Source organism: Marmota flaviventris, chromosome 4 (assembly GCF_047511675.1).
Source record: "Marmota flaviventris isolate mMarFla1 chromosome 4, mMarFla1.hap1, whole genome shotgun sequence".
Taxonomy (NCBI): Eukaryota; Metazoa; Chordata; class Mammalia; order Rodentia; family Sciuridae; genus Marmota; species Marmota flaviventris.
In genome coordinates this window covers 73,463,081-73,535,169 of record NC_092501.1, presented here as the reverse complement: position 1 = coordinate 73,535,169, position 72,089 = coordinate 73,463,081, and the positions used below count along the sequence as shown (strand labels likewise).

General features: G+C 35.6%; 1 protein-coding gene across 1 annotated transcript; it reads right to left on the bottom strand.

Annotated features, from left to right (window-relative positions):
* Positions 1-32,118: 32,118 nt before the first annotated feature.
* LOC139705501 (ski-like protein) lies at positions 32,119-46,560 on the bottom strand. The gene is given in 11 exon segments (XM_071611724.1): positions 32,119-32,446; positions 32,516-33,059; positions 33,061-33,940; positions 37,497-37,555; positions 39,906-40,043; positions 41,337-41,443; positions 44,448-44,621; positions 44,788-44,902; positions 45,379-45,526; positions 45,617-45,663; positions 46,436-46,560. Coding segments are annotated over 11 exon segments (2,496 nt in total). The 3' UTR covers positions 32,119-32,287.
* Between the last annotated feature and the right edge of the window lie 25,529 nt (positions 46,561-72,089).

Here is a 72,089-nt window from a genome sequence, read left to right as displayed (position 1 = left end):
ACCCTGGCATTAAAACAAACCAGAACTGACTGAAAACACAAAGACAGATCCACAAATTTGCAGTCATCTGATTCCTGGACAGAAATGTCAAGAACAAATGCATGGAAAAAGAAAGTTTCATGAAAAAGGACCTGGCAACAAAGGAAATGATAAAGAGATTGAAGAGGGAACCTACAGAAGAGGAGAAAATCTTATCTACAACTCCCCTGAGAGGGAATAAATAAGAATTTATAAAGAATACAAAACATTTAATATCATGAACACAATTAAGTCAATGAATAAGAACTAAGCAAACATTTCTCAAGAGAAGAAACATAAATGATTAAATATGTAAGAAAAAAATGTTCAAAATATCTAGTAATCAAGGAAATGCAAGTCAAAAGTACACAGAGATTTTCCTCTGAATTCAGTTAGAATGTTAAACATCAAGAATACAGACAATAAAGGTCGAAGAAAATTTGGAGAAAAGGTACACTCACATATTGTTGGTGGGACGACAAGTTAGTGCAAACACTCTGGGAGGGAGAATGGAGATTTCTCAAAAAACTGGGAATGACCACCATGTGGAGATATACTCCTCTGTGTTTGTCCAAAGTGGTAAAATCAGCAGACCAATGGGGATACAAATACATCAATGTCTATAGTAAAACAAGTAGCCAAGACGTACTGAATGGAATATAAATGTGGTATATATACACAGAAAACTTTTACTCTGTCTTTTTGAATGAGATTTTTCTATGAGCCAATAAATGGATGAAATTGGAGAATATCGTACAAAATGCAATAAGTGAAATGAGAAAATCAAGCACAGAAAAGTTTTCTTTCATAGGCAAAGCTAAAGCAACAGAAGAGGAACAATGGTGGAATGGATATCATGAAGTTAAGGGAAGATTAGTGAAGTAGAAAATGACTGATGGGGAAGGATAAAGGTTAGATTCCTAGAGGGAATGTGCAATGAATGTGACATAATTACTTGACGTCCATGTGTAAGTATATCATGGTGAGCTCCACTTTTATGTATCTCAATAAACACTGATTAAAAATTTTATTTTTATTAAAGGAGTGTAAAGGTATCTAGTAGAGGAGAGGAAGGTGAGGGGGGAGAAAAAGGAAAGGGAGGAACCCGGGTCTGAAATGGTACCAACAAAATGCATGTATGATTATATCACAATGAGCTCAACTCATGTTCAACCATAAGGCACTTTATAGAAAAACACATGGTATTGTTAAACTGGATATCCATATGTTGAAGAATGATATAGATCTCTATATCTCCCCATGCACAAGACAACACAAAGCAGATACAAAATATGGATTCAGAGTAGATGTGCTGCTAATGCTTCTAGATAATCCGGGGAAACATATCATCATATAACTAGACTAAGGCTTTCCGAACAGGAATATTATAGCAGAGGAAACAATAGCAAAAAGACACAAACAGAAGTGCACTCAAATAAAATCTTCAGAAGAGCAAAGGAAACTATTAACAGAGTAAGGAGAAAGTTTATTGCATGGAGGAAAATCCTTGCTGGTTAATCTTTGACAAAGGACTGGTATAATAAGTATAAAATAAGACTGAAATTCAGCACTGGAAATAAAAACAACCCATTTAATCAATGGCACATGAACAGAGAGGTCACAAAGGAAAATGTATAATTGCTCAGCATTTATATGAAGTGCTATTCACTGTCTTTAGCCATCAGGGACATGCAAATCAATTTCAATTCAGAGTCTATCTTACCCCATTCAGAAAGGCAATATTTAAGAATACAAGAAATAAACTACAATGATAATATGGGGAATAGGAATTCTTCAACATTATTGTTGAGGATGAATATTATTTTTTGTTGATTTTTTAAATAAATGACAGCAGAATGCATCACAATTCTTATTACACATATACAGTACAATTTTTCATATCTCTAGTTGTATATAAAGTAGGTTGACACCAATTCATGCCTCTATACTTGTACTTTGGATAATGATATCTATCACATTCCACCAACCTTGCTAATGCCCTGCCCTCTCCTTTTCCCTCCCACTCCTCTGCCCTATCTAGAATTCATCTATGAGGACGAATATTATTACAGACACTATGGAAATCAGGAGGGTGTGGTTACTCCTAAAACTAGAAAGACAAATTATATTTCTTTCACTTCTTAGTTGAAATGAATTTCAAGTGTTTCAATAGACTCTTGTCTACAGTTCCTGCTAATCTTCACTTCTCTAATTTTGTTGTTTGCAGTATATCCTTTGTGTCCACTCTCTTATTCAATCTACACAGTTATGTTGCTCTTCTTTAAAGATTACTTCCTATTTTTTTGCCTTCTAACCTTAAGATTCACCTAGCTTTCAGCTATTCATTTGGTTTTCTTTCTACTTCTTTCCTTCCTCAACAGCGTACATGAAAATTTTTCCTTCTACCAACATCTACAAATCTCAATCCTGCACATAATTCTTTCTTGGTGCAATACTCATTTGCTATTGTGAACTACTAGGGGCCTTATATTTCTTTTTAGGATCAGTATCACCATTATAAGGATATGGAGGATGACATGTTAAAAAGGGGGAGTGGGAAAAATTTGTTACAAGGAGCCTTACCTTCGTGTCAGGTGACGAAGGAATACCATGCAAGCTCTTGACTTTGATTCTTCTGGCAGGAGCAGTCCAAAATATACATTCTGCTCCTTTATCAGAATCATTGTTGTCACGTGAGGCTTGATTTTCTTCCTTGTCCTGGTCACATGTTGCTTTCATGATAAAAAACAAAGTAAGATATATGTGAAACTCTCTGTAATTTTAAGTCAATAAACAGTACAAGAATGGAAAGTCACCAAAGAGATTACCATCATTCTTGGATTGCCAAAAATATTTACGAACTTCTCCTTTTTCTTCACAGACAGTCTAGGAAGAAAAAAACATGATAAGTGTAATGAGCAAGCATTACATAAAGGTTCTTCTCAGCAACATACAGATCATTTTATAAAATACACCACATCTGAGGCCACAAAGCATCGCTCGGTCCATCCAAATAATTGGAAACTTACCGTGCATCCCATCAGATCATCATAGAATGAAATTAGAAAGCAACAACATAATAAAAAAATAAACGCTTCTCTAACAAATATAAACTAAATGCATGCTACTGATTGACCAAAGGATAGCAGAAGACATCATGGACGAAATATAATACTTAAAAGTAAGTGAGAATAGAGACACAACATATCCAAAACTCAGAGGCATTATGAAGGTGGTTCAATGAGGAGAGCTCAGAACACTGATTTAATTCATTACAAGAATAGAAACTCCCCAAATAAATAACCTAAGTAATGGAAAAAGAAGAACAAATCAACACAAAATGCAGCACAAGATGGGAAAGAATTAAAATCAGAGGCAAGATCAATGAAATGGAAACAACAAAACAGTTTCTAAAACAACAATGATACAAAAAGTTGGTCTTTTAAAAAAAATAAGATAAAATGGATAAACCTTAAGCCATGCTTATTAGAGAAAGAAGAAAAAATACAATTGTCTAAAGTTTATGATGTATAAGTAAATATCAAACAGACAACTTTAGATTGGAATAGAGAGGCTAATCAGAAAATATTTGCAAAACTTATACTCCAATCACATAGAAAATCATAAAGACACTGAGAAATTTCTACATTAAGATTACCTACCCAAACTGAGCCTTGACAACATAGAAAATTAAAAAGATCAATTTCAAACTATGAAATAGAAGATACTATTCAAAGCCCAGCCACAATGAAAAGCAAAAGCACACAATGGGATCTCAATGGATTTCAACCAGACCTTCAATGAAGAATTACCATCAATCCTCTTCAAAGTATTCTATGAAGAAAAAAATGGAGGTGACACATCCAAACTCCTCTATGAAGTTAGAATCACGCTGATTCCAAAATCAAACAAAGACACATCAAGGAAACAAAACTTCAGGCCAATAATCCTAATGTACATAAAAGGAAATTTGTTTTGTTTTGTTTTAGACAGCATACTACAGGGACAAGGCACATCAATGTTTATAGCAGCACAATACACCAAAGCTAAACTGTGGATCCAACCTAGATGCCCTTCAGTGGATGAATGGATAAAAAAAGTGTGGCATACACAATGGAATATCACTCAGCAATAAAAGAATAAAATCATGGCATTTACAGGTAATGGATGGCATTAGACAAGGTAATGTTAATTAAGTTAGCAAATCCCCCAAAAAACAAATGCTGAATGTTTTCTCTGATATAAGGAGGCTGACTCATAGTGGGGTAGGTAGAGGGACCTTGGGTGGAATAGATGCATTCTAGATAGGGAAGAGAGGTGGGAGAGAAAGGGAGAGGGCAGGGGATTAGCCAGGATGGTGGAATGTGATGGACATTATTATTTAAAGTACATGAATGAAGGCACAAATTGGGTGTCAACTTACTTTATATACAGAGATATGAAAAATTATGGTACACATGAATAATAAGAATTATAATACAAAAAACCAAAGTACATGTATAAAGACAGGAATTGGCATGAACATACTTTATATACAAAGATATGAAAAATTGTGCTCTATATGTGTAATAAGAATAGTAATGCATACTGCTGTTGTGTATTTAAAAAAAATCAATTAAATAGAAAATATATATAAGGAAATGTTCTTAAAAAATACTGGTAAATTGCATAGTAAACACATGAAAAAGAAGTCCACTACAAGCAAGTGGGTTGCACTCTAGGGATAGAATATTGGCTGAACATAGGGAAAACAACCCTTATCATTTACCACATCATGACACGAAAAGACATGAATATCATGACTATCTCAATAGAAGCAGAAAAAGCATTTAACAAAATAAAAGTTAAAACACAAGAAACCAGGAAGAGTAAAAACATACCACAATATTGTGAAATATATTTATACTAAAACCAAGGCCGACCTCATTCTATATAGAGACAAACTGAAAGCATTCCTTCTAAAAACTGGAAAATGTCAGGGATGCCTGCTCTTACCACTTCTGTTCAAAATACTCCTTTGTCACTCTAGCCAGAGCTATTATCCACAAAAGAGAAAGAAGAGGCCTACATCCAGGAAAAGAAGACATAACACTACGCTCTATTTCGCAATGACATGATTCTCAGTTTACAAGACCCAAGAAACTGCACCTGAAAACTTCTGAAACTCATGAACAAATGCAGCAAACTAGCAGGAAACAATCAAAACCCATAAACCACTTTCATGGGACAAAACTAAAACAATTCATGACCATTTAAGCCAGCACTGCTGAAGGTAATCAAAGAAATCCTACATATAAAAAAGATTTAAAAAATAGAGCATGCGAAAGAATAAATGTCACTAGAGTAGGTAAGCAACTGTGAATTATGAGTGAATCCAATGTTAAAAGAAAGCAAAGTATCATGAAAAAAATAAATACCTGTCTACCATTTACACTGAATGTAAATGGGCTTCACGATTCAATTAAAAGACATTAAGTGGAATACTGAAGGAAAATATCAAGACACAACTGTATGTTTCTGTCAGAAAAAACCATCACATTCAAAGAGACTCTCAGAATGAAAGGATAGAAAATGGTATTTCTATTTCATACAAATGGAAGCCAAATGCAAGGAACACTGGCTCTTCTCATATTTGCCAAAGCAGACTTCAAATCACAAAGAACCAGACATGACAAGGAGATTACTACCTACTGGTAAAAGGAATAATCCAACAAGAAGTTTTAATGGCTGTAAAGATATCAGTGTCCCTAAGTTCATGCAAAAATATTTTTAAAGTGAAAAAACAGATGAACACCAATTTAATAAGTGTGGGTCACTTCAATTGATCACTCTAACATATAGAGTGATCATCTAGAAAAAAAAATCAACAAAAATTACAGACTTCAGGCGTACATTTGATGAAAAGGACTTTAAAATGTCTACAGAATATATACACAGATAATAGTAGAATATTCAACATTCTCATAGAATGTTCTCATAAACAGGTTCCAGAGTAGGCTATAAAGGCTATTCCTAGCATATACACAAAGCAATTCCTCACATATCATCTGATGATATTAAAATAATATTTCAAACTGAGACAAAAAAAAAAACCCACAGAAACAGTACACCTTCTTAGAGAATAAGCAACACACTTTAACCCAATGTATGGCTCATCCACAAATCAGGTCAGGGAAATATTAAAAGACCCATAAAATCAATTAAAAAGAGAAACACAACCCAGATCTATAGGGTACAATTAAAGCAGTGCTAAGATGGAAATTTATAAATGTGGCTACATACCATAAAAAATAAGAGGGATCTCAACTAAATGAACTACAGTGGAATCTCCAGGACTTAGGGAATCAAGAACAATCCAACTCCAATTCCAGTAGAAACAAAGGAATGATAAATATTAGTATGAAAATTAATAACATGGAAAATGTTTGAAAAAATACAAAGGCTCAATGGAACCAAGAGTTGGTTTTTGAAAGATAAACAAGATTGATAAAGCCTGCACCAAACCAAACCAGGTTAAGAGAGAGAAGATATAAATGAATAAATTTAAGACGAAAGAAGTGGATCTTACAACATACCTTTCTGAAATCCTGAGGAACATTAAGGACTATATTGAAAAGTTAAATGCCAATAAATCCAGAGAATGTTAGGATGATTTACATTACGAAATTTAGAATATGTGGAAGTAGCAGATAAATGTCTCTCTCTATATATGATCTACAAAATTTATTCAAGAGAATAACTGGAAATTTAAACAGACAAATAATATGACATTATATTGAAACAGTTATGAAAAGCCTTTCAAAAAATGCAAGTACCAGAGAGATTCATGGCTGAATTTTGCCAGACCATCAGATGAGAACTAACACGGCTACTCCCCCCCAAAGATTACATGTGATATAAATGAAGGACATTGGCAAATGCATTTTAGGAGGGCAATATCATGAAGGCAATATCACTCTTTTAGGAAAACTGCATAAGAACAAAACAAGAAAAGAAAAATTTTAATAATATTCTTGAGGAAGATATTTGCAAAACCCTATTGGAATTCATGAAAATAATTCGAATAACACATTGTAAGCATCATACAACAACATAAAATTGGATTAATTAGAAGAATGCAAAATGGTTCAACACATACAAATCAATAATTGCAGAAAACCACAGAGACACAAGACAAAAGTCTCATGATGACCTCAATAGATATAGAAGAAGCTTCTGACAAAATTCAACAGTCCTTCATGAGATGTCTTAGCAACAGAGTACAGCAAGAACTTCCTATAATATTACAAACTCTATATATTCCAAATCCAAAGTAAAGGGCAAAATGAACGGAGAAAAATCTACAGCATTGCCTCTAAAATCAGAAATAAGAATGAGGTGTGCATGTTCACCAGATTTCACATTTCACCAGAGCCCCTGAAATTGTAGTCACAGCAATTAGACAAGGGAAGAAAATTAAAAGAAGTCAAATTATCCCTATGTACAGATTATGTGATCTTCTTTTAGAAGATCCTAAAGTCTCTGCCAGAAGAAGTTAAGATGGGATATAGAACTTTAGCAAACTCTCTGAAAACAACTTCAAAATACAAACATGCATAATATATGTATGCAATACAAACAACCCCACTGAGACTGAAATAGGGACAACATCTCCATTTAGTAGAAGCAAAATCATACATAGGCATAATCCAATCTAAAGTGTCAAATGGCAAAATCATAAAATGAAACTGAAGAAGTTTCAGTAAGAAAAAAAAGAGACATCATAAAATAGAGAAACATCTAATATAAAAAAAGCAGATTTAATGTTGGGAACATATCTGTATTCAGAAAGTGATTCACAGATTGTATGCAATTTCTATCAAACCTCTGATGGTGTGTTCATGGAACTGGAAAAAATTATCCTGAAATTCATATCATTGAAAAAAAGACCAAAAATTGAAAATGAAAACTTGAAACATAAGAGCAATGCAGAATGCACTACAGTACACAATTTCAAAGCATAACACAGAGCAATAGATAGGAAAACATATGACCCTGGCATTAAAACAATCAGAACTGACTGAAGACACAGCGACAAATCCACAAATCTGCAGTCATCTGATTCCTGGACAGAAATGTGTAAGCATATATTTGAATGTGTTCTTATATTTCACAATCATAAAATGATCGTGGTGATGTTATCTCACACCGTTTCCAATCCCTCCAGAATATTCGGAGATGAATGGTAGACAAGTGTTCTCTCTGGAGAGAACATAGTCCTCTCCTAGACCTTTATGGTGCTGGCCCCTTCCCTTCCTTGATGGGTCCACTTAAATGTCACACATGGAAAGACCTTCACTGATTCCAGAATTCTACTCACCCACTTTTCCATGTCGGAACTATTTCAGTACTCCATAAATTTTAAATATGTGAGATTTATATGTCTTTCAATTATTAGTTAAAATGAATTTCAAGTGTTTCAGAAGACCCTTGTCTACAGTTACTGCTATCCTTAACTTCACTAATTCTGTTGTTTGCAGTACATCCTTTGTGTTCACTCTCTCATTCAATCTACATAGTTACATTGCTCTTCATTAAAGACTACTTCCTATTTTTCTGCCTTTTAACCATCAAATTCACCTTTCAGCTATTAATTTGGTTTCTTTCCACTTCTTTCCCTCCACAACAGCATACATGACAATCTTTTCTTCTACCAACATCTACAAATCTCAATCCTGCACATAATTCTTTCTTGGTGCTATACTCATTTGCTATTGTGAACTACTAGGGGCCTTATATTTCTTTTTAGGATCAGTATCACCATTATAAGGATATGGAGGATGACATGTTAAAAAGGGGGAGTGGGAAAAATTTGTTACAAGGAGCTTTACCTTCGTGTCAGGTGACGAAGGAGGAGTACCATGCAAGCTCTTGACTTTGATTCTTCTGGCAGGAGCAGTCCAAAATATACATTCTCCTCCTTTATCAGAATCATTGTTGTCATGTGAGGCTTGATTTTCTTCCTTGTCCTGGTCACATTTTGCTTTCATGAAAAAAAAAGTAAAATACACATGAAACTCTCTGTAATTTCAAGTCAATAAACAGTACAAGAATGGAAAGTCACCAAAGAGATTACCATCATTCTTGGATGGCCAAAAATATTTACGAACTTCTCCATTTTCTTCACAGAAAGTCTAGGAAGAAAAAAAAACATGATAAGTGTAATGAGCAAGCATTACATAAAGGTTCTTCTCAGCAACACACAGATCATTTTATAAAATACACCACATCTGAGGCCACAAAGCATCTCTCAGTCCATCCAAATAATTGGAAACTTACCGTGCATCCCATCAGATCATCATAGAATGAAATTAGAAAGCAACAACATAATAAAAAATAAAAGCTTCTCCAAGAAATATAAACTAAATGCATGCTACTGATTGACCAAAGGATAGCAGAAGACATCATGGACGAAATATAATACTTAAAAGTAAGTGAGAATAGAGACACAACATATCCAAAAACTCAGAGGCATTATGAAGGTGGTTCAATGAGGAGAGCTCAGAACACTGATTTAATTCATTACAAGAATAGAAACTCCCCAAATAAATAACCTAAGTAATAGAAAAAGAAGAACAAATCAACACTAAACGCAGCACAAGATGGGAAAGAATTAAAATCAGAGGCAAGATCAATGAAATGGAAACAACAAAACAGTTTCTAAAACAACAATGATACAAAAAGTTGGTCTTTTAAAAAAATAAGATAAAATGGATAAACCTTAAGCCATGCTTATTAGAGAAAGAAGAAAAAATACAATTGTCTAAAGTTTATGATGTATAAGTAAATATCAAACAGACAACTTTAGATTGGAATAGAGAGGCTAATCAGAAAATATTTGCAAAACTTATACTCCAATCACATAGAAAATCATAAAGACACTGAGAAATTTCTACATTAAGATTACCTACCCAAACTGAGCCTTGACAACATAGAAAATTAAAAAGATCAATTTCAAACTATGAAATAGAAGATACTATTCAAAGCCCAGCCACAATGAAAAGCAAAAGCACACAATGGGATCTCAATGGATTTCAACCAGACCTTCAATGAAGAATTACCATCAATCCTCTTCAAAGTATTCTATGAAGAAAAAAATGGAGGTGACGCATCCAAACTCCTCTATGAAGTTAGAATCACGCTGATTCCAAAATCAAACAAAGACACATCAAGGAAACAAAACTTCAGGCCAATAATCCTAATGTACATAAAGGGAAATTTGGTTTGTTTTGTTTTAAACAGCATACTACAGGGACAAGGCACATCAATGTTTATAGCAGCACAATACACCAAAGCTAAACTGTGGATCCAACCTAGATGCCCTTCAGTGGATGAATGGATAAAAAAAGTGTGGCATACACAATGGAATATTACTCAGCAATAAAAGAATAAAATCATGGCATTTACAGGTAATGGATGGCATTAGACAAGGTAATGTTAACTAAGTTAGCAAATCCCCCCAAAAAACAAATGCTGAATGTTTTCTCTGATATAAGGAGGCTGACTCATAGCGGGGTAGGTAGAGGGACCTTGGGTGGAATAGATGCATTCTAGATAGGGAATAGAGGTGGGAGAGAAAGGGAGAGGGCAGGGGATTAGCCAGGATGGTGGAATGTGATGGACATTATTATTTAAAGTACATGAATGAAGGCACAAATTGGGTGTCAACTTACTTTATATACAGAGATATGAAAAATTATGGTACACATGAATAATAAGACTTATAATACAAAAAACCAAAGTACATGTATAAAGACAGGAATTGGCATGAACATACTTTACATACAAAGATATGAGAAATTGTGCTCTATATGTGTAATAAGAATAGTAATGCATACTGCTGTTATGTATTTAAAAATATCAATTAAGCAGAAAAAATATATAAGGAAATGTTCTTAAAAAATACTGGTAAATTGCATAGTAAACACATGAAAAAGAAGTCCACTACAAGCAAGTGGGTTGCACTCTAGGGATGGAATGTTGGCTGAACATAGGGAAAACAACCCTTATCATTTACCATATCATGACACAAAAAGACATGAATATCATGACTATCTCAATAGATGCAGAAAAATCATTTAACAAAATAAAAGTTAAAACACAAGAAACCAGGAAGAGTAAAAACATACCACAATATTGTGAAATATATTTATACTAAAACCAAGGCCAACCTCATTCTATATAAAGACAAACTGAAAGCATTCCTTCTAAAAACTGGAAAATGTCAGGGATGCCTGCTCTTACCACTTCTGTTCAAAATACTTCTTTGTCACTCTAGCCAGAGCTATTATCCACAAAAGAGAAAGAAGAGGCCTACATCCAGGAAAAGAAGACCTAACACTACGCTCTATTTCGCAATGACATGATTCTCAGTTTACAAGACCCAAGAAACTGCACCTGAAAACTTCTGAAACTCATGAACAAATGCAGCAAACTAGCAGGAAACAATCAAAACCCATAAACCACTTTCATGGGACAAAACTAAAACAATTCATGACCATTTAAGCCAGCACTGCTGAAGGTAATCAAAGAAATCCTACATATAAAAAAGATTAAAAAAATAGAGCATGTGAAAGAATAAATGTCACTAGAGTAGGTAAGCAACTGTGAATTATGAGTGAATCCAATGTTAAAAGAAAGCAAAGTACCATGAAAAAAATACATACCTGTCTACCATTTACACTGAATGCAAATAGGCTTCACGATTCAATTAAAAGACATTAAGTGGAATACTGAAGGAAAATATCAAGACACAACTGTATGTTTGTGTTAGAAAAAAAACATCACATTCAAAGAGACTCTCAGAATGAAAGGATAGAAAATGGTATTTCCATTTCATACAAATGGAAGCCAAATGCAAGGAGCACTGGCTCTTCTCATATTTGCCAAAGCAGACTTCAAACCACAAAGAACCAGATATGACAAGGAGATTACTACCTACTGGTAAAAGGAATAATCCAACAAGAAGTTTTAACGGCTGTAAAGATATCAGTGTCCCTAATTTCATGCAAAAATATTTTTAAAGTGAAAAAACAGATGACACCAATTTAATAAGTGTGGGTCACTTCAATTAATCACTCTAACAAATACAGTGATCATCCAGAAAAAAAAAAAATCAACAAAAATTACAGACTTCAGGCGTACATTTGATGAAAAGGACTTTAAAATGTCTACAGAATATTTACTCAGATAATAGTAGAATATTCAACATTCTCATAGAATGTTCTCATAAACAGATTCCAGAGTAGGCTATAAAGGCTATTCCTAGCATATACACAAAGCAATTCCTCACATATCATCTGATGATATTAAAATAATATTTCAAACTGAGACCAAAAAAACACAGAAACAGTACACCTTCTTAGAGAATGAGCAATACACTTTTACCCAATGTATGGCTCATCCACAAATCAGGTCAGGGAAATATTAAAAGACCCATAAAATCAATTAAAAAGAGAAACACAATCCAGATCTATAGGGTACAATGAAAGCAGTGCTAAGATGGAAAGTTATAAATGTGGCGGCATACCATAAAAAATAAGAGGGAATCTCAACTAAATGAACTACATTGGAATCTCCAGGACTTAGGGAAACAAGAACAATCCATCTCCAATTCCAGTAGAAACAAAGGAATGATAAATATTAGTATAAAATTAATAAAATGGAAAATGTTTGAAAAAATACAAAGGATCAATGGAACCAAGAGTTGGTTTTTGAAAAGATAAACAAGATTGATAAAGCCTGCACCAAACCAAACCAAGTAAAGAGAGAGAAGATATAAATGAATAAATTTAAGACAAATGAAGTGGATCTTACAACACACCTTTCTGAAATCCTGAGGAATATTAAGGACTACATTGAAAAGTTAAATGCCAATAAACCCAGAGAATGTTAGGATGATTTACATTATGAAATTTAGAATATGTGGAAGTAGTAGATAAATGTCTCTCTCTATATATGATCTACAAAAATTGATTCAAGAGAATAACTGGAAATTTAAACAGACCAATAATATGACATTATATTGAAGCAGTTATGAAAAGCCTTTCAAAAAATGCGAGTACCAGGGAGATTCATGGCTGAATTTTGCCAGACCATCAGATGAGAACTAACACAGCTACTCCCCCAAAGATTACATGTGATAGAAATGAAGGACACTGACAAATGCATTCTAGGAGGGCAATATCATGGATGCAATATCACTCTTTTAGGAAAACTGCATAAGAACAAAACAAGAAAAGAAAAATTTTAATAATATTCTTGAGGAAGATATTTGCAAAACCCTCATGGAATTAATTAAAATAATTCGAATAACACATTGTAAGCATCATACAACAACATAAAATTGGATTAATTAGAAGAATGCAAAATGGTTCAACACATGCAAATCAATAATTGCAGAAAACCACAGAGACACAAGACAAAAGTCTCATGATGACCTCAATAGGTATAGAAGAAGCCTCTGACAAAATTCAACAGTCCTTCATGAGATGTCTTAGCAAACAGAGTACAGCAAGAACTTCCTATCGTATTACAAACTCTATATATTCCAAATCCAAAGTAAAGGGCAAACTGAATGGAGAAAAATCTAGAGCATTGCCTCTAAAATCAGAAATAAGAATGAGGTGTGCATGTTCACCAGATTTCGCATTTCACCAGAGCCCCTGAAATTGTAGACACAGCAATTAGACAAGGGAAGAAAATTAAAAGAAGTCAAATTATCCCTATGTACAGATTATGTGATCTTCTTTTAGAAGATCCTAAAGTCTCTGCCAGAAGAAGTTAAGATGGGATATAGAACTTTAGCAAACTCTCTGAAAACAACTTCAAAATACAAACATGCATAATATATGTATGCAATACAAACAACCCCACTGAGACTGAAATAGGGATAACATCTCCATTTAGTAGAAGCAAAATCATACATAGGCATAATCCAATCTAAAGTGTCAAATGGCAAAATCATAAAATGAAATTGATGAAGTTTCAGTAAGAAAAAAAAGAGACATCATAAAATATAGAAACATCTAATATAAAAAAAGCAGATTTAATGTTGGGAACATATCTGTATTCAGAAAGTGATCCACAGATTTTATGCAATTTCTATCAAACCTCTGATGGTGTGTTCATGGAACTGGAAAAAATTATCCTGAAATTCATATCATTGAAAAAAAGACCAAAAATTGAAAATGAAAACTTGAAACATAAGAGCAATGCAGAATGCACTACAGTACACAATTTCAAAGCATAACACAGAGCAATAGATAGGAAAACACATGACCCTGGCATTAAAACAATCAGAACTGACTGAAGACACAGCGACAAATCCACAAATCTGCAGTCATCTGATTCCTGGACAGAAATGTGTAAGCATATATTTGAATGTGTTCTTACATTTCACAATCATAAAATGATCGTGGTGATGTTATCTCACACCGTTTCCAATCCCTCCAGAATATTCGGAGATGAATGGTAGACAAGTGTTCTCTCTGGAGAGAACATAGTCCTCTCCTAGACCTTTATGGTGCTGGCCCCTTCCCTTCCTTGATGGGTCCACTTAAATGTCACACATGGAAAGACCTTCACTGATTCCAGAATTCCACTCACCCACTTTTCCATGTCGGAACCATTTGAGTACTCCATAAATTTTAAATATGTGAGATTTATATGTCTTTCAATTATTAGTTAAAATGAATTTCAAGTGTTTCAGAAGACCCTTGTCTATAGTTACTGCTCTCCTTAACTTCACTAATTCTGTTGTTTGCAGTACATCCTTTGTGTTCACTCTCTTATTCAATCTACATAGTAATATTGCTCTTCATTAAAGACTACTTCCTATTTTTATGCCTTTTAACCTTCAAATTCACTTTTCAGCTATTAATTTGGTTTCTTTCTACTTCTTGCCCTCCACAACAGCATACATGACAATCTTTTCTTCTACCAACATCTACAAATCTCAATCCTGCACATAATTCTTTCTTGGTGCTATACTCATTTGCTATTGTGAACTACTAGGGGCCTTATATTTCTTTTTAGGATCAGTATCACCATTATAAGGATATGGAGGATGCTATGTTAAAAAGGGAAAGTGGGGAAAATTTGTTATAAGGAGCCTTACCCTCGTGTCAGGTGATGAAGGAGGAGTACCATGCAAGCTCTTGACTTTGATTCTTCTGGCAGGAGCAGTCCAAAATATACATTCTGCTCCTTTATCAGAATCATTGTTGTCACGTGAGGCTTCATTTTTTTGTTTGTCCTGGTCACATTTTGCTTTCATGAAAAAAAAAAAGTAAAATACACATGAAACTCTCTGTAATTTCAAGTCAATAAACAGTACAAGAATGGAAAGTCACCAAAGAGATTACCATCATTCTTGGATTGCCAGAAATATTTACTAACTTCTCCTTTTCCTTCCCAGTCAGTCTAGAAAGGGAAAAACATGATAAATCTAAGGAGCAAGCATTACAAACATGTTCTTCTCAGAAACACAAAGATCATTTTACAAAATTGACCACATCTGAGGCCACAAAGCATCTCTAAGTCATTCAAAATTTAGAAAATTACCTTGCATTCCATCAGATCATCATGTAATGAAATTAGAAAGCAACAACATAATAAAATATAAAAGCTTCTCTATTAACTGTAAGCTAAATATATGCTACTGAATGACTGATGGATAGCAGAGGATGTCATGGATAAAATATAAGGATATATAAAATAAATGAGAATAGTCACACAACATATCCAAAACACTGAGACACTATGAAGGTGATTCTATGAGGAGAACTCAGAGCACTGATTTCATTCATTAAAAGAATAAAAACTCTCCAAATAAATAACCTAAGATTACATCCCATAGCCCTAGAAAAAGAAGAGCAAATTAACACTAAATGTAGCACAAGATGAAAAATAATTAAAATCAGGGTCAAGTCAACGAAATGGAAACAAAAAAAAGTTTCTAATATAACAATGATACAAAAAGTTGTTCCTTTTAAAAAATTAGATAAAATTGATAAACCTTAAGCCATGCTAATCAGAGAAATAAGGAAAAAATTATTTTCTAAAATTTATGATGTATACGGAAATATCACCACAGACAACATTGGATTGTAATACAGAGGCTAATCAGAAAATATTTTGAAAACTTATACTCCAATAACATCAATCCTCTCCAAATTATTCTATGGAAAAAAAAGTAGAGGGACACTTCCAAACTCCTTCTATGAAGCTAGAATCATACTGATTTCAAAATCAGACAAAGACACATCAAGGAAACAAAAATTCAGTCCAATAAGTCTGATATACATAAAAGGAAATGTTCTTAATAAAATACTGGGAAATTGCATACCAAAACACATGAATAAGATAGTGCACCACAAGCAAGTGGTTTTCACTCCAGGGATAAAATGTTGGCCAATCGTAGGGAAAACAACCAATGTAATTCATCACATCATGACACAAAAAGACAAGAATCCCATAACTATCTCAATAGAAGCAGAAAAAGCATTTGACAATGTTAAAATTAAAAACACCAGAAACCAGGAGAATAAAAACATACCTCAGAGAGATTCATGGCTGAATTCTGCCAGACCATCAAATGACAACTAATAATGATGCACCCCCAAAGATTACATGGGATAGAAAAGAAGGAGACTGGCAAACACATAATATTTGCGAAATTATAGTAAAACTGAATAAGAATGAAACAAGGAAAGAAAATTATTTAATTATATACTTGAGGAAGATATTTGCAAAAACCCTCATGGAATACTTGAAGACAATTTCAACAACACATTTAATCATAATAGAACAACATAAAATTCAATTAATTAGAAGAATGCAAAATGGTTCAACATATGCAAGTCAATGCAGTACACCACATACACAATCAAGGACAAAAATCTCATGATCATTACAATAGAAGTAAAAAAAGCCTCTGACAAAATTCTACCATTCCTCATGAGAAAAGTCCTAAGAAACAAAGGACAGCAAGAACTTGTTATAGAATTACAACAGTCATGTATGGCAAAGGCAAAGGCAAAGCCAATGGCATACTGAATGGTGAAAATCTATGGCATTTCTGCTAAAATCAGAAACAAGAATAAGCTCTGCATGCTCACTACTCCTATACAAAATAGCACCTGAAATTTTAGTCAGAGCAATTAGACAAGGGAAGCAAATAAAAAGTAAGAAGTCAAATTATCCCTTTTTACATATTATGTGATCCTCTTTTAGAAGATCTTAACGGCTCTCCCAGAAGAAGTTAAGATAAACAAACTTAGCAAAGTAGCTGAAAACAAAATCAACATACAAACATAAATGATATATGTATACAATAAAATGAATGAAATCACGATAACAACTCCACTCACAATAGAAATAAATTTATACATAGGAATTAACCAAGGTAAGAGATTATATAACAATTCAAAGAAAACTGCATAATGATAAAAAGGAAATTGTACAAGATAAAAGAAAATATAGAGACCTCTAATATTCATGAAAAGACAGACAATATTGAGAAAACATCCACATACATAAAGTGGTACAGAGTTTATGCAATCCCTAGCAAACCTCCAATGACAGCTCAGAAGGCTGAGACATGAAGATCAAAAGTTCAAAACCAGTCTCAGTAATGGTGAGCGCTAAGCAACTCAGTGAGACCCTGCCTCTAAATAAAATAGAAAATAGGGCTGGGGATGTGGCTCAGTAGTTGAGTGCCCTTGAGTTCAATCCCTGGTACCAAAATAAAATAAATAAGTACAGAAACTTCTATAATTTGAATCTTAGAATGTGACATGAGGTCTTGGAGTGAATATGTTAAAACATAACTATGTAAAAACAATCTTGTAATTAATGTTGTACAATATGGTGAGAGTCTTTGTTTCTAGAACTGATTATTATTTGTAATATATCCTTCAGATGGACGAAGAGATTTAAATACTCTTTAATGGAAGTACTCAGAAAACATGGGGGCAATACCATTGTCATACAAATTTTGAAAAACAGATTTAAAATTTCTAAATTTTCACAGTTCTTAACAATATCTAGTGTAAATTTAGAACCAAGGATTGAAAAGGAGAAAAATCTCTACCAAAAATTATGTGATACTAAAATATAAAGTGGCTCAGAGAACGACTACTACAGGCAATGTGCTGTGCAGCTTTCAAACAAAAGTCACCATGATAATTACCAAAACTAATTAATTAAAAATTAATTTAGATCCAAATATTATGTAAGTCACATCAGTAGGACTTAGGTCACAGTAAATAAACTTAAACAAAAATCCCTGACCAAATCTCATTATTGCTCTGTAGCTGGAAGGCTCTACATAATCCAGTTCTTGTATCACTACATATTTTCCAGCTGCTACCACCCTTAAGTGCTTGCAGACCATCACTATGTACAAAACTATAAAAAGAAAATAAAGAAAAATTTCAAGTGCACATAACATTGTTTATTTTGCAAAATTCCAACATAAAATAACCAGAAGATCACTGCTAATTGTAATGGTACACACTTCACAAAACAAAATTCATACCAAGTACATTAATTTCACAATGGTGCACTTTACCTTGGTATCAGATTTATTGGTGCCCACATTGTATGTAAGCCCATCTTCAACAGAACCAGATTCCCTGGAAAATCATTAGAGCAAAAATGAAAAACAACATTGAGTGAGCCCAGGTTTTCAAAGAAATAAAAGCTGGTCAATATCTGGATATCACTATATTACATGATTTTTCTAGATTAATATAATTAACATATGACCTCTGTTTTTAAAAACATTATTTTTACCCCCCTTGACTCCACTTTTATAATCAATGGAATAGTAAAAGAAGACATACTTAGTTCTGTTTCAAAGGTGATGGCCAGGTTGACAGAGCCTGAGAATAAACCTTTTTAAAAAATGGTCCTGAAGGGTGAACTGAAAATCCAACTAATCGGAGAAATCACTGCTCTTACCTGAACTGAAACAAAAACTAGTAACCCAGATGAGATTTCTACCTCAGATACACTGTCTCTACTCCCTTGTATCTCCAGGAATCAAAGACTAAGCCACATTAACTTGAAAATGGCACATATAGTTCCTCAGCATGGAAACGACTTCCTGAAAAGAATCTATTGCTCCCCTTTATCCAGAAATATCATAGGGAGTTACTTACAATAGTAAAAAACAAATGTGTAATGTGTTATTGACAATACTTTTCCCTGCAAGTTGGAGGCATTATACATTATAAAATGCAACTCATGATCTTATATAGGTCCTACTTTATTCAGTACCACATTAAATACCAAGTAATTCAAAATTCTGTAGGCATTCAGACACTCAAGAGGAAAGATTATTGGCAAAGTAGAGTTCTGGAAGCTGTACCTCTGTTTCCCTAAGTACTATCTAAATAAATTCCTTCCTATGTGCTCCCACTCCAAAGGCCATCTCCTGCAGGACTCAAAGACAATATCCTACTTTTAAATCTTCATCCTATGAAGATGAAGATTTCTGAAACAAGGTTGGGCTCAAAGGACAAAGTTAGAAGATCTCTCTTCCTGCTCCTGGAAAACGAACTAAATGAGTGTCAGTCACTGACCTCACTGTGAACATGTTATACAGCTACTCAACTGAAGCTTCATGATGGCTCTGCCAACCAATCACAATCATGCCCGACCCTACATAGGAATGGAATCAGTGAGTTGGATGAATGTGAGCAGACATCTGTTCAGGGAAATAGAAAATTGAAGTTCAGGAACTTCAAGCCCCATGATGCTTGAGGAACTCTAACCCTTCCTCACATTGCTCTCTGCTCTTCCCAGTGGCTCAAAGAATTTTAAGATCTTTCCACAGAAATTTGGATTTTGCCCATTCCTCCAATAAAGCAGAAAAGCATGCAACAGCAACCTCCCTTGGGCACCAATTTTTAAATATGACTTTCTAGATAGCTCCCAACATCCTCTGTCATTCATGTTTGTTTGGTCTTTAACAAATTGGCCACAAAACTTAATATTCTGATCTCTTTCTCAAAACCTATGCCTCCAAAACTCAGTATGTTCCTCTTCAAACTTGTCTTTCCTCTATTGCTTCCATTCTGATCCTCTGGATGGCGATCATGCACTACCTTTACTTTCACCTTCTTCAGTTGGGTTCAGTTGAGTTCACTAGACAAGCTCTCCTATTCTGTTGTTAAAACACTCAGCTATGTGCAAATTAAAACTACTCTGCGATTTCATCTCACTCCAACCAGAATGGCAATTATCAAGAATACAAGTAACAATAAATGTTGGCAAGGATGTGGGGAGAAAAGGTGTACTCATACACCGTTGGTGAAACTGCAAATTAGTACAACCCCTCTGGAAAGCAGTATGGAGATTCCTCTAAAAACTAGGAATGGAACCACCATTTGACCCAGTTATACCACTTCTTGGTATATATCCAAAGGATCTAAAATCAGCATACTATAGTGAGGCAGACACATCAATGTTTATACCAGAACAATTCACAATATCCAAGTTATGGGGCCAAGCTTGGTGCCTTTCTACAGATAAATGGATAAAGAAAATGAGGTATATATACCTAATGGAGAAATAGCAGAAATGAATGACTATGAAAATTTTTAGTAAATCGATGGATCTGGAGACTATCATGCTAAGTGAAATAAGAACCAAAGCTTGAATATTTTGTTTGACATGTGGAAGCTAATCCAAAATAAATGGGTGGGGAGCATTAAAAAAATAGAATTTCAGTGGAATAGACAAACAGGAGTCAAGAGAAGGGAGGGGAAATCAGCAAAGGACAGACCCTGGAATTAATCTAACATAATTTTCCTATGTACATATATGATTACATCATAGTGAAACCATTGTGCAAACATGTAATCATTTAATTTTAAAAAAATATCTATGGGAAAATGGCAGAAAGATCAGGAGAGGAAAGGGAGGGGCTGGAGTGGATGAAAGTAGGGGAAGAAGAGATACTGGGGACTGCATTACAACCAGATAGATTCCATGCTTTTGTAATTATGTGATATAATTTCTACTCTCATGTTTAACTAAAAAGAAACAATGAAAAAATAAATAAACAACAACAACAAAAACCACCTACAGAAGTAGTAAAATTGTAAAATATTGGGCTAATAGTTAGGAACCTGAGTTCAGATTTTACTGTGGCACTTACTATATCCAGAAAATCACTTTAATACCCTTTAAGTTGTAGGTTGTTGATCATGACAACCATTTTCCCAGGATGATAAACACATTTGGAAGTACTACTTTGACTAGTTGATAAGATTCTTTGAAACCCTGAAATTCTCTGTGCTTTTGATATGGTATATAGAAACAGGAATACTTAGCTGGCAGAATTTTCTTAATAGAGCAAAAGAAACTCAAAGAAAAGTAAAAAGAGAATGTAAAAAGTGACAACAATAAAAACACAGGACAATACTCATAACATGATTATACTCACATAAAAGTTAAAAGACTCTGAAGAAAAAAGTGTTTAGATAGAACTACATAGTGGTTGTAGCCTGAAGGTAAATCCAAATTGAGAAATCAGGAAATAGAGAGATCAATTGAAATATCTTCTAAAAAGATTTCAAATGTAATTAATGTTATATAACATGGCCTATACATCAATATACAAACGCTTCCAATAAAATATTTTTTCTCCCAGATTTGCCTCATGGTCCTATAATCATTGCTATTGTGAGATTTTTCCTAAAAGATTTGATGTTAAAAGGTATTGGTTATCAAACCACTTTACAAAATATTAAGACAAACTCTTTCAGTATTATCCCGGCTTCCCAGGTAAAGTCTGAATCAAAATGAACACATAACTCAGAGTAAATTTCTGAATTCATCTGGCATGGATCTACATCTTGATCATAATGCCCCATGAGTCTCTCTCAATCCATGAACAGGGGCGAAAGTATAGATTAGTCAGCCAAGTGGGCAGATGGTCAAATATCCATCTGCCATCATAGGCCAAGTACTTGTTAGTTTGGGAATCATGAAATAATCAGTTGAAATCTCTGAATGACTGTTTAAATAGTAAACAGTAGGTTATAGAAACACAGTTTCAAGCTGCTGTGATTACTAGTAAGAAAAAAAAAAGTGCCTGGGTGTGGCGGAGCCTGTAATCCAAGTGACCTGGGAAGGTGAGGCAGGAGGATCCCAAGTTCAAGACTAGTTTCAGCATCTTAGCAATGTCATGACCCTCTCTCAAAATAAGAAATAAAAAAGAACTGGGTATAGGGCTCAGTGGTTAAGCATACCTGGGTTCAATCCCTGGTACCAAAAGGAAAAAAGAGAGGAGAGAGAGAGAGAGAGAGAGAGAGAATGAATGAGAACAAATCCCAGGCACATGATAGGATCTCTAGCTCAGAACAGAACACTCAAAACACCCTCCTTTTTTCTGTATGCTCTAAATACTTAACAAATACATTTTTCAATAATTTTTAGATGTAGATGGACACAATGCCTTTATTTTATTTACTTATTTTTATATGGTGCAGAGTATTGAACCCAGGGACTCGCACGTGTTAGGCAAGCACTCTACTGCTGAGCCACAATCCTAGCCCTAACAACAAATACAATTTTTAAATCCATAAAATCCTACCTGGTTAAAGTTTCATTTTTAGAACTCTCATCTGTTATTAAAGAAAAGAGTAAAATTAATCAACAGTATAAAAACATGAAATAGTAAAAGTATATGAGACATAGTATTCCTTTGGGACCATTCATGGAGACTCTTCTTGAATGAATATTATTTAATTTATTGATATGCAATTAAGGCACTAAAAAAAATTTCATGTCCCCTTTACAGGTGTAAATACAGGTTTAATGAAACAAAGTTAAGATTCCAGTATCAAATTTGTGTTTCCAATGACAATATTATAGGAGCTGTGCATGGTGGCGCACACCTGTAATCCCAGTGTTCAGAGGCTGACGCAGGAGGACTGTGTGTTAAAAGCCTGCCTCAGCAATGTAGGAAAGCCCCCCAAAATTCAGTGATGCCCTCTCTAAACAAAATACTAAACATGGGTGGGCTTGTGTCTCAGTGTTTAAGTGCCCCTGAGTTCAAACCCTGGTACTATATATATATATATATATATATATATATATATATATATATATATATATATGAAAGTGTGCATATAAAAAAGTAAACATGCTGATTAGTGGAGAACAACATGATCCCTAGACAGAGGAGCAATTCACAACCCTAGGAATTGTGAGTAAAACATCAAAGCTGCTGTTAGAATGTACAGGATATGCCATTTGTGGAACACATTAGAATCATTTACATGATTATGAGATGTGTATACTGTTCTCCAATTGCCCTCTAATTGAATAAGTGCAAATTATGGCATTTGTTGGTTTTTCCATCTCACATTTTGCTTCTATGTTAATGAAAACATGAAAATGTCTATAATCTCAAGTCAGTAAACAGCACAACAATGAGTAGACTTCAATTATCTTACCAGCTTTCTTGGATTGCTGAACATCTCCACATACACTTTCTTTTCCTTCAGGGACATTCTGGGAAGAAAGAAAGGCTTTATGTGTAATGAGCATTACATTTGATAAAATAATTATAATATTCAGCATTACTACAGGATACACTGGAAAGAACACAGGTTTCTGAATTATTCTGATGTACATTCCAATCCCAATTCTGCCATTTAATGACCTGCATTTTCACATAGGTTGAGAATTATAAGAGATGATAGAGACATCTCCAAACATTACTCCCCTCACCTCTAGTCAGTTATTACACAGATACTGTGATATCCAATAGATTATTTTCTTGACCATAGTAATCCTGGGTAAAAATTTGGTCCATCGGTAGCTCAGCATACTTGTCAAAATCTGACATTTAAGAAATTCAAAGTAATTACTCATGTTCCCATGATTTTTATTTGCACAAAGTACCTCTTGAGCTCAGTTTTGAGGACAATTTACAACTGAGATGGGATAGAGTCTTTTTATCCTGTATGTGAAACACCTGAAGACAAGTGATTGCATACATTTGGCTGCATCTGACAAAAGCAATAATTAATCTTGTAGGACAATGATGGATGAATGACAGGTGCACACAGCAAACAGAAAACAGAAAGATTACAGAAGCCACCATGGAGGCACAGGTGGCTGAGGGAAATATTGAGCCTAGGGGAAAAACATTTCTAGAAAGGTAAGGGAGGAGAAAGAAACAAACAGAAAGAGGGAAACGTGGCCAGTCAAGTGAACATGTGTTTAAGCCAAAGAAGAAAGGAAAGAAATGAGAGCAGAGCATGGAAAGAAATACAACACAGAATTTGGACCAAACAAATAATACTGATAATACTGATTTTGATTACACTACAATTTCTTCCTCTAAAAAATTCTATAATAAATCAGTTAGTTTCATTACCATATATGAAATTGAATTATATAACCATAGTTATGAACCCTTGATACTAACCCCTTGGGATATAAAATCCTGCCTATAGGCCAAAAATTTTGGTTGGAGTGACCTCAGAGTATAAACCAACATCGGAATGATTATAATCCAGACACATCTGTCTAAATTCAAACTCATTAATTGACTCAAACTATTTAATCAGTAGAACAAGTTACCCTAGGGATAACAGCGCAATCCTACTCAAGAGTCCATATGGACAGGAGGGTTTAAGACCTTGATGGGTTGGATCAGGACATCCAAAGAATGTAACTGCGATTAATGGTTCATTTGTTCAATAATTAAAGTCCTGCATGATCTCAGTTCAGACTAGAGAAATCTAGGTCAGTTTCTACTATTAAAATATTTCTCCCAGTTAAAAAGGACAACAAAATTAAGGCTAATTCTACACTTTTTCCTTAGAATAATGGAAGAAATAATCTAAACCTAGTAAACCATTACTTACCCTGCCCTAGAACAGGGTCTGTTAAGATGGCAGAGCCCAGCAATTGCATAACACTTCAAACTTTATTACCTGAGGTTCAACTCCTTTTCTTAACACATGTTCTTAGTAAAATTATTATTCCTGGTTGTCCTAATTTTAGAGGAATAGCTTTCTTAACTTTAGTTGAATGAAAAATACTAGGTTACATACAACTCCAAAAAGGCCCAAACATTCTTCATTCGCTGATGCAATAAAATTATTTATGAAAGAACCACACAAACCTCTAACATCTTCCATCATTTTATTTATTATTGTACCTCCCCTAGCCCTTACCCTGGAATTTACAATGTGAATTCCCCTACCCACATCATGACCTTTCATCAACATAAATATGGAAGTACTCTTTATCCTTGCAACCTCAAGCTTAGCCATATGTACAATCTTATGATTGAGATGAGCATCCAATTCATAGCCCTAATCACAGCAGTACAAGTTGCAGCACAATCTCATATGAAGTAACTCTGGCCATCATTCTCCTATCATTTCTACTTATAATCAGGCCATTTACTTTATCAACCCTTATTGCAACTCAACAATTTTTAGGATCACTATCACCAACATAGCAATAATATGATTCATCTCAACAGTAGCAGAAACAAACCAACAGAAAGAGGAACTTGTATCAGGATTTAACTTACAATATGCTGTGGGCCTCTTTGCCTTATTTTTCCTGGCCAAATACACTCATATCATTATAATAAACACTTTAACCACAACTCTTTTTCATAGGAGTACTCTTCAACCCACCAATCCCTGAAATCTTTATATTCAGTTTTGCATTAAAAACCCTTGTACTAACTTCAACTTTTCTATGAATTCAAGCATCATACCGATGATTCTGATATGGCCAACTCATACACTTATTATGAAAATAACTTATAACCCCTAACACTAGCTCTATATGCATATGACACATCTCCCTGCCCATTGTCATGGCATGTGTACCCCTCAAACCTAAAGAAATATGACTGACAAAAGAGTTACTTTCATAGAGTAAGTAATAGAGGTTTAAACCCTTTTATTTCTACAACCATAGGATTTGAACCTAACCTTAAGAATCTAAATTTCTTGATGCTACCTTACATACACACCATGTCCTATTAGTAAGGTCAGGTAAATAAGCTGTAAGGCTATTCCCCAAAAATGTTGGTTTATACCCTTCCTGTACTAATTAATCCCCTAATTGCCTCTACCATCAATTTCACCTCATTTTCAGAAATTTTAATTACACTATTTAGTTTCCACTGACTACTTACCTCAGTAGGACTAGAAATAAGCATACTAGCTATTATCCCTATTTTAATTAACAAAGCAAACCCCCAATCCACAGAAAATGCATCCAAATATTTCTTAATTCAGGCTCTAGCACCACCAGTTTTATACACTCAGGAAAATGAACTATAATCAACTCACCCAACCAAACTTCACCCCTAATATTTGCTGTAGTGCTGTCAGTAAAAATGGGACTAGCCCCATTTCACCTATGAGACGCAAAAGTTACCCAAGGAGTTCCACTTATATCAGCAGTAATCTGACTACAATGTCAAAAATTGCCCCAAACTCCATTATGTTTCAAATTGCCCCCTCAATCAATTTGTCCTTATGACAACGATAGCAATGATAATAATAGCAATTCTGTCTAATGTATGAGGAGGCTGAGGAGGACTCAAACAAACCATTCTACAAAAAATCCTATTGTACTCATCAATCACCCACATAGGCTGAATAATAGCAATCATTGCACTGAATCCCACATTGACTATATTTTATCTGATTATTTACATTATACATACAATCAGCATGTTCATATTATTCCATTATAACAAGAAAGCCACCACCCTTTTGTTGAAATAACTTTCAGTCGCAGCTTGCAGCTAAGAGCAGCTTGGAAGTGCCTAAAATATCCACCTTCCTTCAGGCCTGAGAGGAGCGCCTGCAGGATGGGGTGAAACCACATCCTCAGTACTTGGGTTTGCATTGCCAAATTACCAGGCTAGGAAACTGAGAGTCAGGGGCTTCAGGGCATGAAACCCCTGACTCAGTAAGGGCCAAAGACCCTTCCAGATTGCTTTCCACCATGACAGCAATATTTAGAGTTTCCTCAACAGTGCAGTTACATTAGGCAGAAGATGATTGGCTTTGGATATTGTCTTGCTTATGTATGATTGATGGGCACACCCCACTTGAACCCTATAACAGTTGTGTGCATTCCAAAAATAAAATGAGCTACTGGACGACGACCTGAGGTAAGTCTTCAGCCAGTTCCCTCACCAGCTCCCAGAGTCTGTATGTTTATTCTGCGTTTCTACCCTCCCCACCCCACAACAAGGTAGTTGAGTGACCATCGACCACAAAGGGACTTAGGAACACATACACCCTTTTCACTCTCCAACATATGAAACAAATTTTCTCTACTAATTTCAATAATACTTATTGTACTTATATCTCTCTAAGTGAACTTTCCCCACTAACAAAATTCACCCCCAAAATGAATTATTATTAACTTATATCAAATAGCAATGTCATTATATGTATCTATATCAATACCAATAACAGCCTTACTAAACTTATATTTCTATATACGAATTATCTACTCAACATCGCTAACACTATTTCCATCATCCAACAACACTAAAGTGACAATTCAAAAAACAAAAATAAACCCTCTCATGCCAACTCTCATAATTGCATCAACCCTCTCCCTCCCCCTTATATCTTAGCTATCAATCTTAAGCTAGGGATTTAGGTTAAATTTAGACCAAGAGCCTTCAAAGCTCTAAGCAAGTACCAATACTTAATTCCTACAATCAGGACAATTTATCTCACATCAACTGAATAGAAATCAATTACTTTAATTAAGCTAAAAGCTATCTTAATTCTCTAGACGGATGATATTCAAACCTATAAATATTTAATTAACAGCTTAATGCCTAACTGAACTAGCCTCAATCTACTTCATCTACCCTAAGGAAAAAAAAAGTCTTAACATCTGTAACATTCTTAGTAGGATAAAATAAATTTTCCTAATTTGTCTCTGAAAAAGAGAACTGGTAATCAGAACACTAATGAGCAGGTACAACTGAAAAAGATGCAATTGATAGTACATGGACTGAGCATCAAAAATTTTAAGAAATTTTGATCTAAACTCCTAATCTTAGCTCAAAGCTGGAAGAAGTAAGGGGTATTCTGCTACCTACTTTCATATTTGTGACACTTACTCACTTTGTTTGCTTCTTATTTGTGACATTAGTTTCTGATAATTCACCAGAACTTTTATCTCTTGAACTTCAAAGGAAAATATATACCTAAGTCATATTTTCAGAAATCCAATAGTCTTCATGATTAACTACCTCAGACTTATTACTTAAAACACTTCCTTATTTCAGATATCTTCTTGTCTGCCCATTCATTCAGGTTCACAATATATGTAAAAGACTTTACATCAAACCCTATTCTCAGTTTTCCAAGACACACCCATGTTTCCTATCTTGCAGTATCTCAAGAGTGACAACAGAGCTTTAAAATGAATACTTAAATAACTAAGTACACAAATTTCTGAACCTGAAATTATAGACTATGACATAAAAATTCAGAGTGTATATTTTAAAACACTGCAATGAAAAAGTTTTTAGAAGTTCAAATCATACTATAGGGTTTTTCAGACTTTCTGCTTCAAGAACTATTTATTATTTGCCGAAGACATCTACTCTTTAATTAGATTAAGAGATTTAAATACTCTTAATGGAGAAGACTCAAAACCAAAGTACAATACCTTTACAATAGAAATATTGAGAAACAGGTTTAAAATTTCTACTTTTTAACAAATTCTCACAGTTTAAATGTAAATATGGAACCCAGGATAGAAATCGAGGAAAAGCTCTCATAAAAATATATGACATGAAAACAAAGTGGCCAAGAAAAAAACTATATGCAGTGTTCTGCAGAGTGTTCAAATTGAAGGAATTAGGAAAATTTCATGATTCATAAATATTTATTCGATTCATTAAAGATTTATTTTGTCCTGAGTATTAAAAATTATGGAAGCTTATTTAAAAGTCACAGTGAATTTATCCAATAATCATTGACCCAATCTCTACTAATGTAATTACAATGTTTCTACTAATGTATTCTGTGGTTATGGATTTTCAAAAGCCCCTACTTGCCTAAAGGATCAGATGGAACACTGATGCTTCCAAAGATAAAAATAAAATCCCAACACATTGTTATCAGATAATTTCTCCTAGAACATTTCCAAATAAAATGACAAGAAAAGCATTGCTAAATTGAAAGACTAAACACTTCACAAATAAAATTCACATCAAGAAAATGAATTTGACAATAGGGCATTTACCTTGGTGTCAGATTTGTTGTTGCTCTCTTCTGAAGTAGGCTTGGTATCACCAGCACCAGGTTCCTCTGCAAATCTTTAGAGGAAAATGTATTACAAAAATGGGTGAGTCTGGTTTTTTAAAGTAATAAAATCTGGTGAGTGTTTGGATATCACTATATTGAATCAGGTTTTTTCTTTTTCATTTTTTTTTAAGAGAGAGAGAGAGAGAGAATTTTTTAATATTTATTTTTTAGTTTTCGGTGGACACAACATCTTTATTTGTATGTGGTGCTGAGGATGGAACTCAGCGCAGCGCGCATGCCAGGCCAGCACGCTACTGCTTGAGCCACATCCCCAGCCCCAGAATCAGGTTTTTGACTGAGAGGATTAAAATATGACCTCCATTTTAAGAAAACTTTTGTTTACCTCTTTCTGCCTTCGCTTTTCCCATTCTATGAATCATTCAGAGAAGTCATACTTAGATCAATTTCAAACAGTGAGAGCCAATATATTAGCCAAGTATGAGAATCATTTATCTTCAGAAACTACCTCCTGCCCTGAAGGCTGAACTGAAGAATCCAATCAGAGGCCAACATAACCTTTGTGGCCTGGACTGAAACAAACCTGATAATCTAGCATGAGGTAGGAAGATATACTGCTCCTTCTCCCTTTTCTCTCCCTGGATCAGAGTTGGCTAACTTGAATGTGGTAGCCTTTGTGCTTTGGCATGGAAACCACTTACAATATGTACCTATTGCCTCCCTTTACTCAAAAACGGCACAGGGATTTCCCTGGAACATGTTAATGGTTTGAAAGATGAAGATACACAAGAGAAAAAAAATGCATATGTTGTTATTGGGAATTCCTTTCTTAGACACATTAAAACATTATAAATTATATAATTCAATTAATTTCCCAGTACAAGTCCTGCCTTATTCAGGGCCATGAAAGCACTTCAAAATATTCACAGACACTCAGACACTCGGTGGGAATGATTGCCTCTGAGGTAGAGTACTGCACGTGGGACTCTGTTTCCCTAAGTACTATCTAAATAAGTTGTACTTCTGTGTCCTCAAGTATCTCAACATCTTCCTTCCTGTGGGCTTCCACTCCCATGTCCTCCTTCTGCAGGACCTTTCAAGCTTCATCCTATAAAGATGTACTTTCCTGAACAAGGTTGGCTTCAATGACCATAAGTGGGAGTGCTCTTTCCTCACTCCTAGAAAACAAGCTAAATGGAGTCTCAGTCACTGGTCTCAGCATAAGCATGTTACCAACCATCCAACTAAAGCTCTGTGATAGCTCTGCCAGATTGTACCCCTGTCCTATGCTACCTAAACATAGGAGGAAAATGAGAAGGTGGCAAAAGTGGCAGAAGTGAGCCTATGCTTGCTCTGGGCCATAGATCATGTGGTTGAGCAACTCCTAGTCCCTTGGTGCTTGAAGTCTGGTAAACCACCCTCAGGTTCCTATGTACTCTACAGAATCTTCCCAGTACCTCAAAAGTTTTTAACATCTTTCAACAGAAACCTGAAAGTCTGTCAGTTCCTACAAGCAACACTTGTTTTGGACTCTTTTAAACCCCTTTTTTTAATATCATTTTCTACATAGTTCCCAAAATCCATGTCCTAAATTCCTGTTTTGTCTTCATCAAACCAGGTGTAAACCCAGATATTTTGTTTTCTTCTGGGAAAACCATGATTCCTACCCAACTCAGTTTTTCCTCTTCAATATGCCCTCCCTCTGTAGTTCTATTATGATCCTCTACCTCCAGGTTCACTTACTAATTCTCTTCCTATCATCCATGTTTGGGCTCACTAGACTCACTCTTCCATTTTATTGTTAAAACACTCACCAATGGTACTGTAATTCAGGACAGTATTTGGCTTTCCATTAAGGAATATGAGTTCAAATGTCATTGCTGTTACTGTCTACAACCAGATAAGGTGGTTTAATATATGTAAGTTTTAGGTTGTCCATCCTAACAACCATTTTTTTTTAACCTTCAAGGTGTTTAATATTTTATAATTTAAAGAAAAACAAATCCATTATATAAATTTTAGTAAAGACCCATAACTACATATAAAAACTGTACAGGATTATGGATTGTATAGAAACCAATGTACATTAATGGAATCAGTTTTCTCAAGAACATTAATATTTTCACACCACTATTAACACCATTAAAAAGCTCAGAAATTATTTTTCTGAAGTCACTACAAAAAAATTCTAAATATAATCACATTTAAATTGAAAGACAAATTACAACGCTTCTTGTGTTTAGCAGCAAAGCATAACTAACAAAGCATGTTATCTTTGCCCATTGTGTACAAGGGTGGGCTATAACTTCATCAATGAAATTCCTCTTAGAAGACACCAAAAAGAAAACTGGTGGAAATTCAGTTCCACAATCTGAACAAAGTAAAAGCAAATTTTGCATATAATAATGAATGTACTATATCAATTCAGAAAGGAGTTTGTGTTGGTGAGAAAAATGGAGACTCAACTCCTCAAGTAGTTCTATATTACATATTTGAATTATAATACCACCATTTTATATAAAGTTGAGTTTGAAATATGGATAAACAAAATTGATCACTATTTTCCATCACATAATGCAGCTTTTAAAAAGTATACAATTATTAATTTTGCATTAGAAATATAGGTAATTATCTACTAGTTGAAACCATATACTACTATTAACAAGCTGAGTGAAAAAAAGTAAAAAATAAAATAAAATAAAAAAAAAGAAAGAAAAAAAGTACAAAGAAACATACATTTCATTCATTTGGAAAATGTAAAAATTTATGTACTAATATATAATCTCTTCACTTTCTCTGATCTACAAATGGACAGAAAGCCTATTTATCTTCATGCAGATAAGATGTTCAGGATTCAATCACCAAAGCAAGCAACAAACAAAAAACCCTGTCAGTAATACACAAATGAATCTCTTTCATGGTTTCTATTCTTTAGCAGTCTTTGATGATTTCAAAATTTGCAGCTTTAGCTCTTTTATCATCATCTCTAACTTCTGTCTTGCCTCCTGTTCCTGTCTGAGTTCATCTTGGAGTTCTTGTCTATCAGCCTCAGCATGGTCCAATCTCTGTCTCAGCTCTGCCAACTGTGCTGCATATTCAGTCTCTTTGTCTTTCTCTAAATTTGAGTCACAGGTACATTTTTGCTTCATTACCTGCTCCAATTTTTTCTCCAAGTCTTTCTGTTCAACATAAAATTCTTCCATTCGTTGAGCATGTTCATTCTGCAAAGATTCAAGCTCTTTCTGCAAATTCTGTTGTTCTTCAGTGAGTTCCTTCATAGCTTTTGAACTACTCAACATTTCCACCTCCATCTGAAGTTGTTGCTTCTTTTGCAAAATTGAGTTCAGCTTCTCCTGTTGTTTTACATAAGTTCTCATTACTTCTTCCATGATTTTCCCCTTATCATCCTCACAAATAACATCTTTGACAAGAAATGAAGATGAAGCTTCATCATGCTTGCTTGAGTCTCTTGCACAAGTAGCAGACTCTGATTTCTTTTTACTTGTAGAATTATGTGAGACCAATGGATCTAATTGACTGTATAATTCTCTATTTGTTTTTAAATCCATTTTCTCCTGTTCCTCAAGTGAGACATCTGGGTAAGACACTGTTTTTTGGTGTTTATTATTAATGTGAGGCTTCTCTGGCTGTCTTGAAAAGGACTTACTTGCCTCTGTCTTTGTGACCTCTTTAGACATTTGGAGCAACCACTTTATCACACATGTATAAGTAGTAGCTGGGATGTAAAAAAGAGTGTGTCTGAGAAACATGGTCACCTTCCTGTTTTATAACAGGATACCATGATTGTAATTCCATTCCTGGTGTTGTATCTGTCTTGGAATGAGTTCTTTTTCCATTTCTCACACTAAACTTCTCCTTCATTTCTTCTAAAATTATCTTCAGTTTCTTTTCTTCAGGTGTCCCCAAGTATTTTTGGTTCACATGAAGATAACAATGCCATTTGGCTGATTCAAAGCCCCAGTGGCAAGTTCTTTTGTCAGGTGATCTGTGAGAATGCATCACAAATGTCTGGGGTGCAAACATTCCACAGCACTCCAGACACTGAATACACGGAGCATCGGGCTGAACATAAAACTGAGGTGCAAAGAGACCCTGACATTTGCCCAAGCATTCGTGTTCCACTTCAAAGGCACTGCCAGTTTCCTTTAACTGGGCCAATGAGTTTTTAGCAGGAAGTACACTACCATTTTGAGGAAAAGCTCGTGGTCGCAATAAAGCATTACACAGTCTTTGTGCATCAGTTAATGTGATCAGCCCACAGGATGGAGCATTGAAAGGAAGTATTCCCAGGACCTTTAAGATATGAAGCTGGTCTGAAGTACACCTTGAACAATATATATATAACTCATCACAAACTGTATTTATTTGCTGAAGTGAAAATTCTCGGAGAACAGAATTTAAGACTTGGGGCAAACAGAGTCTCTTTTCTCCTCCAACTTGAAAACAAGAAATAGATTCCCCTTCCAAAACAGTCTGGGTGAGCTCTGTGGAGCTATCGGAAGGGATGAGCAGTGGGCCAGGAAGAACCCAATAGATTTTGCAACTTTGTTTTGGTTCTGCTTATCCTAGTATAATTTCACTGCAAATACTACAAAATGTCTCTTTTTGCTTCTAGTAATAAATATAATCTTAAGAGGTACACTTCTGAGGAGGCTTTCCTTGGATTCTTCATATATATGTAAAATAACATTACCAATTTCTCAATTCAAGAGGTCCAGCTTCAATGCAATGGTTTGGTTAATCTTTTTTTTTTTTTTTTTTTTTTTAAGCAAAGCATGTATAAAGTTTATGCCATTGATGTTTCATAAAACCTAGACTGCAACCGGTCAAAATAATGCAAACAAATTTAATTTTTACTACCAAGATACCAAAAAAGGAGAGGGGGAGTATCCCCTCTAAAAATGGTTGGTTGGTCTGTGCTGACAAATTGAAGCCTTGTATAAATCTTCACGCCAGTAAGGGCCTCTAGCTTCACTTGAACTTCTACAATCAAAAATGATACTTAACAAAAAAACTGGCCAATTGTCTTCAAGAATTACACTTCATTCTTCTTTAAATTAATCTGTGCCCGCCGCCGCCGTCGCCGCCGCCGCTCGCCCGCTCCCTTCGGCTGTGCCGGCGCCGCTCCGAACCCCACACACAGCGCTACACACAGCCCTCTGACGTCACCGTGCCCTCGGCCCGCCCGCGTCACTGCGGAGACACACGGCTTCCCGCAGACGCCGCCGCCGTCTCCGGCCGCCCGGGGGAGAGCGAGGGCGGCGGAGAGGGGGAGGGGGAGGGAACGGAGCCAGCGGCGGCCCCGCGCGAGCGAGCCCGCCGGCGTCGCCGCCCCCTCGCGGCTCCGAGTCCCTTCAGGGACGCGCGCGCCGTCTGGCCTATTGTGGCTCCTCAGGGATCCCCCCCCCCCTCCCCGCTCTGTCCCCCCGCGCGCGCGCCCCACCCGTCAGGCGCGCGCCCGGCGCTCCTGGCCCAGCGCCCCTAACAACCATTTGGGCAGAATGTTTAAAATATTTTGAAGTATTGGAGGTTTCTTTGTCTCATGACTACGAGTCTTTAAAATTCTGTTATTTTCTGTGATTTTGATTTTATCTAGAGAATAATTTAGTACTTAGCTGACAGTAATTTTTTAAAAGACCAAACATCAACAAAAGCAGAAGAGAAAGTTAAAAGTTTTTTCAAGAAAACATCATAGCCATAGAAAAAACATAAATGATGAAAAAAGAAAAATCTTTCTAGAACTAGGCAGGGGTGCTAGCTTGATGTGACAATCAACTGTGAAATCAAGAACTAGATAAATCTATTAAACTATTCTCTAAATAATTATTGAGGAAGATTAATGTAATTAATAACTATATATTGTTAATATTAATAGTAATCATTATTAACAATTAATAATTGTTTATATATCACAGACAGGTCATATGTATTCTTCACTTCCAGGAAAACAATTCCTCATCAGTAATTTCCTGACTTAAAAAAAAATCTTTATTTTATTCATATGTGGTGCTGAGGACCGAACCCAGGACTTCACACATGGTAGGTGAGTGCTCTACCTCTGAGCCACAACTCCAGCCCAATTGCCTGACTCTGCTTGTGTAAAACCCATGGTCCTATGACCACTGGTATGTGAGATTTGCCCTAAAACGTTTGAAGTTAAAAAGTTACCATTTGCTGGGTGTAGTGGTGCAAGCCTGTAATCCTAGCAGCTCTGGAGGCTGACACAGAAGATCATGAGTTCAAACCCAGCCTCAGCAAAAGTGAGGTGCTAAACAACTCAGTGAGACCCTGTCTCTAAATAAAATTGAAATTAGGGCTGGGGATGTGACTCAGTGATCAAGTGCCCCCGAGTTCAATCCCCAATACTAAACAAAAGGTACAACACTTACTGGTGCAAGTTTTAAAAATATTAGCACAAATTCAAGTACAAACAGGTTTTTTAGAAAATGCCTGATTTAAGCATTAACAGACAAATAAATTTGAACTTATGAATTCATCTGCTATGGACCTGAATCTTGATCCTTTGTGTCATACAGGTCCCTATCAATCTATGGAAAAGGGCAATAGAATGAATTTATCATCCAGACAGGCTGATGATCAAATTTGAGGCCAGCTATAAGATTATAAGATCAGGGGCCCATTAGTCAACTTTTTTGAATGACTGGTGCTTAATTAGTAATTAATAGGTTATAATAGCACAGATAACTTTCAAAGGTGGTGTGATGAAGTGCTAAGCACATATTATGGTGTCTGGCTCAGACTAGAACATCCAACAATTTTCATTTCTTTCTGTCTGCATTCCCTCATTAGCTTATGAGGTCATTATTTTTCTTTTTTAACTGGTAAAATCCTACCTGGTTGAGGGCTGGGGATATAGCTCATTTGGTAGAGTACTTGCCTTGCATGCACAAAGGCCCTGGGTTCAATCCCCAGCACCACCAAAAAACAAAAACAAAAACATACCTGGTTGAAGAGTCATCACCCACTATAAAAGCAAATGGTAAAATAAATATGTTATCAACAATACAAAACATAAATAGTAGAAATTCATGAATCATGCTTTCTTATAAAGCAATTCTTTCAGACCATTCCTGAAAACTATTCTACACTGGCTATCAATTATACTACTGATAGGCAATTAATGCACTGTGAATCAAGGGTACATAAAAGGAGCAAAGGTACAGGCTGTAGGCATAGCAAACTTATTCTGTGAAATAATACCAGAAAATGCACCATATCGTGGGAAATATATAGACACCCAGGTACAGAAAGTGTTTAGAACCCCAAGTGGACCTGACCAGAAAAGAAACTCTCCACATCATATTATTATATAAAATTGTCAAAAATACAAAACCAGAAAGAATACTGAAAGCTACAAGAGAGAATGGTTGAACCCATTATACAGGCAAAGCTATCAGAAGTACAGTACATTTTTAAACTGAAACTTTAAAAACCAGATAAGTATACAATGATTATTTCAAGCCCTGCAGGGGGGAACAAAACTGGAATATACAAGGGAAATTATCCTGTTAAGCAGAGTAAACCAGAAAGGCAAGTATCCTGTGTTTCCCTCACATGTATAGCCTGGAAAATAAATAAATAAAAGGATGCTCTGAAAATAGAAGTGACTATAGGGATGAGGAAAAAGACCGGGGAGAAACAGAGAAGGGAACGTAGGGAGGATAGAGAGGATTCAAATATGATATCCGTGTGTGGAAATGTCACAGTGAAATCCACTCGTTAGTGCCAAAAACAGGAGTCAATAATTATACTAAAAAAGTATCCAGTTTTATAACAAGCCCAATTTACTGTAATGTCACTTTAGAAGAATTACACAACATACTAATTTTAAAATATGAGTTATACAAAGACAAGTACGATTTCTGAGACCAAATAATGAAATCTTTTTCAGAAAACATTGTTTGAAATTATAAATTCTTTACCATTTCTTAAAGAATTCTAAATTATAGGCTATTAAAAAGGAAATTAAGTAAACTATGAATGTCATATACACATTGATCTGATGCCACTCCTTTATGATGGCACTTTCTTACTCTTACTTTTCTATGTAGGGTAGGAACACTAAGGGTAATTCACTATCAGAAGTTTTACCTGCTTTCCTGGCTTGCATGTCATTAAATACTGCTCTTGTATGTGCCAGAATTATTTTCCTATTACAATGTACAAAAAAAGAATAAAATTAGTATCTTAAGACTGATGTGAGAAACACTAACCAAATATAAATTGTGAAGAGTATTATAGATAGCATCAGAACTAATATCAGTACTTAACCCCACATATTTCAAATGTGCAAGTTCTCTATGCATGGTGTTAACCTTGCAGTTATTTTTAGGTTGTTTGGGGAAGGGGGTGTTTATTATGTTTTGTTTTAGAGATGAGGTTTTACCACATTGCCCAGGCTAGTCTTCAAATCCTGGGCTCATGCGACCCTCCTGCCTCAGCATCCCAAAGACTGCATCCATAAGTTGTAATCAAAGAGAAACAAAGTAAGGTGAAATGAATGTTCACATTTATAATTCACTTTCATTTCACCTGCTCAAACATTAACTATATTAGCTTGACATAAGGAAAGCATTCTGAACTCAGAAGATGTCCTCTCTCTGTCAACAATAGCTTTGTGTTTTGACACAAGTCATTGCTCTTAGGCTCAAAGTCTCCTTCTAAAAAATAAGGATTGTACTGCTTTAGGTCACCAGGTTGCTATGAAGATTTAGTGAGATAATATAAACGATGCTGAGAGAAATAGTAAAGTAATGGAATGATTTGTACATTAATGTTGAACTCTGAAACTCAAGTAAAAATCCAATCTCAGTTTTTTCACAGGTTCTAATGATCAAATATTGCAATTATTAACAAATGCTAATGAGTCCTAATTTGGGTCATTGAATATACTATTCTTGTGCTTTATTGTTTAGGATAAATCAGCTATTTAATAATTTATAACTCAATTTATTTATAAATATAATTGAATAACATAATTTTCTCCTTATACTGAAACTAATCAATCAGTTAGCTTGGATTATTACTATTCCTTTTCTACCTAATCAAATGGAACCAGTAGATCTTTATTCAGATTGAAGCTTAATTTCCACACTGATCTCTAGCTAACTTGAAACACAAAACACTCTTTTACACATGAATACTGACAAATCATGATGAGGCTTAGCTCTAGGTTCAATGAATTTACTTTAGTTTTTGAGAATGCTGCTTAATGTCTTATTTGTGAGAAAGAACTTGTAATGTTCTGAAATATGAAGCAGACATGAAAGCAGCATGGAAAATTTTTATTGCCATGGGAAAAAAAAATCACTTAAGGTACCAATTAGAATTAGCATCCTTCCTGGGAATCACTGACATGGGGCCTCCCACAACCAAAGAAAATGTGCTTTATAAGATATAATGGGGCTTTGGGCTACAGATCAGTTAGAAGAGATAAAAGGGAACTCTGAACTTTTCCTATAACATTATTTGAGACTGTTGGATTATTTTGAATGATCCAAAAAGACAAACAAAACCCTCAAAGGACCACTCATCATAAAGGTCTGGGCTAGCATGTGGACTGCACATAAGGTTTTGAGTGGGAGGGCAGGATTGGCATGTTCACCCTGGGGTGACCAAAGCTAGGAGATCCAGCTACCAAAGCAGAGTGCCAACTGGGAAACAATAGATGAGGTGATAACCATACGGATACTTAGAAGGAAAATATGTTGTAACTTTTAAGTCTAAGCTTATAACACCATGAAGACTCAGGGATCTGGATCAGTCAGAACAACCTGGTAGTGAAGTTAATCATTACCAGATTGTAGGACTACTTCTAATTGCAACATTACAGCAACCCAATGGACAGAAACAAAAGAATGTCTGAGAAGTCCTTTTTATCTACCCTCTGGTGAAAGAGATTTCTCTTCCTTAGGCATAAGAAACTCCTCAAAGAAATCTAAGGAGAATGGTTTAACAACTACTTCCTAGAGAAAGTAAGATTTTCTGTTAAACTCTGACATGGGGCCTCCCACAACCAAAGAAAATGTGCTTTGCAAAACCCAAAATGACACTGGCAAAACCCAAATAACCAAAACAAAAAATCAAAGATATGATGTTATTTGTGCCCCATATGCAGGGGTTATACTTAGAATATAATGGATAATGCTGGGATAATGCTTAGGATAAATCAGCTATTTAATAATTTATAAACTCAATTTATTTATAAATATAATTGAATAACATAATTTTCTCCTATACTGAAGCTAATCAATCAGTTGGCTTAGATAAAGGTTTTAAACGTCCTGAGACAGGGTTCTACCATGCTCACCATCAGAAAGAGGGTGGGGCTTAATGAATCCTACATACATTGCGCCTTCTAAGGAGTCTTGATTTTTGCAGGGGTCTTGACTGCATTCCAAACATACCTGAACTATGAAATCAGATTGGTGTGTAAGATGCATTAGTTGTAATTATTTTGAACCTCCATTGAATCATTATTATTTTAATGTAAACACTTACACATTGAAACCACTAGCAATAGCGTGAGATAATGCGTTCTTTCCAGACTGATCTTCAGCAAAGGCATCAATACCTTCTTGAAGAAGAAGCTCAACTATACATTTTGCATCATATTTTGTGGCAAGTATGAGGGCTGTTCTAAAATAACAGAGAGATAACTTCACCCTTAGGTACTTTAAATGATGAATTGTCTTTAATAAAATCATTTAAACAACTAATCTTTTTACCAATTTAAGTTCTTGATTGTGTACAAATAACCTTTATATATACTAACACCCAAGTGTTCATCTTTGCATATTACCTCCACATCAAATAGAGAAACACAAGCAGGAAACCTCTTATCCCAATTGGGTATTACATAACAGAAGTTGCACATTTAATGTACTTTGATGGACCACAACTATGATGAGGTCATTTGGCTGAAATAGGTAAAGATTGAAGGGAAGAATGATCCATTTTTACCCTAGTCTAATGTAACATGTTATAACTCTCATTCACTTCAAAGTCAAATAAGAAAAGGCTGTTTACAAGCTTAAAACAATAGGAATAAGAATGATGATAATTATAGTCATTGCAGTTTCAGGTAATGATAATCATGGGCATTTGGTAGGCACTGAAATCTCTGCAATATACGTAATTTTCTAACCACCTTCAAGTATATATTATCTTCATTTTCAGGAAACATATTTAGTGATGAGTAATGTTTCTAAGGTGACACACCTTGCAATTAGCAAAGGAAGGAATGCAAAACAGTCATGTTTGGATCTAAAGCCTATCACTTGTCTTTTGTTCACCCATCTATGACTTACATTTATTAGCAAATGTTTATCCCATTAAAGCTGCTTTTCTTCCCTTTGCTTGAGTCAATTAAAAATATAGCCATCAAAGTATGTTAGAAATGAAAAGGGGGGAATTAAAAATAATCTACCAATAGCAATTAATACTCACCTAGAGATAACCTAAAATGAATTTTCTTCAAAAAGCAGTTTAAGCAAAGGATCATCCAAAAGTAAATGGCTTTCAACATCTACTTATGATCAATAGAGCATTGTAAAAGGAAACATACATAAGATGCAGAAGTTTAAATATGATAAAAGGTTAAGCAATTCAGAATTGAATGCAAAAGTAAACAAAAAGCCAATACTTTGTAAAATTAATGTGAAATACCCTTGGCTAAAGGGTTGATAATGTGACAAATCAAATCAGTTTACACATGACAAATATCAACAAATATTATAATGGAATCTTATCATACTATATAATGTTATTTGTATTAGCCCATATAATTACTTTTCTAAAAGGTGATATGTATTCCTATATTTCACTTTATCCCAATAATTGTAAGTCAATATTCTTCTTCCCATTAATTTAATATTTTAATTGAATTATTATTATCATTCCATTAAACTTTGAAAAATATTACTACTATACCTTTTCTCCTTGTCAACTACATGTATATTTGCTTTTTTGCGAATTAACAATGCTGCTACTCGTTGTCTGTTGTGCTTCAAAGCAAGTAGAAGTGGCGTGTGGCCATCCTAGGAAAAAACAAAACAATTTATTCATAAAATTTCTCAACTGAAGCAGAAAACTTATAAAAGACCTAATGGGTTCCAGAAATCTTGGTCTCCATCATAGCATTTGTCCTGGTTTATTGATGTTGTGTGGTTGCAGCTCCCTTCTAAACCAAGAACTTCTTGAGGACAGGGACTAGATCTTTTATCTCAAAAACCCCAAACCCCAAAACCTAAAGGTAAATGATTTGGGTACTTTTGTTGAATTAATGTGCTAAATTTTCTTTTTTAGAGTGTGGATTATCCATCTATTCCAAAGAATATCTACTTTTCCATAAATACCAAGCTTCATCATAAAGATTCCTTGTTAGAGAAATATTATGAAACTGTTCATTACATGTCCGATGTTAAAAGAAGTCCTTTGCCAACATTAATACCAATTTGAACATTTTTTTGTATAAAACAGTTACATTTGAGTAATTAAGAGTTGCTAGGAGACAACTCTTGAGAGTTTTCCAATGAGGAGAAAGCTTCCTTCATGTTGTATAAATCCATGTGATTCTATCTATGGTGTCAGGATCCCAAATACCAATGTCAGGCACTCCTGCTCCAATAGATTTCTAAGGAAATGGGTTTTGAATTAAAAGAGGCTCAAAATGACCTTTGATTTCATTCTTAATTGTTCCCTGAATTTGCTGATATTATACAATGAAAACTGTTTGTATTAGCTGTTAGAAAGCTCAACACAAAATATATGCTCACTTATAATGATAATCCTGGGTTATAATTATCATTACTATCATAGTCCACATCTACTTTTTAAATTTCCTTTTACTCTGCTCCTATTTTAATTGCAATTAAAAGTTATTAATTAATTCAAAAATTTTGTGAGTCAACAAAAGTTTTACATTGACCTACATGGATTAAATTTAACATCATGAAAGACACTAAATCACCTGCATTTTAAATGGTGACTCAATGAATGAAGGCAAATTAAATATATCTGTGTGTTACATTTAGTCTGCAGCTCTTGATTTTATCTTTACTGTGAGTATACAAGTGGTCATGTTCAAAGCAAGTGTTTGCATGTAAAATCTTTCCTTTCTTTAATATCATTTTTCACCTACAAATGAGACCTCAAAATATAATACAAAAATTTCGTAACATCTTCATTTTAATATTTTTTCTACCAACTACAAACACATACTCCATTTGTTCACTGTTCTCCCAGATGATTCTTTAAATAAGAATTTAGATGCATAGGAATGCTGACACTAAATTATTAAGAGGAGCCCCCGTGATGTTCTTACTACATAGTTTTCAGTTTTTAAAACTGCTAGGCTGATTACGTCAGGCCCAGAAACAAAATAGACCTAATGATATAGAGTAGCATCCAACCTCTGCTAAAAATCTTCAACATTTGCCGATCCTAACCAAGAAAATCATTTCTCAAGTCAGGTTTTGTTGACCCAATGATCGGAATGATAACAGAGACATAAAATCCTTAAAAGGTTGGTCTCTGCTTATTGAAAGACTAGCCATAAGAAAATTTCTAATCACCTTTCCAATGATAGTAGTTGATTAATGTTTGTTGAAAGGAAAAATGTTGTATTCTGTAAGCCAAAAATATATCACTAATCATACTTCTTTTAAATTCCCAGCCATGGAAATAGAAAAAACAAACAAACAAACAAACAAACAAAAACCACAAATGTAAGTTAAACTAATTTGGTCAGAAAGGAGAGATTGGAAGGAAGTTGTACCTAGTCAAACTCCAATTCTCCCAGTTATTTCTTCAGTTTTGAGGATCTGGGATTTTGTATATTACACTCTCTATTTAGTGATTTTTTTTTCCAGGAGTTGGGTCAGAATCTCAGGAAATATTGTAAATATCCATGTCCAGGGCCTATGGATTTAGTGAATATAAACCTCCAGGGAAAAGCCTGGGTTTGACAATATTTAAATCTTCCCCAGGTCACTTTGTGATACCATTGGAGCAGAGAACTAGAAGACCAGACAATCATCTCTTCATCTCATCTCTCATTTACAGGAACAATTCCCTTTACAATTTGGAGAGTTGCCAAAAAATAAAAAAATAAACAGGCAAGAGAGAGAGAGAGTGATTTAACAATACTCCATGTAATTTGCCTAGACAGTGGCAGAATAAGGACCAGTAAATTCAAAATGCAGCTTGGTTTCATATGGAAGCTCCTTAGCTCCCACATTTTAATAAGATAAGTGTAGGTTTGACAGCATGGTTTGACTCTTATCTAATTGGTTGTTTCAGGCAGAAAAACATCATCTATCAGTTAATAATTTGTTCTCCCCACTAGCTTCCCCATAATCACTGCCTAGTCACTGCCAACATGGTTTCCTCAGAACCTGCCTAAAACTGCATTTTAAACACGTTTGCAACTCTGCATCTTCCTTCCCTAAATTAAGTATTGTTGTTCCCCAGATCGAATAGCACCTCATCCATACACAGAAACTGAGAAAAATTACAAAAACTAAACTCTTCTTGGTATTTTTTCCTTAATTATCTAAATTTCCTCATTGGAAAATCATCTGCTTTTCCACATTTCCTGCTCAAGCCTTACCACAGAGAGATATTTAACTTTCATTTAACTTTTCCCATGGCAAAAAGATCACCATTTATTGTAAAATGCTTTGTTTTGTTTGAGTTTTAAGATAAACCCCATTTCCAGGGCAAAATTTGCTTCTCTGTTTTCTTTTACACTATTTAGAAAAAGGTCTTGGTGCAAAAAAATAATTTGGACACAGGAAATGTTTTAACTTAAAAATTTAGTATTTTTACAAATATTTGCCATTGGTGCATACCCGAAAGCTGTACCTTCTAATACTTTTAAAGTATCGGTATTTGAAGTGAAGTCTCAGAAGTCCATTCATTTCAACACACTTTGCTGCACTGAGTGCTTCAGCTTCTTAATATGGAAATAAACCCAACATATGTCATTATGAAAACAAAAGTATTTCAAATAATTTGGAAATAAAATTGGGTGATGTGTACCTTGTTTTGGAATTCCATATTTGCATTGTGTGAAAGCAGCTTTTCTGCCATTGCTGTGTTCCTAGAAAAGACAGCTCTGTGGAGAGGAGAGTAACCATCCTTGTCCTGAACATTTGGATTGGCGCCATTATCGAGAAGAAGATTTACACAGCGCTCATGCTGGTGTTCTGCTGCCTGTTGGTATTGTACCAAGAAATGTATCATAGATAACAAGAAATGCAAGCCAAACATTTTATAGGGTCCGCAAATTAGTTATATTTAAATTATATTAAGCCCCTTTTATTTATGCATTTCAATCAAATCCATCTCCTGCAGAAACCCTAGGCTACTAACTGTGTACCTTAATCAGAGGTGTGTTGTAGTCATTATCCAAAAGTTCAAGATTGCATTTCTTCTCTATTAAGAGGGCCACCATATCCCAATGTCCAAAAGCACAAGCATAATGGAGAGGGGTCCTGGGAAAGTAAGAAGATTCATTAGGAGATCATAGAGCACTTTTCACCACCCATTGAATCCAAGAGGTGAGCCAACCTAGTCTTCCGCAGCTCCAAGATCTGGTGTCCTTCAAGGGCAGAATAGTCATTCACAAACAACCCTGCTAAACACAAGTGAGCTTGCAGAGCCTAAAGGACAGTGACACTGCGCATGCTCAATCTGAGCTCTCAAAGTAACTCAAGCCCTCTGGAGAGGAGTTTTCTCCTGTAAACACTATGAATAGCTCCAAGATATAATACATCATGATGGACCAGAAATCAATGACATTCAGGCAGGTCTTGAAAAGCTCAGTTGTTTCCCAAGAGAACCTCAGGATTTACAGCAAGCCTAAAAGAAGTCACTGTAGATATCTTCAGTGATCCTCCTCCACTCATGATCATCCAGGCTGCCAGTCCAGCAGCGTGCTGACTGTGCATGATCAGGAAACCCCATCCACCTGCGCAAAACAGCAGTATAGGTGTGGCCAGTGTGGCCAATGGTTCCTGAAAGTCCTGCCACCTGTTCTCCAATCAACCCTGGACTCCTCCAACCAGATAGGTGGACGTCTGGGATATAAGGTGGTAAAGGCAGTACTGGAAACAGAACTGGAGGCGCGACAAAAAAGCATGATGTGTTTGCAGTTTCATTAAGTGTGAAATCTCCCAGTGACTGCTATCCTCTCTCAGGGGAAGTACCTGCAATTAGTGCAAAGCTTGCAGGAAATCCAGACTTCTCGGCAAATCTGGTTATGAAGATGGTTGGCTGCTTAAAACCACACTGAGTGAGCCTTCAGAAGTTGATGGATGGGGACAAGTGGACCACCCAAGAAATAAGGAAGATCCTTTGAAGACTGAAATTGGCACCCCTAAATATGCTAGTGTGAAATAACATTAGAAACAAAACACTGCTACCACTCAATACTCAGGTAGCAGCTAACAAATGAAGAATGGTTACCAAGCAACCCTGCGCAAGAGAGACAGGAGCCATCTTGCCATTTCAAAATGTCCTTGTAAGGGTCCTAAGTAGAGAACATATATACATAGGTCTACACTGATGCAAATGGATTCCAGATTGTGTTCAAAGAATTATTTTTGCCCTTAAGTTGCTATATTATGGGAAACGTTTTGTCTCATGCTGCACTTTTCTACAATGTATAACATTTTTTTAAAAAAACAAAGTGCTGGTACAAAATTTTGTGATTTAAATCACTTTTAAATAGTCAATCAAGCGTTTTATAGGATGAATTTTAAGTGGCTGGGAAGCAGGCTAACTGTTTTGTTTGGGTGCTCAATAAGACCTCCTAGATGGGAGATGTCTCCAAGGTCTATAGATCCCAGGTGTTGAGGAGCCTGTGAGCACAGGCAAGTCAAGCACCTGGTGAAAGGAGAGTTGGCCTCCTTTCCCTCCACCCGCCCTGGGCCCAGTGGGAAAGGTGGAGCCTTCTGCCTTACTGGCCCCACCTTCCCTGGTCAGCACCCTGTCCCTAGGACGCCTAGTCCTCTGGACATTATTACCTGTTTTTTTTATCCCGGTCGTCAACGCCAGCTTCTCCATGAGTCAAGATGTGGTTCACTTTGTCTACATCTCCCTCTGACGCCGCTCTGTGGAGTCTCGTGTTCGCTTTATAGAGAAAGCCCATTTTCCACAGGCTCCTCATGAATGACCTCTTGGATCTGACTAACTTAGAGGCCATGACCAGGCCTCACAGGCCCCAGCCTTGTATTCTGGGGCTTTTCAAGACTTTTTTTTCAGTCACAGAATAAACAACCTAGTCCCACCAGGTACCTAGTTGTGGCTGAGCCACTCAATACTCAGGTAGCAGCTAATAAATGAAGAAAGGTTGCCAAGCAACCCTATGCAACAGAGACAGGAGTGGGCATAGGCAGCTCCAAGAGCCACGCCCATCTCGGAACTCTGTGCTGAGGGCTGAAGTTATCCTGTGGCTGGACTGGATGACCAGGTTAGGTGCTTGCTGACTGCACAAGATCAGGAAACTCTCGCCCACCTGCGTGATGGCCAGCACCTGAGAGGCCAGCGTAGTCAAGAGCCTCTGGAAGCTCCACCGTCTGTCTCAGTCAGCACTGGGCCCTTCCACCCAGAAGTTGGTGGAGGTCTTGGAAGATGAACCTCCCAGTTCTTTTTCCAGTACTGCCATACCCAGAGAAACATAGATGTAAAGCTGAAGATCGGTGGGCATTTTCTAAAGGTCTCCAATTCTGGTGAAATCCAAACAATCAAGACTCAATAAGAAATTTTTCCACTTTGGCCTGGATTGTTACATACAGCACTAATATCAATTTTGATCTTACATGCTACTTTTTATTTTGAATCAATACATGTTCATCTTTTATCAATATTACACCCTCATCAATATTTGATTGTATTCTTGTAATGTTTTAAAGATTAACTGGAAACCATTCTATTTTTGTTTTCCTAGGTCATATGTACACTTGCTCCTCTTAGTCCCACTTTCCCCTCTACCATTATCTGCTACTAACACAAATTCCTCCAGCCATCTTTTCTTTTTAACTTGGTTTGTATTATTCATTTCTATTTTGTCTCTTTCTTTCTTTCTTTCCATTTAATCTCTACTCTTCTTTTCATCACCTACATAATGTGACAGTAATTTTACTATCTGTAATAACTCATTTCCCAACCTACTCCAGAGTGTTACCGCAATTTTATACCCAGAATATGAGAAGAGTTGAAAATTTTTTCATCAAGTCCCACTTGACCTAAGGTTTATTAGTGCGTGAAGTTTGCTCTGAAGGTACTAAGGTTTAGTATCTTCTTTCAGTGATGCTGAGTTTGGGAATAACAGATGAACATGTTGAATGGGAGTACCAATACCTGGATATTCACCCAGCCCAGGGCACTTACACAAAGAAGCTCACTAAATTGTCTCTTATAAGTAATAACCAGGTTTGGAACCTCATGGCTGTAATCGCAGGAGCTCAGGAGGTTTTTGCAGAAGGACCATAAGTTCAAGGCCAACCTGAGCAACACAGTGAGGTGCTAAGCAACTTAGGGAGACTCTGTCTCAAAATAAAAAAAATAAATGGACTGGGGATGAGGCTCACTGGTTAAGCTCCTGGGTTCAATCCTTGGTACAAAAACACAATAGCAAAGGTAATCATCCTCTCAGAAGTTGGGTACACACAGAAATAATATGAAAAAGCATGTAAACCTACCACCCCAAACAACCCACAACACTTCAACAACTGATCCCATTGACACCACAGTGCAGAAAATATTGAGAATTTAGAAAGTTCATAGTTAAAATGTTCAGTGAACTAAAAGAAGATGTAAGGATTTTAAAAATACAGGAGGTAAAAGATGATTTCAAGAAAGAGATATATATTCTGAAAAAGGACCAAAGAGAAATCCTGGAAAGATTCAGACAATCAAATTAAAATTAAGTGGAAAAGGTCACCAATAAATGAGACCACTTTGAAGACAGATTCTTGGGTCTTGAAGACAAAGAATATTGCCAACAGTAAGACAAAGAATATTGTCAACAGTAAAGATGTTAAATAACCAGAATATTCAAGAAATGTGTGTTGAGAGCCACAGCCGAAGGGGCCCCAGCAAACTTCCAGCTGCCAGCAAACTTCCAGCTGCCGGCTGATGATTGGCTCACAGCGGCCCCAGCAACATCTAGCTGATTGGCTCCTCTGCGGTGATGCTCATTGGGCTGTTTCCCTGCCCTTTCAGACCATGGAGCTGCTCATTGGGAGACTTTTTTGGCTCAGCCCACGTGACCCAGCCAATCGTCCTCAAGAGCAGGAGGATTGGGGGAGGTGGAGAGAAGCTTGTGTGGGAGAGAGAGAGGCTTGTGGAAAGCCGGTGGTGGCAGTTGGGGCTCTGAGGGTTTTTCCTGAGAGGCTCTTTTGTTTGGCATGTGTGGTTCTAAAAATAAAGTTAGTTTCTTTTGACAAGTGGCTCTTGATTGTGCCCAGCCAGACTGCGGCAAATGTGAGATAACAAAGGCAAGAATCATTGTCATAGATGAAGGCATCAAAATACAAAATATAGGAGTGCACAAACTTTTCAATAAATATCAATAAATTTTCAAAACATTTAAGAATGAGATGAAAATCCAAATACAGAACCTCTTTGAACATCAAACAAACAGGATTAATAAAGATCCTCTCCAATACACATTATAAGAAAAATACCTAATATACAGATTAAGGTTAGAATTTTGAAAGTCTCAGGATGAAAAAGGAAGTCATGTTTTGAGGGCAGTGCAAATATCCCAAGTGGTTTTGCAAATTAGAGTTTCAAATGACTTCACAGTTCAAACCCTAAAAGCAGGGAGTGCTTGGAATCATATATACCAACCAAAATTAACAAATCCAGCATAAATTGTCCTTCAGAATTGAAAAGGAAATAAAAACCTTCCATGCTAAATATAAAATAATTCATATAACCAGAAAGCCTGCACTATGACATTTACTCAATGAAATATTTAATGCAAAAGAAAGATAAGAATCAGAACCAGCAGAAGGATGAAACTCCCTAGAAGAATAGTCATCTAAAGGAGAAGCAAGTCTGAATTAAGCATTAGAAATAAATGAAAATGGCTGGAAATAAAAATCATCTCTGCATATTCATATAAATATGAATCCTTTGCATGGCATGTGCTTTGACACTGAAATTTTATAAACATTACCACAAAGAGGTTGCTAACACAAATTCAAATTGGTAAGAACAAACTGACAGGGATTCCAAACCCCATTACTCCTCTCAGTACTATGAGGCAGTTCACTGCAGAAAGCAATGGGAGCTCCAGGTGTGTGAATTTTACCCTAGTGGCCCCAAGGTCAGGGGTCAGGTACCCTCCTTACTCAGAGTAGATGGCATCTGCTCTACATGGTCCTGCTCTCATATTCACCTGCTTCATGCCTACAGGTTCTGGCCTCACCCTCCCAGATTACTTGTCAGTGTTGCAAGTCCCTCGTTCCTGGTGACTGCTGGGGCCCAGGTTTATGAAGCTTGCTGCAATCAGTCTGTGAGTACTAGCGGCCTCTTCACTGGTGGTCACTGTTTCCCAAATACTCTGTGAAACTGGAATATGCTGATTTGGAGAAAACCTCACCTAGACTGACACATTCTTGCTCAAACATCTATTTTTCTCAAAACAATAAAAAGCATTTTATTCGCTTACACTTTTAATTTTAAGAAATAGTGTGTTTTGTGAATGCATGAACTGACATACATTTCCACTTGATTTGGAGATACCAGTAGTTTAAAAACACTTCAAATAAATTGAAGGAAGTCCAGTAGATGAGAAGCATGGGAAAGGGGATAGGAGGAGAGTAGGGAAAGGAGTAGTACTGGGGATTGAAGTGGAGGCAATTACTTTCTATGTATGTATGATTATATAAAAGGAAACTTCAATATGATGTGTAAGACATTAACAAAAACATTCAGAAACCTCTTCCAGACTTGTGGTTCTTTCTTTCTTTTTACTACTATTGTAGTTTCACTTGCCTTCTTTTTCCCTTAATTAAGATTGATAAGGGACTGGGGTTGTGGTAGAGTGCTTGCCTAGCACATGTGAGGCCCTGGGTTTCATCCTCAGCACCACATATAAATAAAATAAAGGTATTATGGCCATCTACAACTGAAAAAAAAATTTAAAAAGTTTGTTAAGCTGTGTGCAGTGGTGCATTCATGAAATTCTAGGGATTACCCAGGCTGAGGCAGGAGGAGTCCAAAGTATAAGTGTCCTGGGCAAATTATTGAGAACCTGTCTCAAAATAAAGAAACTAAAAATAAGACCTGGAACTGGTCTCAGTGGTGGGTGCCCTGGGTTCCATTATCTTTGCGGGTGGGGAAAAAAAGAAGATTGAGAGCCACAAATTTAATGATTATTTGAATTTTGTATCAATTTATTCCTGATATTACATTTCCAAAGTTATTCATTTCTTTCATTGTTAGTAATATTTTTTGTAATTTTAAGATGGAAATGTTTTTGTCACTCTTGCTCATCTCTTAACACAAATACTAAGATGTCTATTTTAAATCTGTCAGATTTTTGTACAATACCTGCTGTGTCTTCTGACTCATCATGTAGTGGTCCTTATACTGGTATACCTGTGACTAAGAATTTCTTTTTGGATATTCTCTCTCAGAGTGGCTTCATGCAGGGGAAGACCTTCACTAATAATCTCAACTAGATATTTCATGACCTCTCCATCCTTTCTGAAAATTCAAATTCTCTGAGCCTTTCAAGCAGAGAGCTGTGACCTGTCACAAATGAATAACCTACTATTCCTCCTGTGGTTTGTCTGCAGTACATGGGTGCTCAACCAGTTGTCAAGTTCTCTCTTGTTCTCAGGGGCCTCTATTTCAGCTCTCTATGTCACAGGAGACAGAAAACCATCACCTGAAAAACCAGAATGTTGGACTTATGTTACCTTTTTCTGACTCCCGAGGAGAACACTGAGAATTTGTTATTTTCTCTGATCATACCAGATTGTGTCCACTTAAGAACAGGCTGTTCTGGGTACTTGTTCCTCCCCACTTTCAATTAGGCTGTTCTTATTTTTGCACTCTGTACTGATGTTGTCTTAGTTTTACTAACATTATTTGTTTGGGATGGAGGGCTGTCCATACCTCCAGGTGTGGTTGTGAAAGAGAAGTCGTTTTGCAGAGCTGCTAATTTACATGGAGTCTACGCCCTTTTTAAGTAGTTTGGGAATCCTTGGAATTAAAAATGGATATGTTTCATTGTTCAGTGTATAAATGTAAAATGTGGTGAATGAAGTTACGTTTAGATTTGCTAAAGTGAAAATGAATGGTAACTTTGGTTAAAAGAACTTTAGAGGAGTACTTGAGGAGCAAATCACTAGAGCGAGTTCAAGAGTGAATGAAGAGCCTGAGAGGGCTGAATGGTAGTGCTTGCCCTGGAATTGACCCAAGGACTTAAAATGACAATGAAGTCAGTGAGTACAGATCCTCCTCTTAGTGACATCAAACTAAGTGGCATAGTTGTGGGTGATCTAATTTTTATCTTGTTTAAATGTATCTTTCAATTCTGACATAATAATCATGCAATATATTTACCACACTTCAAAGAGTCTTAAAATTATATACATGGAGTACCAAAAAAATACTAGACTAAGGTTTTAAGTAATAAATTCATAAAATTGCAAACTAAACAAAAACCCCTTGAATATTTTTCACCAGTTTCTTATAAAATCTATTAATTTGCTAATTTTTGTGAATAAAGAGCACATAAATAAAAATAATTTTGAGGGGAATATTTCTTGCTTTTTTCTATTAAATAATAGTGTTATTATTTTAAATAAATCATTTTAAACAAATTGAAAAAAATTGTTTATGAGTTTTTCTGTGGAAGCCTGCAATCAAGGGCTCCTGTGTATGAGCCAGGCTCAGCAGAGACAAAGTCTTCTGACAAGACTGCAGGAACTTTTGCTCAGTACAATCCCAGATTATTCTTCCAGTTCAGGTCATGACTGGGTCAGCATACCCCATGTCCCAGGGGATGAAAGTAGAAATATACCTACTAATGTCCCATCTGCCACACTTCTTCACATGGTCGTATGTAGTTGCTGGGAGACTGGACTCCATGGTCTCACTGTTTTTCTGGGCCATTCTGTTTCCAACTACAACCCAAGAGGACAAGGACTGGTAAAGCCAAGTACAGCAGGCATCTTTTCTCTGGCACATTGTTTAAATCATGAGCCAAGTTGGTGTGATGACACTCTCCTGGCTACTGGGGTTCTTCCTCTGTGATTTCTTTTCTCCTAGACATCCAGGAGTGCACCTTGGAGATCCTGCATCTGACCCTTCTCCCCAGCACTCTCCTCTCACTGCACATGTCCAAGCCAGCATGTGCTGTCCCAGGATTGTGCAGCTACCACCTGTGGGACTTCCACTTCTGCTTCTAAAGTCTTCTTCACCTCCATAGCCAGAGAAGGCTTAGGAAAATGAGGCCAGATCAGGTCTCTCCTCTTTTTAAAATCCTCCAATGGCTTCTCATAAGAAGAAACTCTAAATCTTTGCTCGAGGTCCATACAGTGGGCTCCACCCTAACTGACTTTATCTATTTGTGGATTTTCTTCACAAGGCTCCAGTCATACCGCCTCCTTGCTGTTGTCCCACCCCACTAAGGAAAGTGGTCTATTCTAATGCTCTTTGTACTCAAAATAGCAGAACAAGAGGGACTGAATGAACTGCCTAAGGTCACAAGCTTAGAAGTAATGGAGTCAGGATTCAAATCTAGGTCAGTGTGGCTACATGTTCTGTATCACTTCTTCTACCTCATTACCCAAATTCTTCCTGAGTGCTTGATTGCTCAATAACAGATTCATGCAGGCAGTCAGTCCTTCCCGAGGAAAGGCTGCTAGGTGTCTCTAGGAGAAGCGCTTGCCTTTCCCAGGAGAACACAATGTCTTCTGCGTTCTGTCTCTGTTAGAAACCATCAGGAGCTTCTACTCCAAACCTGGTAGTCATGTAAAATTAAAAGCATCATCAGGACTGAGGTCAGCACAGGTTAAATGGATCAGTCATTGTCCTCTCCTGGACCAAATGGACAGACACTCTTGGGGAGTTAACGCTGGCCTTCCTTGGGTTGGATACACTTATGCTGTTATTCCTGGAGAATCATCGCCATTTGGCACAGGCAGAATTAGGTGCACTTCTTACCCTGTTCATTGACTTACCTTTTTTTTTTTTCCTGAGCATTCTAGTTGATTTAAAAGAAATGAAACACTTTTTCATGTGGATCAGCTATTTATTTACTTATTTATTTTTAACATTTTTTCTTTTCAAAATTTTTTTTATTTATACATAACAGCAGAATGCATTACAATTCTTATTACATATATAAAGCACAATTTTTCATATCTCTGGTTGTATACATAGTATATTCACAGAGCCATCCTTGAACCCCAATAAAAGTATTTCTGTGTTTGTGTGGTATTTTCATTGCCAGCCCAATTCACACAAAGTGACCCTGACACCATTGCCCTGTGGGACATGGGAGATAAGAATTAATGCCAATACTCATCAAATTATAACTTAAATAGAAAGAGATGGAATATTTCCTAATTCATTCTATGAAGCTAGTATCACACTTATACCAAAATCAGATAAGGACACATCAAGGAAACACAATAAAGGACCAATGTCCTTGATGAAAAATACTTAATAAAATGTTGGCAAATGGGTTTCAGCAACTTATGAAGAAGGCTATACATCACAACCATGTTGGTTTTATTCCAGAGGTGCAAAGATGGTTCAACATACACAAATCAATACATGTAATTCATCACATAAATAGAATTAAGGACAAAAATCACTTAAGCATGTCAATTGACATAGACAAAGCCTTTGACAACACTCAGCACCCATAAAAACACTGAAGAAACTAGGGGTAGAAGGAACCTACTTCAACATCTGATATGGTTTGGACATGAAGTGTCCCCCAAAAGCTCACGCTCACGTGTGAGACAATGCAAGAAGGTTCAGAGGAGAAATGATTGGATTGTGAGAGTCTTCACCCAATCAATGAGTTAATCCCCTAATAGGAATTAACTGAGCAGTAACTGAAGTGGTAGGGTGTGGCTGGAGGAGGTGGGAATTGGGGCATGGCTTAGGCATACATATTTGTATCTGACAAGTGGATAACTCTCTCTCTGTTTCCTGATCACTGTGATGTTAGCTGCTTCCCTCTGCCACCTTCTCCCACCATGGGGTCCTGTCTTACCTCGAGCTCTGGGGAATGAAGATGGCCTTCTATGGACTAAGTACTCTGAAACCATGAGCTCTCAAATAAATTCTCTCTCCTCTATAATTGTGGTCATTGCATCCTTTAGTCACAGCAGTGAAAAAGCTGACTAAAACAACATCATAAAGACTATAAATGAAAAACCCAAAGCAAACCTTACAATAGCAGAAAAACTGAAAGCATTTTCTTTAAAAGCTGGGACAAGATAAGGATGTCTACTAGCAACATTTCTATTTAATACAGTCCCTAAAATTCTAGCTGGAGCAATTAAGCAACAGAAGGAAATAAAGGGGATGAAAATAGAAAAGGAAGAAGTCAAGTTATTACTATTGGCAGATGATAAGATCCTATACCTAGAAGATAAAAAAAACTCCACCAAAAGACTACTAGTGCTAATAAACAAATCTGGTAATGTGGGTTACACAATCCATATACAAAATCAATAGTTTTCCTACATGTCGACAATGAATCTGCTGAGAAAAAACCAGAACAATTCCATTCACAATAGCCTCAAGAAAATACCAAAGAATAAAATTAGTCAAGGAGGTGAAAGACCTCTAAAAAGAAAATTTATGGAACACTGAAGAAAAAACTGAAGAAGACCTCAGATAATAGAAAGACCTCCCATGTTCTTGGATAGGCAGAATTAATAGTTAAAATGGCCATACTAACAACAGCAATATGCAAATTTAATGTAATTCCCATCAATATACCATTTCCATTCTTCACAGAACAAGAAAAAAGTCCTAATATCCACTTGGAAGTATAAAAGAACCAGAATAGCCAAAGCAATTCTAAGCCACAAAAGCAATGCTGGAGGCATCAAAATACCTTAATTTATATTATACTATGGAGCTATAGTAACAAAAACTGCAATGGTACTGGCATGAAAATACACAGGAAGACCAAAGAAACAGAAGAAAATACATTTGAGAATCCCACAATTTGATCCTTCACAAATGAGCCAAAAACATACATTGGACAAAAGATAGCCTTTTAAACAAATTGTGCTGGGAAAACCAGTGTATCCTATGCAGAATAATGAAACTATATCTTAATGGAAATCCTACAAGAAAGCATAGGGTCCACAGTGTAGGATACAGGCACAGGCAATGACTTTTATCAATAGGACTTCTAAACTCAGGAATGCTCCTATGCCAAGAGTTAATAAATTAAAAACCTTCTGCACAGCAAAAGAAACAATTAGGAATATGAACAGAAAGCATACAGAAAGGGAGAAAATCTTTTCCAGCTACTCTTCTGACAGAGGATCAATATCCAGAATAAAAAACTAAAAAACAAAACAAAACAAAACAAAAACTTAATACCAAAACTAGATGATACAGCTAATAAATAGGCAAATGAATTAAACATATAATTTTCAAAGAAGAAATACAAATATATGAAAAATGTGCAACATCACTAACAATAAGGGAAACGGAAATCAAAACTCTCACCTGCAGCCCTCGCAGGTGATGAAAGCTGGGTTCCCCTGGAGGAGTGGGTTGGCTGAGAAATACTTTGAAAAATCACACGACACAGAAAGTAGCTTTAAAGACGAAGGTCAGGACAGCTCTTTGACCTTAAGGGTCCAGCTTCCAAGCTGGAAAGAGAGACTGAAAGCCTGCATTTGCTTTATTTATATGGGGGAACCCCAAAGGTTTTCTACAGAATGTTCTTAGCCAATTAAAGTAGGAGATGGGCTGTCCAGTTTCCATGGGTCACCTCCAACTCTGGAAAGCTATGGGATCAGTCTTCCTGTCCAGAGCAACGACAGAGATCACTTGCATTGCACAATCCATTAAGTGGAAGGAGCCACAAAGTAGCTTGCAATGCCACACCAAAAGCTCCTTGGCTCCAAGGCCAAAAAAGATGCTCAAATAGCTCAGGAGTGGCTCCCCACACAAAACTGCACTGATCTCATCTCAAGCCAGTCAGAATGACAGACATCAAGGACACTCATATAATAAACATGAGAATGTGGAGAAAAAGGAACACTTGTACTGTTGGTGGGATGGAAAATTAGTACAACCACTATGGAAATCAATATGGAGACTTCTCAAAATACTAGGCATGGAATCACCACATGACCCAGCTCTACTATCTTTCAGTATTTATCCTGAAGAATTAATGTCATCTCTCTACAGTGACGCATGCATATCATGTTTTTAACAGCACAATTCACAATTGCCAAACTATGGAATCAGATTAGGTTTCCATCAACAGATGAATGGATGAAGAAAATGTGGTATAGACACAATAGAGTTTTATTCAGCATGAAGAAAAATGAAATCATACCATTTGCAGGAAAATGGATAGAACTAGAGGACATTTTGTTAAACAAAGTAAGTCAAACTCAGAGGTCAAGGATCCTGTTTTCTCTCATAAGCAGAAACTAGAGAGGAAAAAGACAAAGAAATGTGGGGTGGATCTCATAAAAGCAAAGAAAGATCAGTAGAAGAATGGGACCAAGGGGTGGAGGCTGCATATGCCAGGCAGTGATATTAGCCAAAATATTTTTAAATTGTGTGCATAAATCAATATGTAACAACAAATTACATCATTATGTACAACTATAATATACTAGTATAAATTGTGTGAAAAAATATATTAGGTTGATTGCATCATAATAATTGTAAAAACATTAAAATATTTGTATGGGTCACAGAAATGGCATAGCAAAATAATATCAACCTAATCTTTAGGTCCATATTTGGAAGTAAAAATTTTAAAATACAAATAAGCTATCAATAATGTGATATTTAGATCCTAAAGTTATTAATGACTATTTGGCTTTTAGGGTACTATTTAATCAGCTAGCATTTGGGTGATTTGAGTACATAAAACTCAATCAAATGGTTGTGTACTTGCACTTCAAATTTAGCTGTAGATGCCAAGAAATAGTTTTTGTTTTAATATATGTTCACATTATTCAACTTTGTGAAATCTGTGTTCTCACACAAACACACACACACACACACACACAGACATGCACACATATCATCACCACCAAAAAATAAAGTCTAAATCCACATTAGTGGAAAAACTTAACTATATAGCCTTTTTCTATATAGCCTCGGGAATAAGAGGAATTTTGAATAGTGGCAAAATATTTTGCTATAAAGTAATATTTTACAGTGAATGTAGCTAAAGTTGTCCTAAGATAAAATATATAGTCTTATGTATTCATTTTTGAAAGTCTAAAAATGAGTAATATAGGTTTACTAATTAATGATCAACCAGAATGAGTACATTGAAACAGTTTAAAAATGTAGAAATAATTACCAATGAAATACTAAAATACATGAAAAAACAAATGTATATAAAGTACAAAGAAAAGAAAACTTGAAATGCTAAACCAGAAGTATATGATTAGCTTTATAAAAAATAAAACATGAAATAAAAATATAATCAGGATTTTGTTTAATTTTTCAAATTTTAATTTGTTCTATATAACAACAGAGTGCATTAAAATTCATATTACACATATAAAGCACAATTTTTCATTTCTCTAGTTGTACACAAAGAAGAGTCACATTCTTAGTGTCTTCACATGTGTACTTAGGATAATGATGACAATTGAATTCCACCGTCTTTCCTACCCCTCTCCCAACTCCCTTCCCCTCCACCTCCATTTTCCCTTTGCCTTATCTAGAGTTCATTTAATCCTCCCATCCCCTGACCCCAAACAGGATATTATGAATCAACATCCTTAAATCAGAAAAATCATTTGGCATCTTTTTTTTTGGGGGGGGGGATAGGCTAACTTCCCTTAGCATTATATTCTCCAGCTCCATCCATTTACCTGCAAATGTCATGATTTCATTCTCTTCTAATGCTGAATAATATTCCATTGTGTATATACCACATTTTTAAAAATCCATTCATCTAATGAAGGGCATCTAGATTGATTCCACAGTTTAGCTATATGAATTGTGCTGCTATAAACATCCATTCACAGTTTTCCAAGATTCTCCATACTGCTCTCAATATTGGCTGCACTAATTTAAAGTCCCACCTGCAATGTATGAGTGTTTTTTCCCCCTCATCCTTGCCAACACTTATTGCAGTTTGTATTTTTAATAGCTGCCATTCTAACTGGAGAGAGATGAAACTTTAGTTTGGATTTGCATTTCTCTAATTGCTAGAGATGATGAACATTTTTGCATATATTTGTTGATAGATTGTATGTCCTCTTCTGAAAAGTGTCTGTTCAGTTCCTTGGCCATTTATTTGTTTTCTTTGTTTTTTATATTTAGATTTTTGAGTTCTCTATATACCCTAGAGATTAGTGCTCTATCTGATGTGTGAAGGGTAAAACATTTGCTCCCAAGATGTAGGTTTTCTATTTACCTCCCTGATTGTTTCTTTGGTTGTGAAGAAAACTACAGAATCCTAAAGAAAGAAATCAAAGAAGACCATAGAAGATGGAAAGTTCTACCTTGCTCTTGGATAGGCAGAATTAATATTATCAAAATGATCATACTACCAAAATCACCATACAGATTTAATGCAATTCTGATCAAAATTCCAATGGCATTCCTCATAGAAATAGAAAAAGTAGTCATGAAATTCATCTGGAAAAATAAGAGACCCAGAAAAGCTAAAGCAATCCTTAGCAGGAAGAGTGAAGCAGGTGGCATTACTACACCAGACCTTAAAATACGCTACAGAGCAAAAGTAACAAAAACAGCATGGTATTGGCACCAAAACAGACTGGTAGACCAATGGTACAGAATAGAGGACACAGAGACTAACCCACAAAATTAAAATTATTTTATATTAGGCAAAGGCACCAAAAACATACATTGAAGAAAAGATAGTTTCTTCAACAAATGGTGATGCTGGGCAAACTGAAAATCCATATGCAACAAAATGAAATTAAGCCTCTGTTCTCACCATGCACAAAACTCAACTCAATGTGGATCAAGGACCTAGGAATTAAATCAGAAACCCTGTGTCTAATAAAAAAAAAAAGTAGGCCCTAATCTTCATCATGTCGCATTAGGCTCCAACTTCCTTAATAGGACTCCTATAATGCAAGAATTTAAACCAAGAATTAATAAATGGGATGGACTCAAACTAAAAAGTTTCTCCCCATTTTCAATAGGCTGTTCTTGTTTTTACACTTTGTTCTGATTTTTCTTAGTTGTATTAATATTATTTGGATGGGATGGAGGGTGATACATACCTCCAGGTGTGGTTGTAAAAGAGAAGTCATTTTCAAAACTGCTTATTTACATGGAGTCTACACCCATTTAAGTAGTTTGAGAATTCTTGGAATTAGAGGTGGATGTTTCATTGTTCAATGTATACATGTAAAATGCAGTGCAAGAGGTTATATCTAGATTTGCTAAAATGAAAATCAGTGATAACTATGAGTAAAACAACTTTGCGGGAGTGCTTGAGAGAAAATCATGAGAGAGAGTTTAAGAATGAGGGAGGGTGTGGGATACAGCTCAGTGGTCCAGCATGCCCTGAGGTTGACCCAAGTACTTAGAAAAAAATGGACAATCAGTTAGTGAGTACAGACCTACCTATCAATGCCATCATATTAAGTGGCATAAATATGATCTAGTTTTCATCTGGTTCAACTATATTTTTCAATTCTTATGTAATTATTATGTAATGTACTTATAACAATTCAAATATTTTAAAAATTATATATATCTGATCCCTAAAAATACTAGACCAAGGTTTTAAGGAGTAAATTCATAAAATTATACACTGAAGAACCCTTGAATATTTCTTACCAATTTCTTATAAAATCTATTAATTTGCTCATATTAATGAATAAAGAGCACAGAAAGATAAAAATTTGGAGGTTACTATTTCTTGAATTATAATATTGCTCTAATTCTAGCATATTTTAATCTTGTCAAATATACAACATAAGCAGTGACATTGATTATTAATTCAATAATACTAACAAGGGAGAGAAATTTGGAAAATCATCTTATTTTATTAACTAAGTTTTTGTGAAATTATGTTTATGGTTTGCACAACCACACCATCATCTATAAAAAGGAACACGTCATGTGTGCACAGTACCACTGAAAGGAAGATTCACAGCATTAGTAGTCCTTTGCACCAAATTCAGTCCATTGCCTGTTTTTATAAATGGAATGTTTTTGTTTTGTTTTGTAGTGGTTGTGAACTGAGGCCCTCATGCCTTCTAGGCAAGTGCTCTACCACTGTGCTATGCTTCTTATCCCCCGAAAATAAAGTTTTGTTGGAAACATTCACGCACATTCACTTATCATTGACAGCAGATTTCAGACTTTACCCACAGAGAACTTCTGGCTCACCAAGCCTAAAATATTTTCTATGTGGCCTGTAGAAAAGTTTTGCCAATTCCTTGTTTAGTTTATCACAGTTCCTGTGTTACCATTCTAATAGGTTTTACGAAACACACTGAAGTACTTCTGGAACATGGATCCCCTTATGTAATCCCTTAGTGACATTCAGATTAATTATATGGCCCTCTCTCTGAGAACCCATGCACTGGGAACAAAAAATAAAAATGTAGCAAACAATAACTTTGCTGGTAACAAGATACAGTGCCAGTAGCAGGCAGCTTCCTTTTGCACCTCAGCAGTTGATGCAGGTATTAGAATAAATTTGCTTCAGATATGTCATTAATCTAGAGTACTTTAATTATACTTGTGAAATAATTAGGACACTGTAGATCTAATAGTTTAAAATGGTGGTTGCATGCTACATTATTTTATGGATATGAAAATAGAACTATTTTCTTATTGAAGAGTATTTAGACTATCTCCAATTTGGTATGATAATGCTGTACTAAATATACTTAATGTACATATGTACATATGAAACATTTGGATAAATATCCCTAACATATATAAATCCTTCTTGCCTGATATCTATATGAAATACATATTCACCTTTGTATGTTACATAAAATATATACTTAACATGACAAACCCAAGGACAATATTCATATAGATAGTGCCCACATCTTTGTCCTTAATAGGAATCAGAGTTTTTAGGGAAAAAATGACTGATTCTGGGCCTAGAGTAAGGAAAATACAAGATGATCTTGGGAAATAATGTCGGCAATTAATACATAGAATGACATCCAATGGGGAAAAATAAAAGCTTCTACATAGCAAAGGGAACAGCTAGGAATGTAAACACAGAGCCTATAAAATGGGAGAAAATCCTTGCTAGTTACTCTTCTGACAGAGAAATAATACCTAGAATACATAAAAACCTCAAAGACTTTACACCAAAAAAATCAAATAACCCAATGAGTAAGTGGACAAATGAAGTAAACAGTTTTCCAAAGAAGAAATACAAATGGCCAACAAATATATGAAAAATGCTCCACACACTAGCAATAAGGGAAACAGAAATCAAAACTACACTGAAATCAGTCAGAATTACAGATATCAAGAATACACATACAATATATGTGAGGATGTGGAAAGAAAGAAACACTTGTACTGGGGGTGGGATGGCAAATTAGTACAATCACTATGGAAATCAGTATGGAGGTTTCTCAAAATACTAGGCATGGAACCACCACATGACCCAGCTATACCATCTTTCAGTATTTATCCTGAAGAATTAATGTCACCTTTCTACAGTGAGTGACACATGTACATTCATGTTTTTAACAGCACAATCTACAATTGCCAAAGTAAGGAACCAGCCTAGGTGTTCATCAACAGGTGAAAGGATGAAGAAAATGTGCTGTATATACACAGTGGAATTTTATTCAGCCAGAAAGAAAAATTAAATTAGTCCTTTGCAGCAAAATGGATTATGTTAAGCAAAATAAATCAAACTCATAAGGTCAAGTGATGTATGTTTTCTCTCACATGAAGAAGCTAGAGAGGAAAAAGGTAGATAAATGTTGGGCCAAAATTATGAAAATAAAAGGGAGATCAGTAAAGAAAAGGGATCAAGGGGGAGGGTGTAAGGGAAGGAGGGGGGAAGTGTTAGAGAGTGATATTGGCCAAATTATATTGTATAGTGTTTGAATGCATGACTATGTAATGACAAATCTCACCATTGTGTACAACTACAATGTGCCAATAAAAAATTGTGAAAAAGTATATAAGGTAGATTACACTGTAATAATTTAATAACATTAAAACATTGGTATGGGACACAGTACTAGCATAGCAGAATACTGTTAGTCTAAATCATTAGGTCTGTAGTTGGAAACAAAAGTTGGAAAATACAAATAAGTCATCAATAATGTGGTATTTAGAACCATAAATTTGTTAATGACCACTTGATTGTCAGGGTAGTTTTAGTTAGCTGGCATTTGGGTAGTGTGAGTACATAAAAATCCAATGGGTACATACTTGCAATTCAAATTTAGTTGGAGGTGCCAAGAAAAATTCAAATTTTTATTTAATATATGCACATTTTATACAACTTTATGAAATTGTGTACTCCACAAATACATAGACCTGCCCATTATAACCAACAACAACTAACTCTAAATGTACTTGAGTGGAAAAAAAGAACAAAACATTTTTCTCTGTAGCCCTCAGATTAAAGAGGAATTTGGAATAATATCAAAATATTTTGCTACAAAGAAATATCTTACAGTAAATACAGTAAAATTATACTGAGAGAACACATAGTCTTCTATTTATTTTTGAAAGTCTAAAAATGAGTAATATAAGTTTCCTAATTAATGATCAACCAGGCTGAGTACATTAAATATAAAGTTAAAAAAGCAGAAATAATTCAAAAAGCATAACTAAGAAACATGTAAAACTAAATGTGTAGAAACGATAAATAAAAGCAAACTTGAAATGCTAAACCAGAAATAAAGAAGCTTTATAGAAACATAAAATAAAAATATAAAGTCAGAACTCAAAAAAAGTAAAACCCATGGTACAAAATATTTTTAAATGATTGTAAAATGACTAGATATTTTTACTAGAATGTTTGCAGAAGTTCTAGCATGTCCAGGTCCAAATTCTGTAGCAAATGGAAAACAATGAATTATTATTATATTCTTTCCCTCAAAGATTTCAGCTCCTAAAACTTGCTCCACTCCTCACTCCATTCCTGGAAGTGAAGAATACCTATGACTTGACTGTGATTTTATATATAATTATTAGTTGTTATTAATGATTACTATTATTAATAATATATAGTTATTAATTACATTACTCTTCTTCAATAATTACTTAGAGAATAGTTTAATTGGTTATTCTAGTTCTTGATTTCACAGTTTGATTTTTGCTTCAGGCTAGCACCCCTGCCTAGTTCTAGAAAGATTTTTCTTTGTTCATTATTTATGCCTTTTCTACAGCTATAATGTTTTCTTAAAATAATTTTAACTTTCTCTACTGCTTTCATTGGTTTTCGGTCCTTTAAAAACTTACTGTCAGCTCAGTACTACTTTTTTTCTCTAGACAAAATCAAAATAACATAGAATAACAGAATTTTAAAAACTCATTAGTCAAAGAAACCGCTAATACTTCAAAATATTTTAAACATTCTGCCCAAATGGTTGTTAGGATGGACAACCTGAACCTTAAGTATATTAAAGGATGTTATCTGGTTGTAGAAAGTAACAGTAATGTCATTTGAATTCATGTTGCTTAATAGTAAGCTAAATACTCTCCTGAATTACCATACCATTGGTGAGTGTTTTAACAATAAAATAGAAGAGTGAATCTAGTGAGCCTAAACATGGATGATAGGAAGAGAATTAGTAAGTGAACCTGGAGGTAGAGGATCATAATAGAACTAACAGAGGGAGGGCATATTTGAAGAGGAAAAACTGAGTTGGGTAGGAATCATTGTTTTCCCAGAAGAAAACAAAATATCTGGATTTGCACCTGGTTTGATAAAGACGAAACAGGAATTTAGGACATGGATTTTGGGAACTATGTAGAAAATGATATTAAAATAAGGGATTCAAAGGAGTCCAAAACAAGTTGTTGCTTGTAGGAACTGACAGACTTTCAGGTTTGTATTGAAAGATGTTAAAACCTTTTGAGCTACTGGGAAGATTCTCTAGAGTACATAGGAACCTGAGGGTGGTTTACCAGACTTTAAGCACCAAGGGACTAGCAGTTGCTCAACCACATGGTCTATGGCCCAGAGCAGGCACATGCTCACTTCTGCCACTTTTGTCAACTCAGTCATTTTCTTCCTATGTACAGGTAAGGTAGGGCAGGGGTAAAATTTGGCAGAGCTATTTTTCCCTAGTAACAATGTTACAGATTTTAGGCCTTTTTTTTTTTCTTATGGCAGGTGAAGTAGATCGAAGCCAGGTCAGTTTGGCATTAAGCTGTTAACTAAATTTTTATGGGTTTAAATACCATCAGTCTAGAGAATTAAGATAGTTAGTTTAGGTCTTAGCTTAATTAAAGTAATTGATTTGCATTCAGTTGATGTGAGATAGATAGTCCTGATTGTAGGAATTAAATATTAGTATTTGCTTAAGTATTAAATTAAATTTAGAAGACTCTTGGTCTAAATTTAAAGTAAAACCTAGCTTAAGATTGATAGCTAAGGTATAAGGGAAAGGAAGAGGGTTGATATAATTATGAGAGTTGGCATGAGAGGGTTTATTTTTGTGTTTCGAATTGTCGTTTTATTTTAGAATTGTTGAATGATAGAAATAGTGTTAGCGATGTTGAGTAGATAAGTTGTATATAGAAATACAGTTTTAGTAAGGCTGTTATTGGTATTGATATAGATATAATGACATTGCTACTTGATACAAGTTCTTTAATAATAACTCATTTTGGGGTGAATCCAATTAGTGGGGGAAGTTTGCTTAGAGATATAAGTACAATAAGAATTATTGAAATTAGTAGAGGAAATTTGTTTAATATGTTGGAGAGTGAAAGGGTGGTGGTTTTCTTGTTTTAATGGATTAATATGAACATGTTGATTTTATATATAATATAAATAATCAGATTTATAGTCAATGTGGGATTCAATGTCATGATTGTTATTATTCAGCCTATGTGGGTGATTGATGAGTAGGCTAGGATTTTTTGTAGATTGGTTTGTTTGAGTCCTCCTCAGCCTCCTCATACATTAGACAGAATTGCTATTATTATCATTGCTATCATTATGATAAGGACAAATTGATTGAGGGGCCAATTTGAAACATAATGGAGTTTGGGGCAATTTTTGACATTGTAGTCAGATTATTGCTGATATAAGTGGAACTCCTTGGGTAACTTTTGGGTCTCATAGGTGAAATGGAACTAGTCCCATTTTTATTGACAGCACTACAGCAAATATTAGGGGTGAAATTTGGTTGGGTGAGTTGATTAGAGTTCATTGTCCTGAGTGTATAAAACTGATGATGCTAGAGCCTGAATTAAGAAATATTTGGATGCATTTTCTGTGGATTGAGGGTTTGCTTTGTTAATTAAAATAGGGATAAAAGCTAGTATGCTTATTTCTAGTCCTACTGAGGTAAGTATTCAGTGGGAACTAAATAGTGCCATTAAATTTCCTGAAAATGAGGTGAAATTGATGGTAGAGGCAATTAGGGATTAATTAGTACAGGAAGGGTATAAACCAACATTTTTTGGGGAATAGCCTGATAGCTTATTTAGATGACCTTACTAATAGGACATGGTGTATAAGGTACCCTTAATAATTTTGGATTCTTAAGGTTAGGTTCAAATCCTATGGTTCAAGAAATAAAAGGGTTTAAACCTCTATTATTTACTCTATGAAAGTAGCTCTTTTGTCAGACACATTTCTTTAGGTTAGGAGAACACATGTCATGACAATGAGCAGGGAGATAGATGTGTCATATGCATATAGAGTTAGTGTTAGGGGTAAAAAGTTTTTTTTCATAATAAGTGTATGAGTTGGCCGTATCAAAATCATGGGTATGATGCTTGAATTCATAGAAATATTGAAGTTAGTACTAGGGTTTTTAATGCAAAACTGAATGTAAAGATTTCAGGGATTGGTGGGTTGAAGAGTACTCCTATGAAAAAGAGTTGTGGTTAAAGCGTTTATTATAATGATTTGAGTGTATTAGGCCATGAAAAATAAGGCAAAGGGGCCCGCAGCATATTCTAGGTTAAATCCTGGTACAAGTTCCTCCTTCTGTCAGGTCAAAAGGAGCTCTATTTGTTTTTGCTAGTGTTGAGATGAATCACATTATTGCTAGTGTTCACGTTGGTGTAGTGATCCTATGAATTGTTGAGTTGCAATAAGGATTGACATAGGAAATGATATGTTTATAAGTAGAAGGAACAGTAGAATGATGGCCAGAGTTACTTCATATGACATTGTGCTACAACACGTAGTGCTCTGATTAGGGCGTATTCAGAATTGGACACTCATCTCGATCATAAGATTGTATATATGTATATATGGCTAAGCTTGAGGTTGCAAGGATAAAGAGTACTTCCAGTACTGTCAGGAGACAGCGGATCAGCCACGGTCCACTCACCACCTGGGACACCACCTGGCAGTTACAGTGAATGAACCTGACCATGTGCCAACGCTGCTCCCAGATGTGAACAGACTGCAGAAGGCGGGTGCAACAGGAGAGCGCTGGTGTACCCCTGAAACACCACGGCATGCCCATTTTGCTCTTGGGTGTGCACGCAGAAAGGGGTAAAAAAGATGAGCTAGAAGACACATGTCAACTTCATGACTGCAGTGGCCTGGGGGAGGGAGCTGTGGCCGAGAGGAATGGGACTCAGAGGCCAGTCCTTTCCTCTTCTCTTGTGGGTCCCTGGACCAGGAAGGCCTGCAGTGTCCATGCTCTCTGACAGGAGTGAGTCAGGCTTCCATGGGAATGAGAGGGAGGCACAGCCTGGCTGGGCAGCAGGAGCAGCCATGCAGAGCCTGTGCGCAGCAGAGGGGACAGTACATGACAGACCACAGTTCCTTGTCCCCACCCCCCAAGTTTGACCCACTCTCTGGAGGAAGGGCCCTAGGAGGCCTGCTGTCTCAGGAGGGTTCCCCAGAAGCCAACCGAGGTAAGGGCCAGGAGCTGGGCTCTCTCAGTCATGCCAAGGGCAGCCCTGGGGGCGGGGGCAACTCTGGAATTTTTGTTTGTTCAGGTGCTGGGGTGGAACCCAGGGCTTTCTGCCTAGGAGGCATTTATGGTAATGAAACTAAGTACTTTATTTAGAATTTTTTAGAGAAAGAAATTGTAGTGTAATCAAAATCAGTATTTTCAGTGTTATTTGTTTGGTCCAAATTGTGTGTTGGATTTCTTTCCATGCTCTACTCTTATTTCTTTCCTTTCTTCTTTGGCTTAAATACATGTTCACTTGACTAGCCATGTTTCCCTCTTTCTGTTTGTTTCTTTCTCCTCCCTTACCTTTCTAGAAATGTTTTATCCCTAGGCTCAATATTTGCCTCAGGCACCTGTGCCTCCATGGTGGCTTCTTTAATTAATCTTTCTGTTTTCTGTTTGCTGTGTGCACCTGTCATTCATCCATCATTGCCCTACAAGATTCATTATTGCCTTTGTCAGATGCAGCCAAATGTATGCAATCATTTGTCTTCAGGTGTCTGACATACAGGATAAAAGGACTCTATCCCATCTCAGTTGTAAATTGTCCTCAAAACTGAGCTCAAGAGGTACTTTGTGCAAATAAAAATCATGGGAACATTCAAAACGCATGAGTAATTACTTTGTCAGGTTTTGACAAGTATGCTAAGCTACCGATGGATCAAATTTTTTCCAGGATTATTGAGATCAAGAAAATAATCTACTGGATATCACAGTATTTGCATAATAACTGACTAGAGGTGAGGGGAGTAATGTTTGGAGATGTCTCTATCATCTCTTATAATTCTCAACCTATGTGAAAATGCAGGTCATTAAATGGCAGAATTGGGGTTGGAATGTACGTCTGAATGATTCAGAAACCTGTGTTCTTTCCAATGTATCATGTAGTAATGCTGAATATTGTAATTATTCTATCAAATGTAATGCTCATTACACATAAAGCTTTTCTTTCTTCCCAGAATGTCCCTGAAGGAAAAGGAAGCATATGTGGAGATGTTCAGCATTATAAGAAAGATGGTAAGATACTTGAAGGCTGCTCATTCTTGTGCTGTTTATTGATTTGAGGTTATAGACATTTTCATTAACATAGAAGCAAAATTTGAGATGGAGAAACCAACAAATGCCATAATTTGCACTTATTTCATTTGAGGGCAATTGGAGGAGCAGTATACATGACTTATAATCATGTAAATGATTCTGATGTGTTCCACAAATAACATATTCCATACATTCTAACATCAGCTTTGACATTTGATTCACAACTCCTAGGGTTTTGTGTTGCTCCTATGACTAGGGATCATGTTATTCTCCACTAATCAGCATGTTTACCATGTTATATGTACACTTTCATTCATATATATATATATATATATATATATATATATATATATATATATATATATATATAATTTATTTATTTATTTTTTTTACCAGGGTTTGAACTCAGAGGCACTTAAACACTGAGCCATATGCCCAGCCATGTTTGGTATTTTGTTTAGAGAGGGTATCACTGAGTTGTTTTGGGCTTTCCTACGTTTCTGAGGCAGGCTTTTAACATACACTCCTCCTGCCTCAGCCTCTGAAATTGGGATTACAAGTGTGCACCACCATGCACAGCTTCTATAATGGTGTCATTGGAAACATAAACTTGATACTGGAATCTTAACTTTATGTTTCATTAAACCTGTATTCCTGATTTTTCTACAGTATATTCTGTCATGTTTTTGCCTTAACCATAAAGAAAAAGTCCAAAACTAAAGTAATCATCTCCAAACTATGCATAAGAATTCTTCTCTCTAATAACTTTGTCTGAATTTATGATTATTTTTGATATATTCCTGTATAATTGATTATCTATCCCTTTTGCTTTTTAGTCTCTCCAGGGAAACATTCTCATGTTAGGATGAAATATTTCCATTTTTTTCTAATATATTAACTATATATTGTATGACTATACAATTTTAATATAATATCTTGTTTCCAAACCCATCAAGGCTGCCATTGAAGAGAAAAATAAAGCAAATGAGGTAGTGGAAGTGAATGATGTAAGGACATTCCAATCAGGTAAATTTTGCTATACAAATTTTCTGGAAAGAACTACATTAAACTCTTCAATTGTAAGCAAACTTCCCAATCCTTGTTTTGTTTCCAAATTCTATGGAAGGATTTCACATACAAAATGGAAATGTGAAAGTCAGCGACCATGATTAAAATAACAGTTTTTTATAAGCCTAGGAAAATAATTTTTATAAAGATGACTTTGTCTTAGATGTTGCTACATTTAAACCTTTGTAAAAATTTTTATTAGTGCATTATAGCTATATATAATACTGGGGTTTATTATTGACATAACAATCCATGCATGGGATATAATTTGTTCTACATAATCTCTAGGACCTCCTTCTCTCCCCACCTGCCTTCTATTGTTCTCCTTCCTCCATTCTACTGGCCCTCCTTCTCTCTATTTATAGTCTTTAACATTTGTTCTTTTCTCTAGACACAGAGTTGAAATGTTTTGTGGTATATTCATATGTGTGCCTAGCCTAATTTGATCAACATCTTTCATAGTTGCTCCCTTTTCCTGTCCCTCTTGTCTTCCCATCTATCCTCTTCTTCTATTCCACTGATATCCCTTCCATTTTCATAGCCTTCTTCCCATTTTTCTTCATATTGTTCTAGCTTCTGAATATGAGAAAAAACATTCCATCCTTGACTTTCTGAGTCTGGCTTATTTCACTCAGGATGATGTTCTCCAGGTAATTCAATTTACAAGCAAATGCCATAATCGATTTTTATGGCTGAGTAAAAGACCATTCTCTCTATATACCACATTTTCCATCCATTCATCTACTGATGTGCACTTGGGCTGGTTCTATATCTTTGTCTTATGAGTTGCCCTGCTATAAAAATTGATGTGACTGCATTGTGCTAATATTAGTTCTTTTGGATAAACAGGAAGGAGGAGTGGGATAGCTGGGTGGTTCCATTCCTAGTTTTTGAGAAATCTCCATGCAGTTTTCCAGAATTATTTTATTCATTTGAAGTCTCCATCAGGTATGAGTGTACCTTTTCCCCCTTGGTCTCTCTAGAATTCATCATTGTTTATATTCCCCCAAATTGCCATTATTGAAGTTAGATGAAATCTCAGTGTGGTTTTTGACTTGGATTTCCCTAGGGATGTTGAACTCATTTCATGTGTTGCTTGGCCATTTGTAATTTTTCTTTTAAGAAGTGTCTGTTTTGTTCTTTGGCCCATTTATTCATTGGTTTCTTTCTTTAGTTTTTGGTGTTAATCTTTATAGGGTTCTTTATATATTCTAGATATCATTCTGCTTTTGGAGAAGCAGCTGGAAAAGATTTTCTCCTATTCTGTATGCTCTATATTCTTGCTCACAATTGTATGCACACCTTTTTAAATTTGATGCCATCCCACTATAGATTCTTGATTTTCTTTCTTGAGCTTAGGGTCTTCTTAAGGCATTTGACAACTGAGACAATATTTTGGAGTGTTGACTCTGTCTCTTCCTTTAGCAGTTGCAAACTTTCTGATCTAATTCCTGTGACATCGATCCACTTTGATTTGACAAATGTCCAGGTTGAAAGATGTTTCTGGTGCACATGGATAGTTGGCTCAGCACCATTAGTTAGAAAGCTTATCTTTTCTCCCATGTATGTTTTTGACATTTGTCAAGTATCAAGTGACTGTGTGGATTTGTCTCTGTGTTTTCTATTCCATTGGTCTCTATGCACGTTTTGATGTCAATACCCTGATATTTTTGTTACCATAGCTGTGGAGTACAGTTTGATATCAGGTATTGGAATGCCTTTAGCATTTCCCTTCTCTCTGAGTATTGACTATTCTGAAGTTTTTATTCTTCCAAATGAACTTTAGGACTGCTATTTTCCAGTTTTGTGAAGAATGTCATTGGTTTTTTGGTGAGATTGAATTGAAACTGTGTAACATTTTTTGTAGTATGGGCATTTTGACAATATTAAATTCGCCCTTCCAAAAACAAGAAAGGTCTTTCCTACTCCTTGTTCTGTCCTCCCTCCTCCTTCCACTTGAGTTTATTAATAGTTCTATTAAAGTATTATTAGTATATCAACTATTCCTCCTTGAAACTTGCTACTGCCTCCTCAGAGCTTCCATGTAAGTTTCTTTAAGACAGTTATGTATGGATCAGAGTAATCAAAATTATAAGGGAGTCATCTTTCCAGTGGTCCTTTCTGTGGGAGTACAAGCCTTGTTTGCATCACACAAAGAGAGAGAAAACAGGTGGAACTAAGAAATTAGCAAAACAGGATTAGTGAGAACAGTCACAACAATTTCTATCAAGCACTTCTCAATGGAAATCTAGATTTTCCTTGTAAGTATTTGTCCCTTGTCTGTTCCTGT